At 38.3% G+C, this 55,464-nt stretch overlaps 2 protein-coding genes and 1 long non-coding RNA gene across 3 annotated transcripts; all 3 read left to right on the top strand.

Moving 5' to 3' along the window:
* The first annotated feature begins 2,667 nt into the window (after positions 1-2,667).
* On the top strand, positions 2,668-3,510 carry LOC136255452 (uncharacterized). Its single transcript, XR_010700895.1, has 3 exons — positions 2,668-2,731; positions 2,782-2,968; positions 3,059-3,510. It is a non-coding gene; the product is annotated as an uncharacterized lncRNA (long non-coding RNA).
* A 20,840-nt stretch (positions 3,511-24,350) lies between these two features.
* On the top strand, positions 24,351-27,844 carry LOC136256683 (uncharacterized). Its single transcript, XM_066049665.1, has 2 exons — positions 24,351-27,605; positions 27,662-27,844. Exons 1-2 carry the CDS (start codon positions 24,355-24,357, stop codon positions 27,681-27,683), a joined length of 3,273 nt encoding a protein of 1,090 aa, XP_065905737.1. The 5' UTR covers positions 24,351-24,354; the 3' UTR covers positions 27,684-27,844.
* Positions 27,845-30,232: 2,388 nt separating this feature from the next.
* On the top strand, positions 30,233-34,408 carry LOC136256831 (uncharacterized). The gene is made up of 2 exons (XM_066049873.1): positions 30,233-33,778; positions 33,836-34,408. The coding sequence occupies exons 1-2, from the start codon at positions 30,570-30,572 to the stop codon at positions 33,855-33,857; spliced, it is 3,231 nt and encodes a 1,076-aa protein (XP_065905945.1). The 5' UTR covers positions 30,233-30,569; the 3' UTR covers positions 33,858-34,408.
* Positions 34,409-55,464: the final 21,056 nt, after the last annotated feature.

Here is a 55,464-nt window from a genome sequence, read left to right as displayed (position 1 = left end):
CTTTAAACTGTAAATACTATAGCTAACTATAGGGCAAAGATGGTGACTATAAGCTGTAGTTTTGATTGCTCTATTAGAGTAGTTACTTGACTGCTGTATTAGAGTATCTCGATCGTTTTTAATGTAATGGGAGATGAAAAGTGAAGTGTTGCTGAGGGTGTAATGCTATAAATGGTGTTAGTTAAGTGCAGCTGCATGCATGTTACTGAAATACAGTGGTATATAGTTGTTTGATATCACAAATTGTCAGTACAACAATGTTTATGTATTTAGACTTGCACTGATCTAAATTTAAAAGGGGGTTTCTGTCGAAACCCCAGAAACCCGTCTAGATCCGCCGCTGTGGTGGGCATCTTATTGTAGCCGTGATGGTGTTATATTGTTTAGTAATTCTTCAAGTGGACTTCATCACCTCACAACAACATTCCTTGACCTCGTTGGCGGTACTAATTTGGTACAATTCGAGGTGAATATGTTTATATATAGGTATATATATTGTATGATCAATGGAGAAAATCCCCACAATTCATCAGCAACATTTTAATGAATACAACCGGTCACTATTCATATAGCTGTACGATCTTTTGATTAAACCTCTAATAGATAACTATATAGGTATTTAAATCCAACCAATATTTGTAACCATAAACAATACTACTCTTGTATGGTATGCAACTTCACAGAATCACAAATGAATGAACTATTTACACAAGGGTCACTTGTAGTCCAGACAGGCTGCCCTATGTTATGCATATGGCACCAATAAAATCCTAACAATCATACCTCAGTAGGTCAATGTTGGATGTGGTTACAACACAGCAACATCAGGTGCTGTTAGTTTAGAGTTTTATTATTTGGATTCTGATGAGCCATGGACACCAGTGATTAGCCCATGTAATACAAATGACCAATGTACTAATGATCATGAAGAGACCATCTACTACTCTATCAACTATGGAGGATGGACCAGAGTTACTGTAGTCATTAGTGAAGATGATTCATCAAGGTTGGTGAACATTGTTGCATGTGGGCCCATGCATGATGGGTGCATAAATTGAGATGTGTCCATAGAGTTCTATACATGTATGTGGGCAAGTATATATTTTAACTATGCACACAGAATAAAGAGTTTCCGCTGGAATCAAGGATATTACACAACTGATGACACTCTTTATCCATCATGGGCCCTCTCCAGTGTCTTCATTGGATCACCAAATAGTTGTCCAAACTTTTGTTCTGGAAATGGAATGTGTACAATATCTGGATGTGAATGCGATCAAGGGTATTCCCCACCAATGTGTCTACCAACAGCTAACAGGTCCACCTCTCTTAATGATGATTTCAGTAATACTCAAATTGATATGACTAAATGGTCTCAATTGTGTTTGGAGGTAGTGTTGGTGCACTGTGTAGTCTACCAAACAATGGCGCACTTCAACCAGCCAGGAATCAGGAAAGCAGTTACAGTTGATCTTGATATGACCACAGCAATGTTAGTGCTTTCTATAATTTGTGTAATATATTATTTGTGTATAATATCCTTTCAGAGTTCTTATCAATGTTGGTATCAGTTCCACGTACAGTCCCACAAAACATCAATGAAACAATTCTCCTACAGTATTCCACTAATGGTGGTATTACATGGACAACTATATTGACAATAGCACACAATGATAACAGTGGTGAGACAAGGATGGTGACTATACCAGATGGAGCTAAAACGTCTACACAAGATACTGATGGTGGCAACGTTACAACCCTGGTGTGGATACGGCACAATGGTCCCTAGATAATATTAAGATAAATGTTCCAAAAGTTATTCTAAATGAATTCTATGAAGACTTTGAATCTGATGCACCCACTATTTCAAATTACGATGGTCGTATTGATACATATTGCACATCTAATTAGCGTTAGGGTATGTATTAGATTTTTGAATCGTGCTATATAGTCTGTTATAATCACATAATTTATACATAGGGGATCAGATGGTTCATCAGCAGTAACAGAGTTGATTGAGTTTTCTGACACAATCTTGTCACTTCAGTTCAGAATGGCTACTTCATGCGATGATGACACTAATGGAGGTAGATCTCTTGCTATATTGGAGGTATCCAAGGATGATGGTTCAAATCGGGAACAGGTACATAGTGGTAATTTCCATCTGTCAAAATCATTCCTGTAGCAAGCAATATCACTGTGTGAAGATCCTAGAGACCTTTCTTGCTTGAATATACGTTTCTTTATGCCTTCTGTGTGGGGTTGGGAGAACAGGGCAGGATGGTTGAGGTACACAGTTTCTCTGGCTAGACTACCAGCCCGTAATGAGATAGGAAGGTTGCGATGGCGAAAATTGAATGGTGAAATATTATCTGTGGATGAGTTTGAAGAGAAAGTCTAAATCATTGTAGTCTTCATGGAGATTGCAGGGTCAGTGCATTAAAATACTCAAAATACATGCACAAACACAGTATATATGCACATGCACACGAAAAGCATCAAATAATTGTTAAATGTATGATAAAACGGTTGTAAGTATCTAGATTTTGTTTTCATTTTGCATGTGTGATGATGGCTATGATTGATGGAGAAGACTGCAGCACCATCACAAACAAAGACTATATGATTGATTACATTATAGACAATTTTGAAAGAAGTGATATTGATGACAAACCATGGATGAGAGTTACTGGTGGAACCATTAGGGATACATGTACATCAGAGCCTAACAGTGAGTGACATACTTACAATTACATAAAATTATAATTACTTATCTAACAGGAGGAACATCTTTACACTTCAATGGCAATGGTATCAGATCAGCAGTCACTACCCTATTTGATGTCAGGAATGCCTACCTTTGCTTTTTACTATGGGGATGACTGTGCACAAAGTAGTAGTGGTATGCAAGTAATTGTGGCCTTATCGAATGATTTTGGAATCAGCTGGAATGTGATCAGAACACTGGGTAAGAACGCATGATCATGAGCATTAAAATATGCCGTTAAAACAAGCATGAAAGGATGCATTTCAACCCTGTTTAATATTGTTACTGTAGGACAAGTTACTCAGGGATCAGTGAGTGCAATCGTGGACAAGGATTTGCGAACAATGATTGGATGGTTCCAGTTCCAACATGGAGAAGGCACCACAGATTCATGGACAATAGACAGTGTGAATATTACCCTTTCATTAGACAGAGATACTAGTGGTGGAAGTGGCTCAGGTAGCGGTAGCAGTGGTGCTCCAGCTAGGATATTTGGTGTTATCGCTGGCATAGTAGCTGTGGCTATTATCATTCTCATTATCGGTGTCATGGTTTTGCTGAAAAAGAAATCCAAAGAAAAGAAATATATACTTGAAAATGATCCAACAAATCCGGTTGTGGATAATGTGTTTCAAAATCCCTTGTACAGTGCAATGGACTATAGTACACAAGAAGCCAGTTTAAAAGAACAATATGACAAGCACACACAAGCACTATAACACTATAGTATTTAGAAATATAATTATATGAACTAAAAGTACATTATACTATTCTTTATCTAATACAAAACAGGCTATTCACAAAGGTGGATCCTGGAGCTGGTGGGTGAAGGGGAGGACATAAGTGTAAGGGAAAAATGGTATAGTAGTATTGTTTTAAGCACAATTGTATTAAGATGTATGTGAAGTATCCAAATACCATTATTTAATCTGAATGGTATTTATTACAAATATGTAGATCAGTGCATGCAGCTACAGTTGCGCCCCTCTTATCCAAGCTGTTTGGTTCACACTGGTGAATGGCTTTAGCCCAAGCAGTGCTTTTAACACAATAACATTATCAGTTAACACTATATGTAGCTAGCTATAGATTAGTGAGCATAGTGGGAATCACTATACAACATTCATGGTCACTCACCTGGGCTGTAATAATGTACTAATATGTATTAGCCAAGTAGTTGTAATTACGAGTAAACAAGCCATCCAACAGGTAAACAGCAACTCTTAGAGGGTAGGTTGAGTTCTAAGGAAACAGGAACAGAAACAAACAGCATACAATATCTGGAAAAGGTCATATCAATACACTGGTCTCATTCAACATAGCCTTCAGGTCCTGTCTGAATGATGAAATCTCACAAAGAGCCATCATATTATGGTGAGATAAATGAGATTTAGCATTACTAAACGTAGTGAAGCCATGATCATTACTGAAATCACAGTAAAGATCACTATTAATGCTTGCCACAATGATTTTGTAGTGATGTTCACTACTATGTAGTGAGGATCACTGCAAAAGAATAGCGAAGGCAACAACAAAAGTATAGTGAATGTCACTACTCACTGCTTAAATTGCAGCAGAAATTAGTACAGTGAAACCTGTCCATTCTGGTCATCATACTACATAGGGACAAAATTTTCTGACCTCATTAAGGAGGTGGCTGCATTACACAGGTCACTTTGTACACAGTTGGCACATGTGGGAATTTTTATAATGGCTGGTTTAGACAGGCGACCTCTTTATGTAGTGACCTTATTAGGCAGGTTTCACCTGTAGTGACTCGGAAATTTACTACTGATTCTTTTATAGCGGTGCTTTAACACTTACACCACAGTACAGGATATACTGTATTAAACTCTCACCTTGGGGGCTTCTAACTGGTACCGTACCATAAGAGGAAGTACTTATATACCATAGTTCTTCCTCCATCAGAGGCTGGTAGCTATTGACATTATTATGGGTTGCATAACTTAAAATATGAAGTTACTGAGATTCCTCACTCATCACAAAAAATGATTATAAGTAAACCACAAATCTTAGGGGATTTTAAATTTGTTATATCATGAAAAATGTATGACTGCAGACTGTATGACTACATTGTTTTTGCAGGTTGCCTTTTACACGCGCATGTAAAAAATATTTCTTCAGTCGCGATCGACCACGTGATATATATAATAATTTTCCTGCCCTATTCAAGGTCCTAGAGGTATTCCTAGACTTGAAGTTTAGTGAAGAACAGCTGGTGAGGTATATTTGTAAAGTACACATTCATTCTTGTATAAAATGGGATTAATTGATTACGTACGTCGCCACCCCCACTGCGCGCTTTTAGAAAAAGCAAGCGAAGCCTTAATCATCCTAAAACTTGATCCTTGGTTTCTATGGACCAGTGTAATTCATGCTAAGCAGCTTGGCTGTGCGCGTCCATATGAAAGTATTAAACTGGAATTATAGATAACATACTCGGTAAAGTATGGTAAACTAATGCTCATTTCTTCTATTTCCTTGACACGAAACAAAGATATTCAAACTCCTTGAATAAGATGATACCAAGGTTTTTATTGTTAACACCTTCATTGCAATACAAGCACTCAATTTTTTTATTCATAAATATTTCATCCCATTGTCCTGAAAGGCCACTCCAACTTGATTTCCTGTTTCCCGTCCACCACCCACATGATAAATTCCATTATCCTGTAAACCGACGTATGCTAAGTATCACGTGCTTGTTTTGGTCCAGATTCTTGATTAGGCCACTTCAAGATAATTCATTGTTTCCCATTTCCCACCCACATGCAGATTCTTTTCCCGCATGGTCATTCATTATTACTGTCAACTGAACATTTTATTCATTATTTATCCTGTGGTTGTATAGCAGTAACTAGTTTAGAAAGCTAGCTTTTCACTATTCAGGTTCTCATATTTCTACTGTATTCTTACCTGTAAGTTAGTTATGAATTTCGAAAATTAGTGGAAATGTCAATAATGGATAATGAACCGCCCGCCCGCATGTATTTTTGAGGTCAATGATAAGGGAAACAAGGAATTTTCTTGGAGTGGCATTAGACATGAGGGAGTGCATAGCGCAGGTGACTGTGTGCTGACTACTTATGCTAAACGCTGCAGAAAGAAAGGCTATTTTTAGTTGGACTATATACAGTACTACAGAACAATCTCACATGTGCCAAGCAATCCTTGGGTTGGACTGAATGGCCAGAAGTATACTGCAGGTGCAGCTGAAGTGGTGGTCAGGTGGGGCGAAGTACTTTGGTACTTGTACTTAAGGACACTTAAGTACACCTTCTTGAGTACTTGTACTTATACTTAAGTCCCATTTACGTATGCACAAGTGAAATAAGTTGTAGCTATATATATTGGCTGAATTTGGCTCGAAGATAATATACTCCTGGATTGGCGTGGTCAGCTATTGGTTGAAGTCACAGTTGCTGGATTTGCTCTAAAAACAGGATTTAAAAGGTTTCCCATCTTCTGATTCATTTCTCTGTTGATCTTAGAAACAGTTGTACTACTTTTGGCCTGAAAGATTTAGTTTGATCATTATAAGAAGCAGGCAGCCATAGCAGCTAAGAAGAAAGATTATGTCCTGAACAGAAAGTCAACAACAACGAAGTACACTCACTAAGCAGATGGATGAATACATTGAAACTGACGCAGTAACAATGGCCCAAAATCCAGCAAATAAGACAACCAAAAGAAATATCCTCTGCTTTCAAGGTTGGCAAAAACATCCTAGGAGTACCATCTTCCTCTGTGCCTGTTGAGAGACTTTTTAGCATTGCAGGAGAGGTATTTACTCCTGAAAGATTTTGCCTTACAGATGGCAGATTTTCACAATTTTATTAGGTGCAGCCAAAACTACATAAATATTAAATGCAACCGTGAACACTGTAAGCATAATCTGTGCTTGTACTTAAATACTTTCAAAAGTACTTGTACTTTACTTAAGTACTTCTCTTAAAACAGTGCCATGTACTTGTACTTGTACTTCAACAAATGTCAAAGTACTTGTACTTTACTTAAATACTTTCACATGTACTTTACCCCATTCCTGGACTGGTGGTTGACTTTTTTAATATAGTGACCTGTTTTTCAGAGACAAAGTGGGTAATGGCACTGATGGCCACTCAATCATCGTTATTACAATTGAAAAATGCTGTGAGGAACAAAGTGTCCACTAGGTTATCACACACACACACACACGCACACACACACACACACATGCACGCATACACACGCACACGCATACATGCACACACATGTATGTGTACACACAACGTTAGTACTAGTAACACTGGTGTTGTCAATAGAGTCAATTATTGGTCTGCTATTGCCACCTATTTACAAGTACTATAGACTGCAGAAAAAAGTTAACGTTTCGTAATTTTAATTACGCTGTAGTAGCGTAATTACAAAGCATAATTACGAATTATGCTCTATTGGTAACTATGAGTATATTGTATATATGGCTGGTGAAAAACTACTTTTTTGCATAATTACAGATTACGGTCAAAACGTAATTACAGTACAAACATGGTAATTACTTAGTAATCACACCGTAATTACAATTACGAAACGTAAACTTTATTTTGCAACCTACTGTATCAATAGCAATGGCCTTTCAAGGATTTTCACTTACCCTACATAATATGCAAGTAGTAACTGTAGTAAACAGTTACAGAAAAGAGTTATAGACAGTAAACAGGTAACAGAATTTAAAGGGGCCTACATTGCAAGGTTTTTTCATATTTAAGGGGGCACGCTACTAATTCCAATGGCTTCATCTGCAAGATCGTTTTCATACATCCGTGCTTGCTTTCCATCCTCTTCTGCAGCAGATGTGTTTGTGGTAATTAAAAATCACCGTCTCCAGTTAGAAGAACTGCCTTTAAGATTCAGTTTAGTATTTTAAACCTAGAGAATAAGAATTTTACAAATTTTGGGTCTAGTCTTACCAGTTTTAGTCCTACGCTTCTTAAACTTTGTCATCTACTACCTAAGTACGTTTGTAACAAAAGTATGGAAGCAATACTTTATCAAATGAGCCATTTAACTATCTAAAATTTCTATGAAAAATAGTTATCTCTTATTTTGAAGCCATAGTAGTCATTCCTAAAAATCTGTTTCCATACTTTTAAAGATGTTATTACAAGCCACTACAAGAATTTTTGGGGAGTTTCACAATTAGCTATAGGAGGAGAATCAATTTTAGTGCTAAAATTGTATGTTTTGTAACCATGCCATAATTTGTACATACTTCAGAGGATTTCACTCAGATTTGCACTAAACAAAAGTTCAATGTCTGAACTAAAATCATCAGGTGGAGAACAGTATTTGTGTTGGTTTTACAGCTTCATATAAAACACATAATTTTTTCACTGAAGCCATAGGACATAGTTGTTTGCCCCTTTATGTAATAGTTGTATCAGGTACCTGAGTGATTTGCCTGATATGTACACCCAAGCTCGAGGGCTGTCAGGTCCGAGAGTGTGGGTGTACATATCAGGCAAATCACAAGGGCACACGATACAACTGATATATACCATGCCAATTGCAGGCTAAGAGCCCGCGGGTGATTAATCACCCAAACAATACGAGACCGACCACTAAATTTAATTATATAGACCAACTTGTTAAATTTAATTATGGGTCAGCCGCAACTAACGTTGTAACTATATTTGTTAACATGAACGGGCAAGTCCTAAGGGCATCACAGAAAAGTTCAATTAAGCAATTGTACAAGTATTTTAAAGCCACTACATCATTTTACAGACTGTTCACTACATTTAACGGTACCGCTCAAATGTAGTGTCATCTCGTGAGAGTGTGAGCAGTTTAATAACCTTCTAATTAAAGGGTGTAGCACCTGTTTTGCTCTCAAGCATTCATCCTGTTTCGTTTGGGATGAATACTCACGGGTGAAATGGGAGCCACGCCCTTTAATTTGCGAGTTTTAAGATTGCTCGCACTTTCATGAGACAACGTTACATTTAAATGGTACCGTATAGGGATAAGCTTCACTGTAGAGTGTTTATCTTGAGTTATTCAAAAAAAGTGGGCATGTCCATATTTGAAAATGCAACGAACTGCTTGTGAATATGCTATAGCACTAGTTCTCACCTTAAACCAATATTTCTCAACTCATAGGATGGCAAGGGTGACAAATCGCTTCCATCTGAGTACCATAGGATGCAAAATCAAATGCATGGTTTTCATCACTTGACCAATAAAAAATTCCCACAATCGATTTCAGCTAGGGTTTTTATATAAAGAAATTGGCGGTACTGCTCAAGGCCATGGTACATTAAAATGTACCATAGCCAGCCATGATTTAACTTAAATGTACCATGGCCTGCCAGGGTTTATAGGACTATAGGATACGTACCCTGAAATTTGCCTTTGAAGTTAGGTGGCTTCATGGTACATCGCTCTGTTAATTATTGCTACTGTTATTTTTTTAAACAAGAAACTTTACTCCTGTTATTATTATCTAATCCAAAACAGCCAAGCTGTAAAAAAAGAGTGCGGCCCTGAGAAAGGCTATAGATGTGAAATCCAAGGTGGCAGCCAAGAAATGGCTGTGATGGTAGGTTAATGGTAAAAATTTTAATAACGACAATTCAGGTGAATTTTGTGCCAAGACCAAGCGGCACCAAATTCACCTGAATTGTTGTTATTAAATTTTTTACCATTAACCTACCATCACAGCCATTTCTTGGCCGCCACCTTGGATTTCACATCTTTTTTCACCATAGCCTTTCTCAGGGCCGCACTCTTTTTTTACAGCTTAGCTGTTTTGGATTAGATTTCACTTTTTGTATTTGTATACCCCAAAGGCGGCCTATGGCCGGCTTTAGAGCTTTTTAACCTGTCATTTTTTTCTTTACTACAGGAAGAAGAAAAGATGAAGCAGGGTGATTTCTTTATAGCTGACCTCTCTGCAAGGTAATCCTTCTAGCTGATCTCTCTACCGGAGGACTTGTTTGTAGCTGAACTCTCTACAGGGTGATTTGTTTGTAGCTAAACTCTCTACAAGGTAACTTCTTCTAGCTGATCTTTCTACAGGGTGATTTGTTTGTAGCTGAATTCTCTACAGGGCGATTTGTTTGCAGCTAAACTGCTGAACTCTCTACAATGTAACTTCTTCTAGCTGAACTCTCTACGGGTGGCTTGTTTCTAGCTGATCTCTCTACAGGGTGACTTGTTTCTAGCTGAACTCTCTACAGGGTGATTTGTTTGTAGCTGAACTCTCTACAAGGTAACTTCTTCTAGGTGATCTTTCTACAGGGTGATTTGTTTGTAGCTGAATTCTCTACAGGGCAATTTATTTGCAGCTGAACTCTCTACATGGTAGTTTCTTTGTAGCTGAACTCTCTACAATGTGACTTCTTCTAGCTGAACTCTCTACAGGGTGACTTGTTTCTAGCTGATCTCTCTACAGTGTAACTTGTTTCTAGCTGAACTCTCTACAAGGTAACTTCTTCTAGCTGATCTTTCTACAGGGTGATTTGTTTGTCTCTACAGGGCAATTTGTTTGCAGCTGAACTCTCTACATGGTAGTTTCTTTGTAGCTGAACTCTCTACAATGTACCTTCTTCTAGCTGAACTCTCTACAGGGTGACTTGTTTGTAGTTGAACCCTCTACAGGGTGATTTGTTTGTCTCTACAGGGCAATTTATTTGCAGCTGAACTCTCTACATGGTAGTTTCTTTGTAGCTGAACTCTCTACAATGTACCTTCTTCTAGCTGAACTCTCTACAGGGTGACTTGTTTGTAGTTGAACCCTCTACAGGGTGATTTGTTTGTAGCTGAACTCTCTACAAGGTAACTTCTTCTAGCTGATCTTTCTACAGGGTGATTTGTTTGTCTCTACAGGGCAATTTGTTTGCAGCTGAACTCTGTACATGGTAGTTTCTTTGTAGCTGAACTCTCTACAATGTACCTTCTTCTAGCTGAACTCTCTACAGGATGACTTGTTTCTAGCTGATCTCTCTACAGGGTGACTTTTTTCTAGCTGAACTCTCTACAGGGTGATTTCTTTGTAGCTGAACTCTCTACAAGGTAACTTCTTCTAGCTGATCTTTCTACAAAGTGATTTGTCTGTAGCTGAATTCTCTACAGGGCAATTTGTTTGCTGCTGAACTCTCTACATGGTATTTTCTTTGTAGCTGAACTCTCTACAATGTAACTTCTTCTAGCTGATCTTTCTACAGGGTGATTTGTTTGTAGCTGAATTCTCTACAGGGCGATTTGTTTGTAGCTGAACTCTCTACAAGGTAACTTCTTCTAGCTGATCTTTCTACAGGGTGATTTGTTTGTAGCTGAATTCTCTAGAGGGCGATTTGTTTGCAACTGAACTCTCTTACATGGTGGTTTCTTTGTAGCTGAACTCTCTACAGAGTGACTTCTTCTAGCTGATCTATCTACAGGATGACTTGTTTCTAACTGAACTCTCTACAGTGTGATCTGTTCATAGCGGAACTTTCTACTTGGTGATTTGTTTGCAGCTAAACTCTTTGCATGATTGTTTCTTTGTAACTGAACTCTCTACAAGGTAACTTCTTCTAGCTGATCTCTCTACAGGATGACTTGTTTCTAACTGAACTCTCTACAGTGTGATCTGTTCATAGCGGAACTTTCTACTGGGTGATTTGTTTGCAGCTGAATTCTCTACATGGTAGTTTCTTTGTAGCTGAACTCCCTACAAGGTAATTTCTTCTAACTGAACTCTCTACAGGGTGACTTGTTTCTAGCTGATCTCTCTACAGGGTGACTTGTTTCTAGCTGAACTCTCTACAGGGTGATTTGTTTGTAGCTGAATTCTCTACAAGGTAACTTCTACTAGCTGATCTTTCTACAAAGTGATTTGTCTGTAGCTGAATTCTCTACAGGGCAATTTGTTTGCTGCTGAACTCTCTACATGGTAGTTTCTTTGTAGCTGAACTCTGTACAATGTAACTTCTTCTAGCTGAACTCTCTACGGGTGACTTGTTTCTAGCTGATCTCTCTACAGGGTGACTTGTTTGTAGCTGAACTCTCTACAGGGTGATTTGTTTGTAGCTGAACTCTCTACAAGGTAACTTCTTCTAGCTGATCTTTCTACAGGGTGATTTGTTTGTAGCTGAATTCTCTAGAGGGCGATTTGTTTGCAGCTGAACTCTCTTACATGGTGGTTTCTTTGTAGCTGAACTCTCTACAGAGTGACTTCTTCTAGCTGATCTATCTACAGGATGACTTGTTTCTAACTGAACTCTCTACAGTGTGATCTGTTCATAGCGGAACTTTCTACTGGGTGATTTGTTTGCAGCTAAACTCTTTGCATGATTGTTTCTTTGTAACTGAACTCTCTACAAGGTAACTTCTTCTAGCTGATCTCTCTACAGGGCAATTTGTTTGTAGCTGAATTCTCTACAGGGTGATTTATTTGAGCTGAACTCTCTACATGATGGCTTCTTTGTAGCTGAACTCTCTATTAGGTACCTTCTTCCAGCTGATCTGACTACAGGGTGACTTGTTTGTAGCTGAATTCCCTACAGAATAACTTGCAATGTAATATAACTGAGTAAATTATACATGCATCTGAATGCTTTGTTAGGGTGACTGTTCTGTTAGAGTATCTCGATCTCGCATTTGCTGCATGTAGTTGCATTTCGAATCATAACTCAGTGATTTGTAATCCGATTCTTTTGTACTACTGCAAGAACTTTCTATGATGATTATTCCAGCTACGTACTGATTTTCAGCTCGTTGCTCTAAGCGGTTTGCCTGGTAGACACGAAAACTAATAGTATTTTTATTCGTAAAAATCGACCGCCTAATTTTGACACAGGTTGGGTTTTGTGTCATATCTCCATGGTCTTTAATGCAATTCCTTTCAAACTACAAAAAGGCACTCCTACGATGGTTGCTCCATCTACATATCAATTTTCAATTGATTCCTCCAAGGGGTTTACCCTGTAGGCGTGACAGACCTTCGACCTTATTTTACGCAAATAATCGGTCATAACTCTGTGAATGTTCATCGGATTCCTACCAAAGTTGGTACGGAGATCCGCCTTAATGAGCCCTTTAGGTGTGCCAAATTTCAGCCAAATCCGAGCACGCATTCGTGTTTTATGGCGAATTTTGCGAAGTGTGCGAAATGAAGAAGATGAAGAAGAAAAAAACGAAGAAATTAAAACAAAATTTTGTTCACTCGTATCTCGGAAATGGCTGGAGCGATTTTCTTCAAATTTGGTATGTAGACTCCCCTAACTGGGCGGCACGTCTCTAGCACATTTGGTTCCAATCGGATAAGGGATCACAGAGCTACATAGGTGTGAAAATTGCATTTTCTTTCTTCCTGTTAATATACTCACGGTGTGGCGCGCCGGCTTCTTGGGCCGCACGACACACTATCATGTGTCTTGATTATTCCAGTTATAAAACTGAGAAAATTATGTATATATGCTTGTGATATCAAGCATAGTTGTAAACAAACACATATTTAGCTGATGTTATCTTTTCCCTTGTAAACAGAATACTACATACAAGGGTATGGCATCTGTAAAATCTTTCAGGCAGAGAGCAGAAATCAGTGTTCTAATCTCCGTTTGGTGGTCCTGGTTTCCTAAGATTGGCTTCCAAAAACACGTGCACCCTATGATCCGTGCAGTGGTCCCTCTAACACTTTGCTTGTTAGTGGTCAGAGATGGGGGTGACGTGTTACAAAAGTAGCATGCTATGTAATAATAGTGCTTTTAACGAAGTAATATAACATGTTACATTTAAGATAACAAGTACGTAATACATGTATGTAATGGAAGTTGCTGTCAAAAAAGTAGCACGTTTCTAGTTACTGTGATATATGTGACCGTCTCAGCAAAAACCCGACTTGTTCGCACAATTTAAAAAAATTTTTTTATTCGCTCAGCAATACCAGCAGTGTCCAAGGAATGGATCACCACAGTTTCAGCCTTCTGTAGTGTGTAGTTTTGGAATTATAGCGATAGACAGTAGGAAGACCAAGGAAATCAATTTGTACAGCAACTATACTGAAAATAAACTGCAGGCGCTTACATTCGCTGCCATAACTTCTTTTTGGATTAGCCTACAATGTTGCAATTTGGCTTAAAACATTCACCATGGATCAGCACATCAGCCAAGGTATAGCATTAGCCCTACAGATACTTGCGCATATGGATATGAAGGCAGTTTGGTAGAAGAAACGAGGACAATCTTGTTTACGTTTACCGCATCATAAACAAACGCAAGTGACATGCATACCGTTGGAGCTAGAGACACGAAACAAAGATTTTCGAATTCTCCATGAACAGGCGAATAAAATGGTATATAATTTTAATCGATTTGACTCTTCCTTCTTCAAGTACTGGCCCGATAAAAACTTGCGTAGTTTTTTGTAGCATGCGTAATTTTACGAATTATTTTTAAATTTCGTTTTTCTCAATACGCATGCTTGTGCGAACAAGTCGGATTTTTGCTGAGATGGTCACATTTTACTTTACCATAGTAACAAAAAGTAAACTAAATTGTCCGCTACCTACAGTGAAGTGTAAGGTTGTTGTATTTACAGTCTACTCGTGATACTGGAAACTAACAAGTAACAACAGCTACCAACCAGACTAGTGCTATCCTTAGTGATGATACACATTGTTTGTGTTGTATGTGAGTCCTGGTTCCTGTGACCAGCCCGGTCCAGTGAGAGTTGAGATGACCAATGTGCTACAGATAAATGTAGCAAGTTTATCCAAATGTGCCATTGACAGTTGCAGTTGGTGGGAAACCTTTGAGAAAGATGCGTTGGACACATGTATGTGTAGCCTCATGTATAAGGAACAGACACAAATAGACTTGCAAGCTGTAGTACTGTATTTACTCAATTTGTGCCGCACCCTCGAATAGTACTGCAATGTGGTACTATAGTGGGTACTATTTGAAGGTCTTTATCCTTGTTTCTGAAAATAATTTTAATTGTACCACACCCTCGAATAGTACCGCACTATACTTTTGTAATCAAGACACACGGTAGTGTGTTGTTCGGCCCAAGAAGTCGGCGTGCCACCCGTGAGTATATTAACAGGAAGAAAGAAAACGCAATTTTCACACCTATGTAGCTCTGTGATCCCTTATCCGATTGGAACCAAATTTGCTACAGACGTGCCGGCCAGCTGGGGGAGTCTACACACCAAATTTGAAGAAAATCGCTCCAGCCATTTCCGAGATACGAGCGAACAAAATTTCGTTTTAATTCGTTTTTTTCTTCTACTTCATTTCGCACACTTCGCAAAATCCGCCATAAAACACGAATCTGAAATTTGGCACACTTAAAGGGCTCATTAAGGCGGATCTCCGTACCAACTTTGGTAGGAATCCGATGAACATTCACGGAGTTATTACCGATTATTTGCGTAAAATAAGGTCGGAGATCTGTCACGCCTACAGGGTAAACTCCTTTGAGGAATCAGTTGAAAATTGATATGTAGATGGAGCAACCATCGTAGGAGTGCCTTTTTGTGGTTTGAAAGGAATCGGGATAAAGACCATGGAGATATGACACAAAACCCGACCTGTGTCAAAATTACGCGATCGATTTTTATGAATAAAAAACTATTAGTTTTCGTGTCTATCAGGCAAACCGCTTAGAGCAACGAGCTGAAAATCAGTATGTAGCTGGAATAATCATCATAGAAAGTCCTTGCAGTAGTACAGAAGAATCGGAGTACAAACCACTGAGTTATGATTCGAAAGTCAACTACGTGTAACAAATGAGAGATCAAGATACTCTAATAGAACAGTCACACCCTAACAAAGCATTCAGCTGCATTTATAATTTACTCAATTATATTACATTGCAAGTTATTCTGTAGGGAATTCAGCTACAAACAAGTCACCCTGTAGTCAGATCAGCCAGAAAAAGGTACCTAATAGAGAGTTCAGCTACAAAGAAACCATCATGTAGAGAGTTCAGCTCAAACAAATTGCCCTGTAGAGAGATCAGCTAGAAGAAGTTACCTTGTAGAGAGTTCAGTTACAAAGAAACAATCATGCAAAGAGTTCAGCTGCAAACAAATCACCCAGTAGAAAGTTCCGCTATGAACAGATCACACTATAGAGAGTTCAGTTAGAAACAAGTCATCTTGTAGAGAGATCAGCTAGAAGTCACATTGTAGAGAGTTCAGCTACAAAGAAACTACCATGTAGAGAGTTCAGCTGCAAACAAATCACCCTGTAGAGAACTCAGCTACAAACAAATATGCCCTGTAGAAAGATCAGCTAGAAGAAGTTACCTTGTAGGGAGTTCAGCTACGAACAGATCACCCTGTAGAGAGTTCAGCTACAAACAAATCACCCTGTAGAGATTTCAGTTATAAAGAAACCACCATGTAAAGAGTTCAGCTGCAAAAAAATCAACCACTCTGTAGAGAGTTCAGCTAGAAGAAGTCACCTTGTAGAGAGTTCAGCTGCAAATAAATCACCCTGTAGAAAGATCAGCTAGAAGAAGTTACCTAGTAGAGAGTTCAGTTGCAAACAAATCACCTGTAGAGAGTTCAGCTAGAAACAAGTCACCCTGTAGAGAGATCAGCTAGAAACAAGTCACCCTGTAGAGAGTTCAGCTAGAAGAAGTCACATTGTAGAGAGTTCAGCTACAAAGAAACTACCATGTAGACAGTTCAGCTGCAAAAAAATCACCCTGTAGAGAACTCAGCTACAAACAAATATGCCCTGTAGAAAGATCAGCTAGACGAAATTACCTTGTAGGGAGTTCAGCTATGAACAGATCACCCCGTAGAGAGTTCAGCTACAAACAAATCACCCCGTAGAGAGTTCAGTTACAAAGAAACCACCATGTAGAGAGTTCAGCTGCAAACAAATCACCAGTAGAGAGTTCAGCTACAAACAAATCGCCTGTAGAAAGATTAGCTAGAAGAAGTTACCTTGTAGGGAGTTCAGCTACAAAAAAATCACCCTGTAGAGAGTTCAGCTACAAAGAAATCATCGTGTAGAGAGTTCAGCTGCAAACAAATCACCTGTAGAGAGTTCAGCTAGAAGCAAGTCACCCTGTAGAGAGATCAGCTAGAAACAAGTCACCCTGTAGAGAGTTCAGCTAGAAGAAGTCACATTGTAGAGAGTTCAGCTACAAAGAAACCACCATGTAGAGAGTTCAGCTGCAAACAAATCACTCAGTAGAAAGTTCAGCTATGAACAGATCACCCTGTTGAGAGTTCAGTTAGAAACAAGTCATCCTGTAGAGAGATCACCTAGAAGTATCACCCTGTAGAGAGTTCAGCTACAAACAAGTCATCCTGTAGAGAGATCAGCTAGAAGAAGTTACCTTGTAGAGAGTTCAGCTACAAACAATTCACCTGTAGGGATTCAGCTACAAACAAATCACCCTGTAGAGAGTTCAGCTACAAACAAATCATCCTGTAGAGAGTTCAGCTATGAAAAGATCACCCTGTAGAGAGTTCAGCTATAAGAAGTCACCTTTTAGAGAGTTCAGCTACAAAGCTACCACCATGTAGAGAGTTCAGCTGCAAACAAATCACCCTGTAGAGAATTCAGCTACAAACAAATCTCCCTGTAAAGAGACCAGCTAGAAACAAGTCACCCTGTAGAGAGGTCAGCTAGAAGAAGTTACCTTGTAGAGAGTTCAGCTGCAAACAAATCACTCTGTAGAGAATTCAACTACAAACAGATAACCCTGCAGAGAGTTCAGCTAGAGTCAAGTCACCCTGTAGAGAGAATCCTGTAAAGAGTTCATCTACGTACAAGCAGATCACCCTGTAGAGAGTTCAGCTACATTTCAAGTCACCCAGTAGAGAGATCAGCTGCAAATTATCCTGTGGGGATTAATTGATATGTAATAAATATATGCAAGAGTTCATAATATAATGAACTATTGATATATGCATTATATATATAATTTGTACATTTACTGATAAAATCAGAATGAGTTAAAGTATTTATAAAATCTGCTTCATCTGTTTCTTTTTCCTGTGGTAAAGAAAAATATATAGGTTAAAAAGCCCCAAAGCTGGCCATAGGCCGGCTTTGGAGTATACAAATACAAAAAGAAGTGAAATCTAATCAAAAACAGCTAAGCTGTAAATTCACCTGAATTGTTGTTATTAAAATTTTTACCATTAACCTACCATCACAGCCATTTCTTGGCCGCCACCTTGGATTTCATATCTTTTTTCACCATAGCTTTTTCAAGGGCCGCACTCCTTTTTTTACAGCTTAGCTGTTTTTGATTAGATTACTCTTTACTACTGCTCTGATACCTTTAGTATTAATCTCCATCTCAATTTAAGAAAGGCATTGTCCTGGCAAAACTTAAACAGCCATCACTTAATCGAAATTCCGGATATTAGTTAGTAACTTGACCATGTAGCACGAGGTGTGACATGATTGTACTACAAGGACTTGAGTGAACCACGTAAGTAGCAACGTGTTGTGATTGTTTTACAAAGCTATAATGTAGAATAGCTATATTAGTTGCAGGTTTAAAATATTAGTAGCGCACCCTCGAATATTACTGCATTGCGGCACTGTATTTGAAGGGTTTTGTCCTTAATTTTGGGCAAAAAAATAATAGTACCCCTGGGGCACAAATTGAGTAAATATGGTATATAGTAGGCTGGACTAGCTTGTTTGTAACCTACAGCACCTTGATTTTATAAAAGTAATGAATGAGTTAATGAGTAATATTAAGTTACTTTTAATTCAAGAGTAATATGTAACTAGTGATGTGTTACTTTGTGTTTAGTAATAGCTAAGTAATACGTAACTGTAAGTTACTTTTGAAGTGGGGACGCCCATCTCTGTTAGTAGTGTGGCTATAATGAGAGCACCTTTGTCCTTGACCATGTGGTAGAGACCAGGCAGGATCAGGGGATTACATCATGTTGGCCTTGTAAGCTAGTAGCAAGGCATTACATTGTACACTAAAAATATCAATTTAAAAATGAAGTAGGGTTCCAGACTGTTGTATTATAACAAGTTTAGCGATCGATATACTGCAACAAAGCAGTCAGGAATATGTTAACTACTCTAATAGAACAGTCACTTTGCTGCAGTGAAAACTCCTTTTCAAAATTTCTGTGTGTGCCTTAAGACTCTACACTTATTGTATGTTAACTAGTCCATCAAATCCACAGAAATTCATTGGCCTCCTTGCAGGTTCTTATAAGATCAAGACACACGGTAGTGTAGTCGTGTGGTCCAAGAAGCTGGCACTCCACACCGTGAGTATATTTACAGGAAGAAAGAAAACACGATTTTCACACCTTTGTAGCTCCATGATCCCTTACCCGATTGGAACTAGTTTCACTACAGAGGTGCCCGCCAGGTAGGCCACGCCACATACCAAATTTGAAGGAAATCTCCTTAGCCATTTCTGAGATATAAGTGGCCAAAGTTTCGTTTTAATTTCTTCTTTTTTTTTCTTCATTACGGGGGCTTCAATTTCTTTTCGCACACTTTGCAAAAAGTACTATAAAACACAAACTTGTAACTCCATTGTATTGATATTTGGCACAAGTAAAGAGTGTATAAAGGTACATTCACATACCAAGTTTGCTATGAATTTGATAAATATCCAAGGAGTTATGAGCATTTATTCACGTAAAAAAAGATGAAACTTTTGTCACGGCTACAGGGTAAACCGAGAAGAGGAATAACTTGAAAATTCGTGTGTACATATGCTGATCATCGTAGGAGTGCCTTTTGGTGGTTAGAACAGCAACAGACTTACAGTTACAAGTTATAAAGCAAAAACCGAGCAAGTGTAAAATCGCGGGATCAAGATACCCTAATAGAGCAGTCACTTGGGGGCCAAAAAAAGGTGCATAAAAAATGCTGGAAAAAAATGAACTGATCATGTCCAGAGTTTGAACCAAGGACCTCCATACCTAATGCCTGCATCCTTAACCACTGCTATCTCAGCTGATCACTTCACTTAATTTCTATCTTATAAATGAAAATTCTAGCTTAATAAGTAAAACTGATCTACCAATAGAAAATCTAGATTGTTCTAGAACATTCTATGTGTGTTATATTAGATGATTTCAGCGAAAGCAAAAACGTGCGCTCTATTAGAGCATTAGCACCATACTATTGTTGCAACACTTTGAGGCTCAATCTAGTAGCTATTTCATCAAATCAGAGCCATTTTCGTATCGATCAGTGGCATACTTGTAGTATTAACTTAGTTTCACCCCCAGACAGTCTGCGAGCAGACTAGTATGACCGACTCGTGCCAATCATCATCATCATAATCATCATAATAAGTGCTATGCTAGCAAAACTTGTGATACAACAGTCTGGAAATCATATCCCAGTAAAAAGGTGCAGGATTTGGTTTTTGAAAATACAAAAGGAAGTGAAATCCACTCAAAAACAGCCAAGCTGTAAAAAAAAGAGTGCGGCCCTCAAAAGCCTGGGTGAAAAAAGTTGTGAAATCAAAGGTGGCAGCCAAGAAATGGATGTAATGATGTTAATGCTAAAAAAATTTAACAATGCACACAGCCATTATTAAAAATTTTTAGCATTAACATCATTGCATCCATTTCTTGGCTGCCACCTTTGATTTCACAACTTTTTTCACCCAGGCTTTTGAGGGCCGCACTCTTTTTTTTACAGCTTGGCTGTTTTTGAGTGGATAGTTATTAATTTTAAAATATTCTTGACTGCTATATTAGAGTATTGTCATCCAGAGTGCCGCTCTGTTTGAGTGTTTTGATTGTTTTAGCAGAAGGAACCACAAAGACAAAGAGCATTTCGGTGCAAAAATCCAATCAGTCTATTTGTATGTATCTCTTATTTGCAATGTTTCACTGGCGTTTGTTAGTCATCATTGAATCACCACTCCTAATTCCCTTAAGAACTCACTTGCAGGAAACTGTAGCCAACAGAGAATTGAGCCTCAATCAGAGCCTCAGTCAGAGTGGCACAAGTGCACTCTTGTCATTACAAATCAAGCCACTAAATATCCAGCAGTCACTCACTTTGTACCAAGTAATCATCAGAAAACTCCATCTTCATCATGATCCTTTAGTTGTGATTTTAGTTACTGTCTGGTAGTTGAGTGTGTGAAATAAACGAAATTAAAATATCATATTTAATTGATTTGTGCTGCACCCTTGAATAGTATCACAGTGCAGTACCATTTGAAGGCTTTTGTCCTTGTTTCTGAAAATAATTTTATTGTACCACATCCTCAAATAGTACCGCACTATATGTACTTTTGTAAAGACTCTTTACTGGTGCTCACATACGTACCTATAATATTCATCTCCATCTCGATTTACTAAGGCATTGTCCTGGTAAACTTAAACAACTGTCACACAATCGAAATTCCAGATATTACAGTAGTTAGTAAACTGACTGCGTAACACAAGGCATGAATGACATGGTTGTGCTACAATCATTTGGGTGAAAGAAATTAGGGAACTAGTAAGTAGCAACATGTTGTGATTGTTTATAAAACTGTAATGACCATAGAATAGCTTGTAGTGGCAGAGTAGTTGTGCACCCTCGAATAATACCACAGTGCAGCACTATTTGAAGGTTTTATCCTTATTTTTGGGCAAATAAATAATAGTACCCCTGCGGCACAAATCGAGTAAATACAGTAACCGTGTTTGTAAATTTCTGATTTCTAAATATTTAATGGATTTGTGTAATTGGATTTCTCTGAGAGTCCCAGCTTGTGAGCTACCCTTCACTGCAATTAGTGCCTTTGGCTATGTAAAGGTACGTACATGCTATACTGTGAAAATAACTCATGACATGGCTAAAAGCTGGGATACAGCAGAGAGCATAAGATTTACACACACACAAGTCAAAGCTGCTAACGTCGTTTATAGTTGTAACATGGGCATGAGTGATTTGGCTGATATGCATGCCCAAAGTCCGAGGGCTGCAGGCATACATTTTAGGTAAATCATGAATGCCCATGTTACAGCTTATATGTAACACTTCTGTTGAATGCCCATGTTACAGCTTATATGTAACACTTCTGTTCAGGCTAATAGCCTTGATTCCAATACGACTGTAACCACTGGATTTGTTTTATATGCATGCCTGAAAGATTCAATTATGGTTAGGCTGGAAATAAAGTTGTAGTTATGATTGTTATAATAAATGAACGAGTCCTACAGATATCATGGAAAAGTCAAGTAGTGCAAATTTCGACGAATTTGCAAGTGTTGTGATGCTTTCTCGTTATGTAAAGACTAATCAAAACGTATACTAAAGACCTAAAGGGGTAAACTTCGTTATAGAGTGATTTACTCGTGTCATCTGTAATGTGGGTATGTCCGCATTCAAAATGTGCTGAAATGCTTGTGAATGCACTGTAAGACTATTTCTCGCTTTTAAGTAACATTTCCCAACTTGTAGAATGGCAAGGATACTGAAATGTCTTCATTTGAGTACTTCTTGCAGCAACACTTTTAGTTTGTGGTAGTCATCACATGAGCATTAATTTATTTATATAAATAAATGATTGGATTGTTGGCTAGAGTACACATTAAAGCTCTTAAAATGCTTGACAGAGAAATCTTGGTACCGTATAGTAAAAAACTTTGACGAATTTGGCGAATAGCGTTCAATTTGCCAAAGTTTTTTTCGCCAATTATTTTAGATGATCACACGAGCACATTGAGTCTCGCATTGACTAACTAGAACTCGAGATGAAAGTCAGCTCGTACCAGGGGCGGAGGAAGTAGTTGATATGAGGGGGGGCTGGGCTGACCCAAACTTATGGTAATGAAGTACAACATTGTCTCTGGTTTTGGTAAGGTGAGACCATAGATAATATACCCCTATGGTGAGACCTAAAAATATATGTTTTAAAAAAGTCACAACCAGCTGACAATAGCTGTCCACCTCACCAGCTCCGCATTTATAGCTGATAAACTACATACAAATCCTTCCTACACACTGCTCTAATACTGTGACTGTTTGAGTGACTGCTCTATTAGAGTATCTCGATCCTTATCGCAGTTTTCAGCCCCACTCCAAGAACGATAATTTCGGGCCAATATCATTCTGAGGGGGACTAAACTCCCTTCAGCAGACCGAGGGGGGGCTTCAGCCCCCTAGCCCCTCCCCCCCTTTCCGCCGCCTATGGCTTGTACCACCGCGCAATAAAGATCGAGCTGACTTCGGAGATATATTATTTTAATCGCCAAAATTTTTTTGCCAATTTTTTCAACAGAGAGGTTTCGTCGCACTTTTTTACCACCAAAGTTTTTTACTATACGGTATAACATTTTAGTTAGCTACTTTCTTTCAATCATTTTTGGCCTAAGCTTGTATAAAACAAGCACAGGGTGGCACCACTACCTCATCCACATCAAGGCCATGCTTGCTTTGATGAAAGTGGCTTGCTCTTTTAGAAGTGCAATCACTTTCCTGGGATGTATTTCAATGTACACCGGTGTACATTTAGATGTCTCCCTGTAAAGAGGTATACGTAGCAAATGTATTCTCTGAAATTCCTTTGATCTGAGATGTCAAAGTGTTACATCCAGGGTAGTGGACCCAGGGACTAAAGATCTGGGTCTACTGTTTATCTCAGTTTGGATCCACTTTTTGTCTGTGTGGCTGATTTATGATGTTATGAGAGTGAGTGGCCTACGGTATATAGGCACTCCAGACCCTTTTTCAGAGTAAACACTTATCGTTTGAGAAAGAGTATATCCCTTAATCCTGCATAGTCCAGAAAAGTGGTTAATAAATATTTGTGCCTTGCACAAAGTGCTATTGTTTATTATCATCCATCATAAAAACACAGCTACGGTCAGCTAAGCAGTACAGGAGGCATTGTAAAGGAATAAATCTGAGGCTGGTTTCTGGTCAATATATCGCCACATTCTATTTATTGCTACCATGCTTCACAATAGTTTACATATAGTGGGTATGTATATGCATTGTATAATTGTGTATGATGTTGAATGTTCGCCCATTCTTGGGGTTAGTCCATGTGTTTTGCTTACACATACGTACATACATGTCACTGTCTGTACTTGTGTTTTATAGAAATGTTCTGTCACTATGGCTACTTTGTTGCTTTGTTGGTTGCTATGTATCAAGTTGTCACCACCGCATCTGATAATTTTGTTTATGAAAGAGTCATCACAGTTGATGTTAATTCAAACAGTTCTTCCTGTTGTAGACATGGCAACTGTACTTTCAACTCATTGGAAGCAGCCTTGGATTGTGCAAACTTGGATTGTGAGAAGAGGACTGTACTAGTGAATGTCGTGTCACACAATTTAGTACTGGAATCTGACGTCAACCTCTCTCGCTGTTCACACATTAAGATAGCAGGCTTGAAGTACACAAATCTTCATTGTGAAAATAATGCAACCGTTAGTTTTGTACGGTGTAGTGAGATAGTCATTGAAGGTATCTCATGGGATGAGTGTGGGATTCCTGACATCAGTGGCAACTACGGCCAGTTGATCTTTCAATATTGCTCTAATGTGGAGATTACAGATTGTGTATTTGAAAATTCATCTGGTGCAGGAGTTTCATTAGTTGCAGTAGATGGCAATATTTTCATGCACAACTTGTTTTTCCTGCACAATGCTGGTAATGGTAATGGAGGTGGCATGTCTCTATCAGGACTTAGCAATGCATATAAATATCTCAATGTCAGTATTACCAATTCTTTTTTCTCTAATAATACGGTATCATCATCTTGTGCTTATCAAGGGTGTAGTGCTGGACTGTATATTTACATCGAGGATTCAACATTGACTGAAGTGTATATCAATGTTGAGGGAACCTTATTCAATGCACATAATGCCAGTGGTAGTGGTGCTGTTTTCATTCAAGCTTACAACATGGAAAATGTAACTATTAATGTTAGAAACATGACGTGTGTTAACAACTTTGGAATGCTAACTGGAGTTGTTTACATTAATACTGCTGCTGTTCACTCAATGGATTTGTTGATGGACTCTAATAACTTCACTGGTAATGGCGGAAATGTTGTTCATGGTGTAGTGGGTGCGAGCGCAGACATAAAAATCACTAACACAGATTTTTATAGCAACAAACCCTCCAGCTCATTTGAAGATGGTGCATTACTTCTTGAGTTAGATGATAGTAGCTTGACTACTCTGGATGTGTCCAGCTGTAAGTTTCTGGGAAATGAAATCAGTTTGCTTGTGGTGACCACATGCAATGATTTGCATTTGTCTTTCTCTAATAACAATTTCTCTGATAATTCTGGTCAAGATGGAATAAAGATAATACCTGCCATTTACTGTAGTGCTGATCATACAACACTCAGAAATATTCCTGCAGAATATCCTCTAACCAGCATTACATCAGGCACTATGACATGTACCTTTACAAACAACACTTTTGCCAATAACAGTGTTGCTCACAACGGTATGATTTATATTAGCAGAGCAGCTAGAGTGTCCATTACAAATTGTCAATTTACAAATAACTATGCTGTTCTCTCTGTGATATACACCCACGTTTCTCATGTTTATCTTGATAACTGTAACTTCATTGCTAACAAGGCCAGTGGATTGTACATGTTGAGAGGCAATGTTACACTTCAAGGTCATCTCAAGTTTCATAAGAATAGTGCATCTGTTGGTGGAGGAATAGTTCTCAAAACGGAGTCCTTTGCTAAATTAGATAAAGGTGTTACACTTGAATTCATAGATAATTTTGCATTACAATATGGCGGTGCTGTTTATGTTGAATTACCAATTTCTACATGTATAGGAATTGAGGTAAATGGTACATCGATGGCTACCTTCCATAACAACTCAGCTGGTATTGCTGGAAACTCAACATACTTTCACATTCCTAAAGTTTGTTCGGATTCTAATCTTACTGCCATGGTTGATGGACTACAATGTCAGGGTGACAATAGCAGTAATGTCAGTGAATTTTCTTGCAAACAACACATGAGTAGTTCACCCACACAACTTAGTTTGAACAATTCAGTCAGTTATCATGTTGCCAATTATTCTGTTATGCTGGGTGAAGAACTTAACGTTCACTTGAGACTTACTGACTATTTTGGTCACATTGCCGAGCCCACTGTGTTTTCTGTGGACTGTATTGACAAATGTGATCAAGGTGCTTTTAGACTTGAAGGTAGTTCATCTAAGTTTACCGTCATTAGTGATTCCTTTCAAGGTGTTTCTGTTTCTGGATCTCCTGTATCTACTAGTAGAAATGTCACTATTAAATTGTCTACTTTTGAGGTTGGTGACTTAAAATCAATTGAGTTGAATTTTACATTGCAGTTGTCACCATGTCACAGTGGTTTTGTATACAATAAAACTCTAGAGAAATGTAAATGGTTCACTAAGGATGGCATCATTCATTGCAATACTACACAAGGCAAAATAAAGAGAGGTTTTTGGTTTGGCTTTATAAATAAAACGACAAACACTACTGTAACAGTGCCTACTTTATCAAACTGTCCTTTTAATTATTGTCAATTTAAGAAGTGCGATGGCAACAATGAACTGTGTCAATTAAAATCTAGCTTGTCTGAGCAATGCCATCACCATAGAAAGGGGAGGGCATGTGGTGAATGTGCCACACACTACTCATTACCATATGATGCAACGGAATGTGTTCCCAGTAGTAAGTGCAGACCCATTTACACAGTATTAGTTGTGATTTTCACAGTTGTTTACTGGCTGGTGATTGTTGCTGTGACTTTTGCATTGATGTCACTCCATTTCAAAGTGAGCTATTTATTTTCTCTGATTTATTTCTATAGCATTGTGGACCTCCTGCTGGGAAATAATTTGTATATTTCAGATGGCGTGTTCTCGGTGGTAACATTGCTCTCAAGTTTTGCAAAACTTTTGCCGCAATTTTTAGGAAAGTTGTGTCTAGTGGAGGGTTTAAGCGTCATAGATCAACAATTCATCCATTACATTCATCCACTTGCTGTTCTCTTTTTACTTATCATCATAGCAGTGATTGCCAGGAAATCAATTCGCATTTCCACCTTGATTAGTTCCAGTGTAATTCGTGTCATATGTATTCTGCTACTTCTGTCATACACATCCATAGCATCTACATCCTTGCAGTTATTGAGAAGTTTAGATTTTACTGGCGTTGATGGTATATATGTGTACTCCTCACCAAACATCAAATACTTTCACGGTCGTCATGGGTTTTATGGTAGTGTTGCAGTCTTGTGCGAGCTAGCAGTTGGTATGGGCTTGCCACTGATTCTGATTCTTGATCCATTCTTGAGCCACAAGATAAACCTGTCCAGAATAAGGCCACTTCTTGACCAGTTTCAAGGTGGATACAAAGACAAATATCGTTATTGTGCTGCTTTTTATCTTGTTTGTCGTCAAATAATTTTCTTAATTGTCCAGTTCACCACAGTCAGTAATCATGATAAAATGAATTTTGTGTTACTAGTAGTGTGTTCAGCAATAGCCATGCTTCATGCTTGGATCCAACCATATGTTAAAGAGAAGTTAAATTCACTGGATGAGGTAGTTCTTATATCAGCAGTAGTGATAGTTGGAATTAACGGATCAACATTCAGTTCGGAGACTCTTGCTAAGTTGATAATTGGCTTTGTGTTTTTTCCACTGTTAAGCCTTGCTTGGTTTATTCTTCTCTCTTTGAATACATTTAAAAGGCTACGGGTTTTATGCATACGTATTAGAGTGTTCCTGCGGTGTGGTTCTGTAGAAGATGAGCCAGTAAATGACACAGGAGCACTGGATAGCTATGATAAGTATGATAGAGCCAGTGAACACAGTGATGATGAGTCTCAACCACTAATCCGTACCTCCATACTAAGGTAAAACACGTGGGTTAATGAATGAATGATATTATATGTATTTTATTTCATTTTAGAAATCCAGCTGCAAACAGCTAAATATACTTGTGGAAAACATTCTCTTTTTGATTGCGTAGTTTATTAATACTACATTAGCTTTTTGTATTGTGTGTATATGCAGTATATAATTCACAATCTGAAACATTTGCATACATTATTATTATTATTATTGTGTCACTGAATTGAAGTATACGTTTACAGCTGATTTCTCCAAACCAGGATATAATTGTAGGTATAGCAGTTGGATAGCATAACTACAGTATGCACAATGATTGACAGGCCTTTCAAATGTCCAAGGTGATGCAAGTGATTGTGTTATGTGCACTTTATTGACTTAGGGCTTTAGTGTAAGTGAGGACTTCTGTGTGTACTGTATTAGGTACACAAATTTTACATAGTTGCCAAAAATGTTTGGCTGGTTATTTATTTATTTATTTATGTACCTGATGAAAGTAGTAATATAATCAATCCATTCCTTCTGGAGGAAGACTGAGTGTGGCCCAGACTAGACATTGGGTGACCTGCAGTTTGGATCCGGGGGTTGGAGGGATTTTTTTCCTTACTTTGGCCCCTTTTCTGTCACACCTTATCAGTCATTAAGTCTGAAATTAGGTTAGGTAATCATAAGGCTGCATGCAGCACATGTTGCTGTCAGACCTTCAGTGCTGGTCACTGTGAAGTGTTAGTAATAATAATAATAATCATCTAAACAGAAATGTATGATTATAATATAAAACTGGTGAGGCAATTAAGACCATTTGCAATCGGAGACCAGTTTCAATATTGTTTCTGATACCACTGTGCAGAGGTCTTGTACTTGATAACATCGCTAAAATCAATACATTTAATTTGCTGACACAAAGTTTAAAGATTCTGCTTTTAAGTGTTTGTCCTATTTGTATCACTGATGATTGCACAAGCCTCCATGTACATCATAGTGGATGGCGTTCTTTATTACACTGCATGGACAGAAGAGCAGTTGTGCCTTGTAGACTGCAACAAACCATGATGGAAGAATACCATAGTGAAGTCATAGTAGGACATTTTTCTGGTCCATTACAAAGCCATGGCGTGTCAGTGTAGTGGCAGAACAGGTATCGAGACATCGTCAACAGTGCCCAAAGCTTGATTGCACCGTATGCTACTGTTAGTGGTGGAGGAAGAGAAATATTTGTAAAGAAAGTGATTTGTCACTATAATTATATATATATATATATATATATACAGAGAGAGAGGGAGAGAGATAAACGTCATAATAATTGACAATTACATGAACAAATAATTACAAGGGGTCAGGAGTCCAGTCTCAGGGTTACCAAGTTATTACTAAAAAGTATGGAGCCCTGGCAAGACCAAAAAAAAAAAAAAACTACATACAAAACTAAACAATTATACATGGCTTCTCAGCAGGTAAACAGATCAACTACTATACATCCCAAGTAGTGGAAGCACGGGAATTAAAGATCCTATATGAACAGGAGATTGCATGCAGATTCGGAAAAGTCGAAACCGCTTCATTAGTTGATATGGCACCACAGTTCAGTGCTTCTCGTACTGGTGACATTAACGTAAACAGTACTTCATCAATTACAGGCCAGTCAAACGCAGCTCGAGTCGCGGGTTGCGAAGAGGAGTTTCTGGGAGCTACGAACATGATCAAACACTGACGCCTTATATATATGTTACATACGTATATTTGCCATGCTTAATTACTCACAGAACTCAAGTTACTCAGTGCATTACTATAAAAGTTAGTTTGTAATGTATATATTATACAGTAAATTGCCCATATCTCTCAAGATATCAAGTTGAAATTTTAACGCAAGATATAGATAGCTAATCACCCAGTGCTTCGTTTTAGCTATAGAAGAGAAAATTGACCAATGTGCAGAAAAGATGGTTTTCCAAAATTGGGTCACAAATGCTCATAAGAACTTCATCGTCAGCAAGAAATTAACCCGGCAGAAGAGTCTATTTCAGAGAGGTGTATTTATATAAGAAGCTATGAGAATGCATGTGAATGTCAATAGAGAGATTCCACTTTCAGAGGTTTTATAATTTGCAGTGTGCAACTTTTAAAGAAATAGTTCAGGACTAAAGAATATTGTCTGCATTACAGAGGTTTTGGTTTACAGAATTATTGTGTTTTCACTATATATATAAGCAGTGTATACAAGATACTGATATATAAATAGTCACAAAGGAGATTGAGGTGTTTAATCGCTCCTATCAGTAAGGCCAAGGAAGGGTGATTTCACAGCTCATAGTTCATCAAGGTATTGTGCTTATCCAGCTGTATAGTTATGTTGCATTTTAATATTTCATGTATTACTATCTAGCTATATCATGCTGTGTAGAATGTTCTGTCACTACTTCTACTGCTACTTTGTTGCTTTTGTGGTTGCTGGGTATCTTGTTGAAGCCACAGCATCTGATAATTTTGTTTATGAAACAGTCATCACAGTTGATATCAATGCTTCAAATAGTTCCTCCTGTTGTAATGAACACAATAAATGTACTATTGACTCACTGAAAAAAGCATTGGAGTGTGTAAATACTATCAAAACAAATGTACTAGTGAATATAAAACTGCAAAGTTTAGCTTTGGGATCTGATGTTTTCCTTAGTGGTTGTTCACACATTAAGGTAACTGGATTAGATCACGTTAATGTGCATTGCAAGAATAATTCAATCATTTGCTTCAGCAAAAGCAATAACATTATCATTGATAATATCTCATGGAATGAATGTGGGCAAAGTAATAGTATTATTTCAACATTTCGATTGTGTTCAAACATAAGAATTAGTAATTGCTCATTTGCTAATTCACTAAGTGCCGGAGTCTCCTTTGCTAGTGTAGATGGTGATATTTTTGTCCACAACTCATCTTTTTTGTCCAATGCAGGCAATGGCAAGGCAGGTGGCATGTCAGTGTCTTCCTCTACATTTCACAAAGATCATAAATATTTAAATGTTACCATAACCAATTCCATTTTCTATAACAACACAGTATCATCACTGTGTGCTTACCAAGGCTGCAGTGCTGGGTTGTATGTTTACATACCTGGTGAATCTTCATTGAATGAAGTATACATTGAAATTGAAGGTACCTCATTCAATGCACACAATGCCAGTGGTAGTGGTGCTGTTTTCATTCAAGTCAACAACATTGAAACTGTAACCATTAACACTAAAAACATGACATATAGAAACAACTTTGGAATGTTGACAGGAGTTGTTTACATTAACACTGCAGCTGTCAATTCATTAGATCTGTTGATGGAAACTAATATGTTCATTGGGAATGGTGGAAATATTGTCCATGGTGTCATCGGCTCTAAAGCAAACATAAAGATTGTCAACACAGGTATTTATGACAGTGTGGTCTCCAATTCATTTGAAGATGGTGCCTTCTTACTGGAATTAGAAAGTAGAGAGTTGGCTACTTTGCATGTATCTGGCTGTGTGTTTGAAGGAAATAAAATCAGTTTGTTTGTAGTGTCCACATGCAATGATGTGTATTTGTCTTGTTCTAATAACATTTTTGCAGATAATTCTGGGCAGGATGGGATAAAAATTATACCTGCTGTGTATTGCAACACCAATACAACATCTAGTCGTATACATGTGGATCATCCTCTAACTAGTCCAGGTACTTTAACTATAACGTGTAATTTTACAAGCAATATTGTTGCCAATAACAGTGTTGTTCACAGTGGGATTATTTATATTAGCAGAGCAGCTAGAGTGTCCATTACAAATTGTCTATTTACAAATAACTATGCTGTTCTCTCTGTGATATACACTCATGTTTCTCATGTTTATCTTGATAACTGTAACTTCATTGCTAACAAGGCCAGTGGATTGTACATGTTGAGAGGCAATGTTACACTTCAAGGTCATCTCAAGTTTCATAAGAATAGTGCATCTGTTGGTGGAGGAATAGTTCTCAAAACGGAGTCCTTTGCTAAATTAGATAAAGGTGTTACACTTGAATTCATAGATAATTTGGCATTAAAACATGGCGGTGCTATCTATGTAGAGTTACCAACTTCTGCTTGTATAGGCATTGAGGTAAACAATATGTCAGAGCCTAAGCCTGTGGTTACCTTCCATAACAACTCAGCTGGTATTGCTGGAAACTCAACATACTTTTACATTCCCAAAGTTTGTTCTGATCTTACTGCCATGATTGATGCACTACAGAGCCTTCGGTGTCAAGGTGACAATAGCAGTAATGGCAGTGAATTTTCTTGTAAAGAACACATGAGTAGTTCACGTATGCATCTTAGTTTGAACTATTCAGCTAACGTTTCTGTTATGCTGGGTGAAGAAGTAAATGTTCCCTTGGAACTTACTGACAATTTTGGTCACACTGCCGAGCCAACTGTATTTTCTGTGGATTGTGTAGAGAATTGTATTAGCCCTGGCAGGTATCAGAGTGCTTTTACACTTGAAGGTAGTTCATCTAAGCTTACTGTCATCAGCGATGCCTTTCAAGGTGTGTCTGTTTCCGGATCATCTCCTGTATCCACTAACAATATCACTATTAAATTATCGACAATTAATGTTGGTGATTTAAAATCAATTGAGTTGAATTTTACATTACAGTTGTCAGCATGTCATAGTGGTTTTGTATACAACCGAACTCTAGAAAAATGTGAATGCTTCACTAAGTATAACATCATTCATTGCAATGATACACAAGGCAATATAATGAGAGGATATTGGTTTGGCTTTGTAAATAACACAAACACTACAGTGCCTACTTTATCAAACTGTCCTTTTAATTATTGTCAGTTTAAAACATGCAATGGTAAAAATGAAATGTGTCAGCTAGAGTCTACTTTGTCTCAGCAATGCCATCACCATAGAGATGGGAGAGCATGCGGCGAATGTGCCTTGCACTACTCATTGCCGTATGATTCAACAGAATGCATTCCCAGTAGTAAGTGCAGACCCATTTACACTGTATTGGTTGTAATTTTGACAGTTGTTTACTGGCTAATGATTGTTGTTGTGACTTTTGTGCTAATGGCTTTCAGATCTGAAGTGAGCTATTTGTTCTCTATGATTTACTTCTACAGCATTGTGGATCTTCTACTGGGAAATAATTTGTATATTTCAGATGGAGTGTTCCAGGTGGTGACGCTGCTATCAAGTTTTGCAAAGTTGTCACCACAGTTTTTAGGAAAGTTGTGTCTGGTTGAGGGTTTGAGTGGCATAGATCAACAATTCATCCATTACATTCACCCACTTGCTGTTCTTTTTTTACTCCTCTTTATAGCAATAGTTGCCAGGAAGTCTGTGTATTTTTCCAGCTTGATAAGTTTCAGTGTCATTCGTGTTATATGTGTGTTGCTACTTCTGTCGTACACATCCATAGCATCTACTTCCTTGCAGTTACTGAGAAGTTTAGATTTCACTGACGTTAGTGGTGTGTATACATACTCCTCTCCAGAAATCAAGTACTTTCACAATCGTCATGGATTGTATGGTAGTGTTGCGGTTGTGTGTGAGGTAGTAGTTGGCATTGGTTTGCCATTGATTTTGATTCTTGATCCGCTCTTGAGTACTGGGATCAACCTGTCCAGAATAAGACCACTTCTTGACCAGTTTCAAGGTGGATACAAAGACAAATATCGTTTCTGTGCTGCTTTTTATCTTGTTTGTCGTCAAATAATTTTCTTGATTGTTCAGTTCACCACAGTCAGTAATCATGACAAAATGAATTTTGTGTTACTAGTAGTGTGTTCAGCAATAGCCATGCTTCATGCTTGGATCAAACCATATGTTAAAGAGAATTTAAATTCGTTGGATGAGGTAATTCTTATATCAGCAGTAGTGATAGTTGGAATTAATGGATCAACATTTAGTTCTGAAATTCTTACTAAGTTGATAATTGGCTTTGTATTTTTCCCACTGTTAAGTTTTGCTTGGTTTATTTTTCTCTTGTTGAGCACAGATAAAAGGCTACAGGGTTTGTGTACATGCGTTAGAGTGTTGCTGTGGCGTGGTTCTGTAGATGAGTCAGTAACAGATACAGGAGCACTGGATAGTTACGATAAGTATGATAGAGCCAGTGAATACACTGATAATGAGTCTCAGTCACTAATCCGTACCTCTTTATTAAGGTAAACATGTTGGTAAACGATATTATATTAATGTGTATGTATTTTATTTCCTTTTAGAAATCCAGCTTCAAACAGCTAATTCCTCTTGGAAATGGCTTTTGTTGTTTTGATCATGTAATTTTTGTTTTCTTGTGCAGTTTACTATTACTGTGTATGTGTGCATACATGTTGGCTGTTTATTGTATTTCCACGCATAATTCACCTTTTCACTGTAAAATGGCAAAAATCGCATGAAGTTTTTGTACATGGACGTTGTTTAAATATGTGTATTAGATGAGTCCTTGAGATTAAGACAGTATTTACTTTTTTGTATATAGGTAACATTGTATCGTCCATGTAATAGCTGTAAAAAGGGAATGTTCATGCAGTGTTTATTCAAGAAGTTCTCCTTTGGGGGAATCAGGAAAGTTTATAATAGCTGATCATGACTACTGAGCACATTCAGTCACATAAACACTTCAAGTAGTTGCCGGACTACTGTAGTTAGTCAGTTAAGGTTGTGTCATGAGTGTTGATGTTGATATTTGTGATTTTGTAAAACCAGATCCTATAGTTTGCCATGTGAGCCAGTCACAGCATATGGTATTCATAATTAATCACCCAGTTATAATTTTGCAACTAGCACACAACAGCATGTGCAGTTTAACTGCTATTTAATTTATAATTAGCTAGTGATACATATTTGGTCAGTGTATGATGTAACTGTATGCAACAGTTTTAATGAGAAATTACGATTGTTAAGTACTGGCTGAATATGTGCAGAGGAAATCCTGGATTCCAGGCTGTGTGGCTCCTCAGCACTTGCAATATAGACTGCAAGCTGTCTGTATATCAAGTCACCGCCTGGTATTTTCTGCATTCAGCATAGTTTTCAGGTTCAGGTTTTTGACTCTGTGTGCCACAAGCTAACTTTTTGCCTCCCTGCTGGTCCCTAGTGGGATAGTTTAACAATGGTAAACATGACAAGCACAAGGATATCATAAATGCCATGAAATTTTGATGTGCAAGCTAAAGTAGCTTATGGTTATCATCATTAGTATGCATGCACTTCTAGTTGGTAGCAAGTCTCATTCCTAATGGAGTTCCCGAGATGAGGCTTCTGAAACAGCAGTGGTGGAGCAAGGTGAACAGTGGGTGGAAGGGAAGGGAGGAAGGAAACTTTGGCAACAAAAGTAGACAGTAGTAGAGCCTCAACAGCCATTGTCATTCTTCCTTTAGGAAAATTTTAGATCAGAAATACATATTATGCCTCTGTTGTTGCAAAGAAAATAAAGTAACAACTTACAAAAATTTGTGAATTTTCTTAACAGGGTATAGTTGACTGCTTTATTAGAACATCTTGATTTGCTGTACAAGCATTGACCAATAAGCAACCCCTTTCCCTCTGATATTTTCATATTTGACAGTAACCTGGCATCCATATATCGGCATCTTGATCTTATCCAGTATCCTATTAAATTCATGAGAAGAATTCTTACAATTGTCATCTTTCTTGAAACTTTAAATTTATTTTATACAGCGTGCTCACTGTGCTCTAGGTAGTCATAGTGTTATTCAAAATAATTGTTTGTTGTAGGATTTTGGATCACTGCAAATATACAGAGGATCTACCAAAACACCAGATTCTACCTATCATTGGTGATTCTAAAGGGGACCTGCATGCATACTCCTCTGCTGAAAAAATAAGTTGAATTATCTCAGGGAAATTGAAAGTATAAGTTAATTTTAACATTAATATTTTTAACACCAATTTCACCCAACTTCTTCAGCACTTAGTGAATGACTTACCATTTTAACACCTCCTAATCAGGTCATGGACATAATATGACAAGCTTTCAATGCGATGTCATGCACACACAAACTATACTTGTATCTATATACTAAATATAAACACTATGTAATTTAAATTGTGGTAAGGATTGTGAAACTGTTGCTACATGGAAATAACTCACAGTAAGGGCCCGTGCTTGTGTGGTTTTTACTTTGTTTGGTTGTGCGTCTTGAAAAGCACCACACTTTAAGCTTCAAGGAATACAGCAAACCAATAATACTTTAAGACACTCGGCTGTTTCGCTTGATGCTTGTATACGTAGGTAGTTACCTATACTGTCATGAAAACATTGATGTGAAGACTAAGGGAGTAAATAAACAAATGGCCAGCTAAGGAAGCTTTCCAAGCATAATATAATTGCAATTTGCATAAAAATATTATCATGACAATGTCTATAATATGCATGAAAATAAAGTGAACTACACTATAAATTATATTGTATCACTATGCACATTGCAACTTATTTAGAAACATAAACAACTGATCTGGTAGTGCTGACAAATACTAAATGGTGATATGACCATCAGAAATTTAACTGCTGTACATATACATACACAGTAGCAGAAAATCTCTATAAGCATAATGAATATCCTATTCTGATAGTGCAATTTTATCATAATAGTATTTCAAAGACAACAAAGAGATTCTGAGCTGAACTTAACAGTGTATTGACAAACCCCACATAGAACTATGAGCTATACAAGAAGATAGATCATTACAATTTGTACACATCATTGTCCACATCATTTTTTCACACCAAATTGATCATAGCTAGATCATGTGAACACAATAGAGAGAGGCACAGAATGACTGAGTGTCAAGGTAAACCAGGGACAGATCCAAAAGGGGGGGTTTCACTTTGGAGCATGGTTTATTGTAGCTTCATACACTCTAGCTATCTGGTAGTAATATTTCATAACAAATAAATACTCTCCAGCAATGCTTCACCATTTAATCTTATCATTTAGATCTGTAACTGCAATCTTTAGATGTTGCTGTAACAATTTTAAAACCAGAAAGCAGTAATACTTAGAGGCACTTATTTTGTATGAAGATGCTGGGGACTATATCAAGACACACGGTAGTGTGTCGTGCGGCCCAAGTAGCCGGCGCGCCACACCGTGAGTATCAAGACACACGATAGTGTGTCGTGCGGCCCAAGAAGCCGGCGCGCCACACCGTGAGTATATTGACAGGAAGAACGAAAACGTCATTCTCACACCTTTGTATCTCGGTGATCACTTATCTGATTGGAACCAAATTTGCTACACAGTTGCCCGCCAGCCAAGGGAGTCTACATTCCAAATTTGAAGGAAATCGCTCCAGCCATTTCCGAGATACGAGCTGCCAAAGTTTCGTTTTTTTTTCTTCGTTTTTTTCTTCTTCTTCGTCTTACTTGCAAAATTGCTATAACAAGCAAACGCGTACTCCGATCGCCTTGAAATTTGGCACACAGAAAGGGAGTCCAAAGGCGAATCCTAGCATCAAATTTGGTACAAATCCGATGAATGGTTCAGGAGTTATGACCGATTATTCGCGTAAAACAAGATCGATTTGTTGTCACGCCTACAGGGTAAACCGCTTCATGGAATGAGTTGAAAATTGCTATGTAGATGGACTAACCATCGTAGGAGTGCCTTTTGGTGGTTTGAAAGGAATCGAGATAAAGATCACGGAGATATGACACAAAACCCAACCTGTGTCACAATTACGCGATCGATTTTTATGAATAAAAAAGTATTAGTTTTCACGGCTACTAGGCAAACCGCTTAGAGCAATGAGCTGAAAATCGGTGTATAGCTGGAATAATCTTCATAGAAAGTCCTTGCAGTAGTACAGAAGAATCGGATTACAAACCACTGAGTTATGATTCGAAAGCCAACTCCGTGTAGCAAATGCGAGATCGAGATACTCTAATAGAACAGTCACGCTAATAGAGCATTCGGCTAATTTATTTACTCCATTATAGAATTTTATTACATCACAAGTTATTCTGTAGGGAGTTCAGCTGCAAACAGTTAATCTTATAGACAGTTCAGCAAGATGACAGTCACCATGTGGAGAGTTAAGCAAATATATCACTATAGAGATTCAGAACATTACAAGTCACACTGAAGAAAGTTCAGCTATAAACCAGTCATGCACTGTGTAGAGAATTCAGCTACAATTAAGTCACTCTCTAGAGAATTCAGTTACACAGAATTCAGCTACACACAAGTCACTGTGGAGAGAGTTCAGCTACAAACAAATTACCCTTTAGAGTGATCAGCTACAAACAAAACACTTTGCAGGGTGTTCAGCTGTAACAAATCAACCTTTAGAGCGATCAGCAATGAACAAATCAACACAAATCTACCTGTAGAGAGATCAGCTAGAAACAAATCACCCTGAAGAGAGTTCAGCTACAAAAAATCACCCTGTAGAGACATCAGCTAGAAACTAGACACAATGTAAGGAGTTCAGCTACAAGCAATCACCCTGTAGAGAGTTCAGCTAAAACAAATCAACCTGCAGAGAGATCAGCTACAAACAAATCACCTTATAGAGAGTTCAGCTACAAACAGATTACCTGTAGAGAGATCAGCTACAAACAAATCACCTTATAGACAGTTCAGCTACAAACAGATTACCTGTAGAGAGATCGGCTACAAACAAATCAACCTGCAGAGAGATCAGCTACACACAAATCAACTTGTAGAGAGATCAGCTACAAACAAATCACCCTGTAGAGAGATCAGCTAGAAACTACACACAATGTAAGGAGTTCAGCTACAAACAAATCACCCTGTAGAGGGATCAGCTACAAACTAGACACAAAGTAAGGAGTTCAGCTACAAGTAAATTACCCTGTAGAGAGTTCATCTACAAACAAATCAACCTGTAGAGCAATCAGCTAGAAACAAATCACCCTGAAGAGAGATCAGCTACAAAAAATCACCCTGTAGAGAGATCAGCTAGAAACAAATCACCCTGAAGAGAGGTCAGCTACAAAAAAATTGCCCTGTAGAGAGATCAGCTACAAGCAAAACACCCTGTAGAGAGTTCAGCAACAAAGAAACCACCATGTAGAGAGTTCAGCTACAAACAAATTACCCTGTAGAGAGATCGGCTACAAACAAATCAGCCTGTAGAGAGTTCAGCTAAAACAAATTAACCTGCAGAGAGATCAACTACAAACAAATCACCTTATAGAGAGTTCAGCTACAAACAAATTACCCTATAGAGAGATCGGCTACAAACAAATCAACCTGCAGAGAGATCAGCTACACACAAATCAACTTGTAGAGAGATCAACTACAAACAAATCACACTGTAGAGAGATCAGCTAGAAACTACACACAATGTAAGGAGTTCAGCTACAAATAAATCACCCTGTAGAGAGTTCAGCTAAAACAAATCAACCTGCAGAGAGATCAGCTACAAACAAATCACCTTTTAGACAGTTCAGCTACAAATAAATTACCTTGTAGAGAGATCGGCTACAAACAAATCAACCTGCAGAGAGATCAGCTACACACAATTCAACTTGTAGAGAGATCAGCTACAAACAAATCACCCTGTAGAGAGATCAGCTAGAAACTAGACACAATGTAAGGAGTTGAGCTACAAGCAAATCACCGTGTAGAGAGTTCAGCTACAAACAAACCAACCTGTAGAGCGATCAGCTAGAAACAAATCACCCTGAAGAGAGGTCAGCTACAAAAAATCACCCTGTAGAGATATCAGCTAGAAACAAATCACCCTGAAGAGAGGTCAACTACAAAAAAATCACCCTGTAGAGAGATCAGCTAGAAACAAATCACCCTGAAGAGAGGTCAGCTACAAACAAAACACTTTGCAGAGAATTCAGCTACAAACAAATCAGCTTGTAGAGAGATCAGTTACACACAAATCAACCTGTATAGAGATAAGCTAGAAACAAATCACCCTGTAGAGAGTAGCTACAAGCAAAACACCCTGTAGAGAGTTCAGCAACAAAGAAACCACCATGTAGAGAGTTCAGCTGCAAACAAATCACCTTATAGAGAGTTCAGCTACAAACAAATCACCCTGTAGAGAGATCAGCTAGAAACTAGACACAATGTAAGGAGTTCAGCTACAAGCAAATCATCCTTTAGTGAGTTCAGCTACAAACAAATCAACCTGCAGTGAGATCACCTACAAAAAAGCACCTTGTACAGAGTTCAGCTACAAACAAATTACCCTGTAGAGAGATCGGCTACAAACAAATCAACCAGTAGAAAGATCAGCTACACACAAATCAACTTGTAGAGAGATCAGCTACAAACAAATCACCCTGTAGAGAGATCAGCTAGAAACTAGACACAATGTAAGGAGTTCAGCTACACAAGTAAATCACCCTGTAGAGAGTTCAGCTAAAACAAATCAACCTGCAGAGAGATCAGCTACAAATAAATCACTTTACAGACAGTTCAGCTACAAACAAATTACCTTGTAGAGAGATCGGCTGCAAATTAATCAACCTGCAGATAGATCAGCTACACACAATTCAACTTGTAGAGAGATCAGCTACAAACAAATCACCCTGTAGAGAGATCAGCTAGAAACTAGATACAATGCAAGGAGTTCAGCTACAAGCAAAATCACCCTTTAGTGAGTTCAGCTACAAACAAATCAACCTGCAGTGAGATCACCCACAAAAACGCACTTGTACAGAGTTCAGTTACAAACAAATCACCCTGTAGAGAGATCAGGTAGAAGAATTCACCTTGTAGAGAGTTCAGCAACAAAGAAACCACCATGTAGAGAGTTCAGCTGCAAACGAATCACCCAGTAGAAAGATCAGCTAGAAGAAGTTACCTTGTAGAGAGTTCAGTTACAAAGAAACCATCATATAGAGAGTTCAGCTACAAAGAAATTATCCAGTAGAGAGTTCAGCTAGAAGAAGTCACCTTGTAAAGAGTTCAGCTACAAAGAAACCATCATGTACAGAGTTCAGCTACAAAGAAACCACCAGCACAGAATTCAACTACAAACAAATTACCCTGTATAGAGATCAGCTAGAAGAAGTTACCTTGTAGATAGTTCAGCTACAACAATTCACCCTGTAGAAAGATCAGCTAGAAGAAGTCACCTTGTAGAGTGTTCAGTTACAAAGAAACCATCATGTAGAGAGTTCAGCTACAAAGAAATTATCCCGTAGAGAGTTCAGCTGCAAACAAATCACTCTGTAGAGAGTTCAGCTACAAAGAAACCGCCATGTAGAGAGTTCAGCCTCATACAAACCACCTTGTAGAGAATTCAACTACAACAAATCACCCTGTAGAGAAGAAGTTACCTTGTAGAGAATTCAGCTACAAAGAAACCTTCATGTAGGGAGTTCAGCTACAAAGAAACCACCATGTAGAGAGTTTAGCTGCAAACAAATCACCTGTAGAGAGTTCAGCTAGAAACAAATCACCCCGTAGAGAGATCAACTGGACGAAGTCACCTTGTAGAGAGTTCGGCTACAAAGAAACCATCATGTAGAGAGTTCAGCTGCAAACAAATCACCCTGCAGAGAGTTCAGCTACAAAAAAATCACCCTGTAGAGAGTTCAGCTAGACGAAGTCACCTTATAGAGAGTTCAGCTACAAAGAAAACATCATGTAGAGAGTTCGGCTACAAAGGCACCACCATGTAGAGAGTTTAGCTGCAAACAAATCAGCTGTAGAGAGTTCAGCTAGAAACAAAATACCCTGTAGAGAGACCAGCTAGAAGAGGTTACCTTGTAGAGAGTTCAGCTATAAAGAAACCATCCTGTATATAGTTCAGCTACATTTCAAGTCACCCAGTAGAGAGATCAGCTGCAAAAAAATATCCTGTGGGGAATAATGGGCATGTAATAAATATATGTATATAATTTGTATAATTACTAATAAAATCAAAAATAATTGAAGTACTAAAATTCTTCTTTAAGTTCTTTTCTTCTTCCTGTAGTAAAGAAAAAAACACATGGGTTAAAAAAGCCCCAAAGCCAGCCATAGGCCGGCTTTGCAGTATACAAATACAAAAAGAAGTGATATCTAATCAAAAACAGCCAAGCTGTAAAAAAAGGTGCGGCCCCCAAAAAGGCCATGGTGAAAAAAGATGTGAAATCCAAGGTGGCGGCCAAGAAATGGCTGTGATGGTAGGTTAATGGTTACATTTTAATAACAACAATTCAGGTGAATTTGGTGCCAGGACCAAGCGGCACAAAATTCACCTGAATTGTCGTTATTAAAATGTAACCATTAACCTACCATAACAGCCATTTCTTGGCCCCCACCTTGGATTTCACATCTTTTTTCACCATGGCCATTTTGGGGGCCGCACCTTTTTTTACAGCTTGGCTGTTTTTGATTAGATATATTTACAGGAAGTAAACGCGATTTTCACACCTTTGTAGCTCCGTGATTCCTTATCCGATTGAAACCAAAGTTGCTACAGAAGTGCCGGCTAGGTCGGGGAGTCCACATTCCAAATTTGAAGAAAATCGCTCCAGCCCGGCATTTCAGAGATACGAGCGGCCAAAGTTTAGTTTTTTTTTCTTCTTTTTTTCGCACACTTTGCAAAATCCGCCATAAAACGCGAATTCGTGCTCAAATCGGGCTGAAATTTGGTACACTTAAAGGGCTCATTAAAGCGAATCTCAGTACCACGTTTGGTAGGAATCCGATGAACATTCACTGCGTTATGATCAATTATTTGCGTAAAATAAGGTCGAAGGTCTGTCACGCCCACAGGGTAAACCGTTTGAAGGAATGAGCTGAAAATTGCTATGTAGATGGAGTAACTATCGTAGGAGTGCCTTTTTGTGGTTTGAAAGGAATCCAGTTAAAGGCCATCGAGATATGACACAAAACCCAACCTGTGTCACAATTACGCGATCGATTTTTATGAAAAAAAAAACTATTAGTTTTCACGCCTACCAGGCAAACCGCTTAGAGCAGTGAGCTGAAAATCGGTGTGTAGCTGGAATAATTATCATAGAAATTCCTTGCAGTAGTACAGAAGAATCGGATTATAAACCACTGAGTTATGATTCCAAAGCCAACTACGTGTAGTATATGCGAGATAGAGATACTCTAATAGAACAGTCACTCTAATAGAGCATTCAGCTACGTATATAACTTACTCCATTACAGAATTATATGACATTGCAAGTTATTCTGTAGGGAGTTCAGCTACAAACAGTTAATCTTATAGACAATTCAGCTACAAGCAAGTCACCCTGTAGAGAGTTCAGCTACAAATATGTTGCTGTAGAGAGTTCAGCTACAAATATGTTGCTGTAGAGATTCAGAACATTATAAGTCACACTGAAGAGAATTCAGCTATAAACAAGTCACCTTGTAGAGACAACAAGTCACTCTGTAGAGAATTCAGCTACAGACAAGTCACTGCGTAAAGGATTCAGCTACAAAATAGCTACCCAGTAGAGAGTTCATCTAGATCAGCTACAAACAAGTTACTTTATGCAATGTTCAGTTACAAGTAAGTCACTCTGTAGAGACTTCAGCTACAAACAAGTCACTCTGTAGTACAAAAAAGTCACCGTGTAGCTGGAGAGCTCAGCAACCAATCAAAAAAAACCACTCTGTAAAGAGTTCAGCTATACAAACATGTTATAACTCTATAAAGAAAGTTATAACTCTATAGAGAGATCAGCTAGAAACAATTAGTCATCCAGTAGAGAGATCAGCTACAAGTCATCACCTTATAGAGAGTTTAGTTACAAAGGAACCACCATGTAGAGAGTTCAGCTGCAAACATATCACCCTGTAGAGAGTGCAGCTATGAACAGATCTACCTGAAGAGAGTTCAGCTAGAAAAAGTCATCCTGTAGAGAGATCAGCTAGAAGGATCACCTTGTAGAGAGTTCAACTACAAACAAATCACTCTGCAGATAGTTCAGCTACAAACAAGTCACCCTATATAGAGAGATCAGCTAGAAGAAGTTACCTTGTAAAGAGCTCAGCTACAAAGAAACCATCATATAAAGAGTTCAGCTGCAAACAAATCATCCTGTAGAAAGTTCAGCTACGAACAGATCACCCTGTAGAGAGATCAGCTAGAAACAAGTCACCCCATGCATAGAGAGAGCAGCTACAAAGACACCATCCTGTAGAGAGTTCTATTACAAACAGATAACCCTATAGAGAGTTTGGCTACAAACAATTCACCCTATAGAGAGAGCTCCTAGAAGATGTTACCTTGTAGATAGTTCAGCTACAAACAACAAACCACCCTGTAGAAAGATCAGCTAGAAGAAGTCACCTTGTAGAGAGTTAAGTTACAAACAACTTGAACCACCACGTAGAGAGTTCAGCTAGAAGAAATTATCTTGTAGAGAGTTCAGCTACAAATAAATCACCCTGTAGAGAGATCAGCTAGAAGATGTTACCTTGTAGATAGTTCAGCTACAAACAAATCACCCTGTAGAAAGATCAGCTAGAAGAAGTCACCTTGTAGAGAGTTCAGCTACAAACAAACTACCATGTAGAGAGTTCAGCTAGAAGAAGTTACCTTGTAGAGAGTTCAGCTACACACAAACTACCATGTAGAGAGTTCAGCTAGAAGAAGTTACCTTGTATTAGGGAGTTCAGCTACAAAGAAACCATCATGTAGAGAATTCAACTGCAAACAAATCGCCTGTAGAGAGTTCAGCTACAAACAAATCTCCCTGTAAAGAGATCAGCTAGAAGAAGTTTCCTTGTAGAGAGTCCAGCTACAAACAAATCACCCTGTAGAAAGATCAGCTAGAAGACATCACCTTGTAGAGAGTTTAGTTACAACTTAACCACCATGTAGAGAGTTCAACTATAAACTATACCTTGTAGAGACATCAGCTAGAAGAAGTTACCTTGTAGAGAGTTCAGCTACAAAGAAACCATTCTGTAAAGAACTCAGTTGCAAACAAATCACCTGTACAAAATTCAGGTACAAACAAATAACCCTGTAGAAAGATCAGCTAGAAGAAGTTACCTTGTAGAGAGTTCAGTTACAAAGAAAACACCATGTAGAGAATTTAGCTACAAACAAATCACCCTGTAGAGAGATGAGCTAGAGGAAATTAGCTTGTAGAGAGTTCAGCTACAAAGAAACCACCATGCATGTAGAGAGTTGAGCTGCAAAGAAATCACCCTGTAGAAAATTCAGCCACAAACAAATTGCCCTGTAGAAAGATCAGTTAGAAGAAGTTACCTTGTAGAGAGTTCAGCTACAAAGAAACTATTCTGTAAACAGTTCAGCTGCAAACAAATCACCTGTACAGAATTCAGCTACAAACAAATCTCCCTGTAGAGAGATCAGCTAGAAGAAGTTACCTTGTAGATAGTTCAGCTACAAACAAATCACCCTGTAAAAAGATCAGCTAGAAGAAGTCACCTTGTAGAGAGTTCAGCTACAAACAAACCACCATGTAGAGAGTTCAGCCAGACGAAGTTACCTTGTAGAGATTTAGCTACCAAGAAACCATTCTTTAAAGAGCTCAGCTGCAAACAAATCACCTATATACAGAATTCAGCTACAAACAAATCTCCCTGTAGAGAGATCAGCTAGTAGAAGTTATCTTGTAGATAGTTCAGCTACAAACAAATCACCCTGTAGAGAGATCAGTTAGAAGAAATTACCTTGTAGAGAGTTCAGCTACAAATAAATCGCCCTGTAGAGAGATCAGCTAGAAGATGTTACCTTGTAGATAGTTCAGCTACAAACAAATCACCCTGTAGAAAGATCAGCTAGAAGAAGTCACCTTGTAGAGAGTTCAGCTACAAACAAACCACCATGTAGAGATTTCAGCTAGAAGAAGTTACCTTGTAGAGAGTTCAGCTACAAAGAAACCATTCTGTAAAGAGCTCAGCTGCAAACAAATCACCTGTACAGAATTTAGCTACAAACAAATCACCCTGTAGAGAGATCAGCTAGAAAAAATTACCTTGTAGAGAGTTCAGCTGCAAACAATTCACCCTGTAGAGAGAGCAGCTAGAAGATGTCACCTTGTAGAGTGTTCAGTTACAAAGAAACCACCATGGAAAGTTATGCAATAAATATATGTATTATATATATAATTTGTACATTTACTGATAAAATCAGAAATATTTAAAGTACATCTGCTTCATCTTTTCTTCTTCCTGTGGTAAAGAAAACAAGATAGGTTAAAAATGTCCCAAAGATACAAATACAAAAAGAAGTGAAATCTAATCCAAAACAGCCAAGCTGTAAAAAAAGAGTGCGGCCCTCAAAAGGCTATAATGAAAAAAGATGTGAAATCCAAGGTGGCGGCCAAGACATGGCTGTGATGGTAGGTTAATGGTAAAAGATTTAATAACGACAATTCAGATGAATTTGGTGCCGCTTGGTCTTGGCACAAAATTCACCTGAATTGTTGTTATTAAAATTTTTACCATTAACCTACCATCACAGCCATTTCTTGGCTGCCACCTTGGATTTCACATCTTTTTTCATCATAGCCTTTTTGAGGGCCACACTCTTTTTTTACAGCTTGGCTGTTTTGGATTAGATAATTATTATAATGACTGATAACTGATTTTGGTTTACTCTAGATCTGCTTGAGAAAAATTTGTCAGCGGTTCATCAAAATAAGGCTCTTTCAAAAAGGGGTTCCATGGAACCTTTTTGAACCCCCTCTGGATCTGCCCCTGTTAATTAATGCATCAGCTGTTCATGAAAGGGTAACTAGGAATTAGATTCCCTCCACTCTAGCTTGCATACATAACCTTGCACCTTTCAAGATTGAGATATTCTAAGCACCACTCCAAATAAATTCTCTGTTTCCCATCCACCGCCCACATCTGATTATTGTCAGCTCTAAATATTCCATTACTTCTTATTCTTCCATTATTTTCCAGTCATTCTTGCATTCTGACCAGACTCATGCAGTAAAAGACATCTTGTAACAGTGTCAGCTCATGCTAGCAGTGTTATCAAGCTGGCACAAACTCATGTTTGTGTTACTTTTGCACCTTAAAAAGGAAGGTACAAGCTAAGCATGCTTTTAATGCAGCTTTCTATATGGTTGTGCCAGGCAAATCATAAAACTACCATTCTTATAGCTAATGGAATAGTGGAAATAAATTGCCCATCCACATGCACATGTGCCTGAGTACAGGGTGGGAAACAGAGAATTTATTCGGAGTGGTTTAATACTAAGATAGTCATACTTTATAGTGCATGTGATAATCATGTAGGCTAAAGAAGGAGTTAAACTTGCACTTTAGGTGATAGCTAATCCCCCATGTTTAAGCGACTCATATAGCTTTTAATGATTCCTATAGCTATTCCCTTCCAGCTTATATATTTCCTAATTATTTTTCTTTACACTTGGTCATATCCTAGCCTGTTCCCATGATAGCTAGTTAGTCTGGATCCACCAATCAGGTATAGTGAGGGTGGGCAGTTATTATTAATAACTAACATTTCATTATTTTGGTGAGCTATCAATACACTGCCCACCAGTGAATTAGTTCCGAGTAATATGACAGATGTTTCAAAGTAGCTCAGGAGCAGATCCAGGAGCTGGCAAGGGGAGGGGCACAAACAGGCTAAGTTGTAGATGGTTGGGGAAAGCCAGATTTTCTTGTTAGTTGCTGCATTTTTTGAAGTAGCAAATAATCACCTCTTACTGTCTTAGTAGTGTCTCACTGTTGATTTTTGCCATTTTGGCCTTTGCAGATGGTTGTGAAGTCTTAAAGGCTCTGAATGTCTTAAACAAAAGCAATAGGATAATTATTTTTAGAGGCACTTAGCTAATACGCACGAAGGTTTCACTGTGACAGCTAGCTTGACTTTATATAACCTTGCTTTAGATTCAGGCGAATTTGTAATAAATACTATAGTAAATGTGCACATTTTCATGGGTTTTATAAACTGATCTTGGCCTGACAAAGTTTAGTAGTTTAATCAGAAGTATGGCTCCTCCACAAGGTAGCTAGGGGGCATTTTTCCCAGATGCCCCATCCTGAATCCGCCATTGTAACTATAAGCCGTGTAACCAAGCAAGAAATTTAGTAACAATTTAGGTGCCTCCCAGGAAATAAATAATAGCTATAGGTGTGATTGCTGTAGTAGCTACGATACGCACTATAACTTCGACTGTTTGTATACTTAGTAGCTGTACATGTGTACTGTATTAAACTTACTGTTTACAATTAGTGATTGTAACATACATACTATAAAAAGTGTATAACATACGCACTATAGCTAACGTTTTTTATATAACACACCATAGGCGGTCGAGACGGGGGGGGGGAAGAGCCCCCCCCACTTTTTTGGGACACTGTTTGCAATGCAAGAAAAGATCGAGATACTCTAATAGAACAGTCAGGATCTGGATACTCTAATAGAGCAGTCACAGTATTCAGAGAAGCAGTGTAGCAAACTACTTAGCTACGTATGTGTAGTTATAAATAAGGAGATATAATTGGTGGAGAGCAGCTATTGTCAGCAGGCTGCGACCTTTTTTTTTTTTTTTTTGGTCTTCAACTTACAGCTGGCCTGGCCCCCTCACTCTTTGGCCTGCTCACCGCCCCTGTAACACACACATACTGTAACTTTTTGTTCACAATATTAGTAATTATAACATACGTACTAGACCTAGCTAGTTCTTATTGATTGTAACATACACTGCACTATTGTTGATTTTACATCCTAGGCAAGCCAGCTGTGCTGTCTGCCTAGTAATTAATAATAAAGAATAAAGGATAGCTGAGTATTATAGTTGCTGACTGCTCTAACAGAGTACATGTATCTCGATCTTAAGCCGTAACTCGTAGACAATTAAAGTAATTACCCACGGCGGCAATAATAATTACCAATGTGGTGGCTTTTTTGATTGATTGATTGATTGATTGATTGATTGATTGATTGATTGATTGATTGATTGATTGATTGATTATAACTTTACAGTACTGCATACAAGTATAGAATAAGGGATGTACAATTAATAAAATCTTTAGGGTACAGTACTGATGGTCTGCTAGCTCAAGGCTACCGGCCATTAAAAATCCAAAATTTATACTTACCGTACTACATTACTTATAAAAATTACATTACTTATACTTAAGGTTACGGAATAGTTTAAAATGCGTGGGCGGAACAAATTACCAAACCTGCTTTAAACCAAGCAGGGATAAATAATTTCAACAACTGTGTTGTGTTAGCAATACAACTAATTGTGCTTGTTTGTTTTTACTACAGAACAACGACTGTTCTTGGGTGTGTGGTCTACAATAGAGGACTTGCACGTGTGAAGCAACTGTTGCTAGGCAGACATGTTTCGGGACAACTTTCTATGGCGCATATTGGGTCAGAATGAAGGTAACGAGATTTATTCACTAAGCGCTGGGTATAGTGGCACTGGGAAGCGGGGCTGGTTTCGAAATAGAAGATCTTATCATTGGCTCTGTGAAATAGGTGGCTAATTAAATTTCGATACATTACTCACCAATTCTAACTTCGTCGCCTTTTTTAACGAGCTGTGTGGTATTTACAACACAACTCAACAATGATTCGCTTCATTACAGCCTGTACGAAATCCTGAGAAAGCGCTAGTCTCGCGTGGCCAGACCGCTTTTTCTCCCACGGCGCTTATCGATTAGAAATTATAAGCGCCTGCTCCGAGCAGGCGCTTATAATTTCTAATCGATAAGCGCCGTGGGAGAAAAAGCGGTCTGGCCACGCGAGACTAAGAAAGCGCTTTTCAGCCAAAACACTGTCTCGAAACATGGCCGACAGCTACGGTTGCTTAGCAATTACGATGATTTACGTCACGCTGCAAGTCCTCTATAGAGCGATGTTTTATAAAAACGCGCCGCCAAAAACCAGACTAACAGATTACTGAATCCTTATAATTTCAACACAAGTGGCTAAACAACTAAAATATCTAGGTCCTGTGGAAGCGATTTTTTAAGTTACTGGTAGTATAGACGTTTTATTGAACTTTTAATAGTTTTTTCAGGTGAAACAAGCTCTTTGAAGGCTTGTATCCGAGTCACTGGGGAGAAACACGCCAAAAACGCTTCCACAGGACCTAACAAATTTAATATACAGTATCACTATGCCCTAGAAATGCCAATACAACCTACAGCTTTTGCTGTATTTGGCGGCGGAAAAACGTGGTAGTGACAGCTGGAACTGAACGATGTACGGGCTGGCTTACTTGTGTTACTACAACAATTGTAGTGTTCCACCTGCCTCAAACTACACTGTAGCTACATAAAAACATTAAATATGAAGGGCTTCACCTTCATTTGAAACTTTTCACGCTGCTAGACTGGTTTTATGGTCTTCTCAAAAAGAATCGATATAAGCATTCAAAATTTTGAATGATTGCCCGTGACTATACCGTAACCTTAAAGAGTTACATTAAAGGGGGTGGGGTGTGTTGGAACATCTACTACATGGGCATAAAAAATGAAATGTATATACAAGGGTTGTCATGTCTAAAGTTTGATAAAAATGTGACCATAGAAACTTATATATCCTTGTCTTGTTCGTTTTAATAGATAAAGATAAGTCAATAGGGGGTATAGGGTATTCCACAATCGAGGGATTCTATTGGAAAAAATGTCTATCTACATTATTATTGTTTCAGTCTAACATGGATCATTTTACCACTTGAGGATGACCTGGTATAACCATCAGCAAAAGTTATCCAGTGTGTAGTCTGTGATATTAAAAGAGGGAGAGGGATACTTGAGTGATTTTAGCGTAAACACTAGTTCGTTAAGCTCAAAGTTGTACATTAAAGGTGTAGGTTAAGTTTTTTGAGTCTATCAGTCTATCAAAGCCGTAATCAGAACTGTAGTCACGCAGGCGGGTGATGGGAAACAAGGAAATATAGTAACAAGTGTTGACCTAAAGTTACTTTAATTGTCTGACTACTAGTCTACTACTATAGTACTGTTCTATACCATATGCGTATTTTGTACCATACACATATCGTTACGTAGTACATACCATATGCTGTACGCGTACGGTACAACCATACGCTATCCGTATCGGGTACGGAAAATCGTACCATCTGAGTATAGGCTATAGCTAACCTGCTTTGCATGTAATATCAAGCAGAAGGTTTTTGCACTGCCTGTAATTCAGTAAAGATCGAGCTAGCTAGGTATATATGTCTATAGAGCAATCATATTTTGGTCTGATTAGCTATTCTATTCTCTAGAGCTGAGATGTATTTTGCTTTAAAATAATTAAGATATAATTTGCTTTACTGCATGATGTAAACCTACACTGTTAAAACCGACTGAGGTGGTCATAGCACACTTAACCAGCAGCACACCCTTGGGGTGCAGGCAAACTTTCAGGATATAGTGTGTGAAGCACACAAGACAAGCAGTGTGACCGTATATTGGTGTACATGGCATCCTATATCATTTAGAGGTAGTATATAGGATGTATAGAAAAGCATCAATTTTATTGAATTTATGTGCTATAAATAATTTGTGCTAAGCCATTACACGGACACACTACAATAAAATGTGTATTTGTGCATAATTATGTGGTATGCTCTAAATGTGCTGTACATAGCATACACTCCTGTGATGTATGTGATATGTAGGAGATGATTGTTCACATTTGTCCATTAGTTAGCAAATGTGAACCCATTTGTCCATTAGTTAGCAAATGTGAACCATCATCTCCTACACATCACATACTCCGCCAAAGCATGTTTGTGTGTGTGTGTGTGCATAGGCGGCGGAAAGGGGGGGCTAGGGGGCTAAAGCCCCCCTAGGTCTGCTGAGGGGGGGCTTAGCCCCCCCCCCCCCCTCAGAATGATATCACACCGAAATTATCTTTCTTGGAGTGGGGCTGAAAACCGTGATAAAGATCGAGATACTCTAATAGAGCAGTCACTCTAATAAAGTAGTCAGTGTGTAGCGAGCTATGTAAGGATTTTTATGTAGTTTATCAGCTAGAAATGGTAGCTGGTAAGGTGGAAAGCTCTTGTGAGTTGGTTGTGACCTTTTTTTTTTTTTTGGTCTCACCTTACCAAACTATAGAAATAAGCCCCCCCTCATATCAACTACTTCCTCCGCCGCTCTGTGTGTGTGTGTGTGTGTGTGTGTGTGTGTGTGTGTGTGTGTGTGTGTGTGTGTGTGTGTGTGTGTGTGTGTGTGCACTCTAATATCTATGGTGAGTGTGTGTGTGTGTGTGTGTGTGTGTGTGTGTGTGTGTGTGTGTGTGTGTGTGTGTGTGTGTGTGTGTGTGTGTGTGTGTGTGTGTGCACTGTGTGTGTGTGTGCACTGTGTGTGTGTGTGCACTGTGTGTGCACTGTGTGTGTGTGCACTGTGTGTGTGCACTGTGTGTGTGTGTGTGTGTCACTATGTGTGTGTGTCACTGTGTGTGTGTGTGTGTGTCACTGTGTGTGTGTGTGTGTGTTATGTATAAAACACATTTTATTGTAGTGACAGTTCGAGTCGGTGAACAAAGCCGGTATGTTTGTATCAATAAAGTAACCAATTTGCATTAACCATGCAAGAGTAAATTTATTCTTGATTAACATTAACTCATAGAATTTCCATTAGATTAATCCAGTCAACAGTAGAGAGATGAAAAAGATGATCAGTGGGGGCCCATATATATCTTAAGGTAGCCTCAGTCGAGTGAAATTAAACCCACAATCAAATTCCAGGCTTGGTGATATAGGTTTTATATACATTTTGAAACAATGTTTAAGTATAGATTTGAAAGCAGTAAGTTGCTGACTGACTAATAGTGTTGTATAAGGTTTGTAGATTGTTGAAATTCCAGGGATGTTACGCCAATTGTGAAACTGCGGATAATGTAATATTTTACAATAATACTATGATGAGTGGTTGACTTTGATAATAAAGCTGTCACATTCTATCCTTCCACTCCTGAATGTACAAGTGCTTTTTTCTCCACAGTGGAAATGCTATTACTTTGAAAGTATACATAAGCTGGTATACTAGTACTGTATGTTCTTTAGAATAGTCGAGCTAATTATCTAGCTGTTGCATAGCAACCACATACACTGAAAAACGTATTGTAAATTTTAAGTTCTGTTTCTTCTTCAGGTAGCAAAGAGATTTAACTGTAGAGAAAGCAATATTCCAGTTTGCAAATTAATGTAAATCTAGCTGTAGCGTAGCATTATTATTATATAGCATAATTAATTGCATGTGCAATAAATTCTTTTTAAACTGAATCTTTGCTGTTGAATGAGGCATGCACATTGCCACCTGAGATGAAGTAGGAAAACATAACATGGCAGAGATTTTATGGTGAGTTTATGAGTTTTAATGAATATTTCAGTAACGAATGTATATTATCTAGCATTGTTTAATTGTTAAGTGTGTTGTAGCCATTCACTACTTACTGTGGATCAACGTTGAAACCGGGTCACTACTGCTGACCCGGATGACCCACTGACCCAGATAGCAATCCGGGTCAGACCCGGATGTGACCCGGATTAATTAAAGCCTAGACGCGTTTCGGCTAGTCTCGAGCGAGCGAACGAGACTACATTTTGAGCGTTCGATTCGTGTTGAGTAAATATTGCAACTTTAGCCTAGCTGTAGGTTGAAGACCAAAAAAAAAAAAGAGGTCTTCACCTACTGACAATAGCTACCCCTCACCATAGATACCCTCAATTTCGTGCTACATACTACACTTACTAACAAATGAGCGTGGCTGAGCGTATGTTGGTAATGCGATAAGTGGGCGTGGCTCACGAAAGAACTACGCGATAGCGTTTATAAGTTTCCACGTCGTCAAACGAACAACACTAGTGATCTCTTCAATTACTTAATTACTTATCCTTAATTAATTTACTTACTTAATTAATTTACTTACTTATTTACTTACATTCTAATTTAATTTGTAACTAATCATTGTACTATGCTCATGCATATGAGTCTTACAATTATAAAATATAATAATAAAATAATAATTTCGTTTCTCACGTGATCCAAATCCGGGTCAGACCCGGATTACCCGGAGAAAATGTGACCCGGATGACCCGGATGACCCGACCCGGTTTCAACGCTGCTGTGGATGGGACAATGTGTTTAGCTACTCTTATCTGAATGTATATATGTGACTGTCTCTGGGAAAACCGGTCTTATCGCCCATTTAAAAGTATCGAGAAACGTCGGTTTAAATATTCTGTGTGTTGTAGCTGGCCAATGGTGGTAGCTACGCATACCAAATTTTCACACGTTTCACAACAATTTCTTACCTTCCTGATCATCCACTGAAGAAGTAGTCAACAGCTAAGTTTCCCGCCATTTTAGATAGTTTTTAAACCGAGGTTGTCTGTATCAGGCGAAGGGTGGGAGGCGAGCTCCAGAAGGGTGGGAGGCGGGGGGCCCTGGAAGGCGGGCAAGATGGTGTTCAAAAATTGAAAAGAGACGTGCTGGGATGAATTAGGCCAAGTTATAGGCCATTCAGGGCTCAGAACTGGCTAAAATGAAAGGAAATTTACAGCACAGGTCATTGTATATACTAGATTGGATAAAGAACTTTATGGTAAACAGATCTCAATGTGTAGTAGTTGACGGTCAACAAAGTGACCTGACTGGGGTATCATCTGGTGTTCCTCAGGGGACAGTCCTTGCTCCCCTATTGTTCCTTTGTTTCATTAATGACCTGCCTAACCGAATTACATCTAAGATAAAACTTTATGCTGATGACGTGCTATTGCCGGGTATACTACGATTCATTCCCAAGATGACTGTCACAGATTACAACAGGATCTTAACACTTTAGAACAATGGGCAGCTGACTGGAAAATGTCATTCAACTTACAAAAATGTGAATTTCTTAGAATCACTAACAAGAAGCACCCAATACTAGCTCAATACACACTGCAAAATAAAACTATAAAAGAGGTAACACATGCTAAGTATCTAGGTGTAACTATCGACAAAAACTTATCCTGGTCAGAGCACATTAAACAAATTACTAAAAAGGCCAATAACACCAAATGCTTCTTGCAACGTAACTTGAGCAAGTGTCCTCTCCAAGTCAAAAGTAACTGCTACAAAGCCCTGATTAAACCTATCTTAGAATATGCAGCCACAGTCTGGTCACCCCACACGCGAAGAGACATTGATGCCATAGAAAATGTCCAAAGACGAGCAGCACGGTTTGCATTTAACAACTATTCTAGATATTCCAGCGTCACTGAAATGTTATCTAACCTTAATTGGCCCACCTTAGCCAGATGCAGGAATGAACAGAAGGCTACAATGTTATTTAAAATTATATCTCACCAAATCGATATTAATGCTGATGATTTCCTTTTTCCTAATCCTAACCTACATCACACCAGAGGCCATGATAAGAGATTTTTAACCCCATTGACTAGAATTGACTGTTATAAATTTTCTTTTTTCCCCTCTGCAATCAATATTTGGAATTCCTTACCCCAACACATGATTGATTTAACAGAGATTGACCAATTCAAGCGCAGCCTAGCTGGACTAGTAACTGTTTAATAATTTATCAATGTGTATATATGGTCTTGTGTATAGTAAATATTGTATAATTATATAAGTTTGTTTTTCTTTTGTAATTGACAGTAGCAATTGTACCCTTTTTTGTGCACCATACTCTTTTGAGGTCTGCACAACAATCAATAATAATAATAATAATAATTGTCCAACACCACAGAACTGTACAGCCACACACAGCCATCTCCTGGTTGGCCAGGGCTCCATCAAGACCCCGGCCAGACCACTCAGTCGTACGGCTCGCCACCGTGCTCTAGAAAAGCAGCCAGCAAAAGCAGACCACTTTACTCTGGTCGACTGTGGCAGTGAAACTTGATAGTGCATTCATTAAGCTTTGTGTTTGTGTGAAAAAATCAAACTTCCTG

This window comes from Dysidea avara, chromosome 5, assembly GCF_963678975.1.
Source record: "Dysidea avara chromosome 5, odDysAvar1.4, whole genome shotgun sequence".
Lineage (NCBI taxonomy): Eukaryota > Metazoa > Porifera > Demospongiae > Dictyoceratida > Dysideidae > Dysidea > Dysidea avara.
This window is presented reverse-complemented; position numbering and strand designations above follow the sequence as displayed.

Coding starts and splice junctions, on each gene's coding strand:
- LOC136256831 (XM_066049873.1), top strand. CDS start 30,570: ATGTCAGTGTCTTCCTCTACATTTCACAAAGATCATAAATATTTAAAT. Junction 33,779..33,835: donor ATCCGTACCTCTTTATTAAG/GTAAACATGTTG, acceptor ATTTCCTTTTAG/AAATCCAGCTTCAAACAGCT.
- LOC136256683 (XM_066049665.1), top strand. CDS start 24,355: ATGCACAACTTGTTTTTCCTGCACAATGCTGGTAATGGTAATGGAGGT. Junction 27,606..27,661: donor ATCCGTACCTCCATACTAAG/GTAAAACACGTG, acceptor ATTTCATTTTAG/AAATCCAGCTGCAAACAGCT.